This window comes from Strongylocentrotus purpuratus, unplaced genomic scaffold, assembly GCF_000002235.5.
Source record: "Strongylocentrotus purpuratus isolate Spur 01 unplaced genomic scaffold, Spur_5.0 spur5_scaffold_18, whole genome shotgun sequence".
Classification (NCBI taxonomy): Eukaryota; Metazoa; Echinodermata; class Echinoidea; order Camarodonta; family Strongylocentrotidae; genus Strongylocentrotus; species Strongylocentrotus purpuratus.
The window spans coordinates 30,646,045-30,718,133 of NW_022145603.1; the positions used below are offsets into that span (position 1 = coordinate 30,646,045).

General features: G+C 38.1%; 1 protein-coding gene and 1 long non-coding RNA gene across 2 annotated transcripts; both read right to left on the reverse strand.

Annotated features, from left to right (window-relative positions):
* Positions 1–16,239: 16,239 nt before the first annotated feature.
* Positions 16,240–32,434, reverse strand: LOC105437098. Its single transcript, XM_030988918.1, has 8 exons — positions 32,292–32,434; positions 31,087–31,627; positions 29,890–30,035; positions 28,786–29,060; positions 28,124–28,156; positions 24,381–25,981; positions 23,560–23,721; positions 16,240–16,680 (listed from the first exon to the last, which is right to left on the reverse strand). Exons 1-8 carry the CDS (start codon positions 32,432–32,434, stop codon positions 16,240–16,242), a joined length of 3,342 nt encoding a protein of 1,113 aa, XP_030844778.1.
* Positions 32,435–64,051: 31,617 nt separating this feature from the next.
* On the reverse strand, positions 64,052–66,444 carry LOC115925565. Its single transcript, XR_004064813.1, has 3 exons — positions 66,377–66,444; positions 64,752–64,846; positions 64,052–64,325 (listed from the first exon to the last, which is right to left on the reverse strand). It is a non-coding gene; the product is annotated as an uncharacterized LOC115925565 (long non-coding RNA).
* Positions 66,445–72,089: the final 5,645 nt, after the last annotated feature.

Consider the following 72,089-nt stretch of genomic DNA (forward strand, 5'->3'; position numbering starts at 1 on the left):
ATACTAATACCAACTCTACGTGTAATTATTTGCAATATTTAGAAAGAAATAATCAATCTGCTTTTTTTATGCCGATTACTCCAAAAGAAATAATTGATATTGTTTGTAATCTTAAGAATCGATCGAGTACTGGTTTCGTCGAGATAGATATTTCCATAGTAAAAAAAGTGATCCACATTATTTGTTTTCCGTTGTGCAATATTTTCAATTCTTCGATGATGTCAGGAATCTTTCCAGATAATTAAAAAATTGCCAAGGTGATACCTGTATTTAAAAGTGGTTCTACTGCAAATACTAATAACTATAGACCTATTTCTGTGTTACCTGTATTCTCTAAAATCTATGAAAAGTGTCTCTATAATCGATTGTTTACATTTCTTGATCATTGTAACATAATATCCAATAGTCAGTACGGTTACCGCCCTGGGTACTCCACATCTTCTGCTTTAGTTGATTTTGTTTGTAAAGTGTGTAATGCACTTGATAAAAAGAAAAACTTGATTGGATTATTTCTTGACCTGAGTAAAGCTTTCGATACCTTAAATCATTCAATTATGTTATATAAATTAAATGATTATGGTATTCCTGGTGTTCTGTTAGATCTTTTTAAAAGTTATCTGTCTAATCGTAAGCAGTATGTGTTTGTAAATAATCATGAATCTAATTCGGAGTTCATCAGATGTGGAGTACTCCAGGGATCTATACTTGGTCCTCTTTTGTTTCTTATTTATATGAATGATATTTGTAACTCATCTCACATACTTCAATATATATTATTTGCAGATGACACCAGTCTGTTCTTGAGCGACTATAATATTGAAAGTTTGATGATTCATTTCAATCGTGAAATAATCCAAATAAATTCATGGCTAATTTCTAATAAGTTAATTCTAAACATAAATAAAACCCATTTGGGTGCATGGCTCTGGCAGGAGTGGGCAGACTAGCAGGTGTTCCATTGTCTGTTCCTGGCCGCATTCACATGCCGTTTGTTCGTCTCCTAGACCCCACCTCTGCATTAGGACTCTGCATCGACCGTAGCCAGTTCTTAGGCGGTTGAGGCTAAGCCAGGTAGGCCAAGTCTCACTGGAGCCGGTTGCGAGGGATTCCTTCGGGCTGAGGGAGAGTTTATGTGGAGTGGTCTGAAGGTGGTTAGACCACAAAGTCATCCTTTGGTTGTGAGGGCTAGTATAAAGAGGCTCTACCGAGTGCAGAAAGCTGCGTCTGGATTTGAGCCGCTTGCCCACTGGCTGTTGTTCGAAGAGTGGGTGGAGTGGATTGTTTTCTTGTTTGTCCTTTTCTTTCTGGGACAAGACCAACCTTCTGACGTGTGGAGGGGCAATACCGCAGAGCAGGTAGATGTCTTCTACTTTAGTTGGCCTAAGGCATCCAGTGATCGCTCTGCAAGATGAATTTAGAGCTGGGTCAATCTTTGGTGCATGGGCCGACCTACTCCATACTGGTGATGCATACTCCGCAGCAGAGAAGCAAAGCGCGAGGGCTGTCGTCCGGATTGTTCTGGCATCAGTCCCCCAGTTGGTGTTGGCTATATAGCTTCTTGAGGATGCTGTTGCGGGCTCCAACTTTTGCCTTTGTGTTGGCAATGTGGTTCTTATAGGTAAGGGAGCGATCGAGTGTGACGCCTAAGTAGACTGGATTGGGAGTGTGCTTCAGCCTTTTCCCATACCAGCTGATCCTTAGTTGATGAGTCCAGTCAGTCTCACGTCCTTTGTCAGCTCAAAGATCTTCCTGGTAAAGATTCTGTGGTTCACGGTGTCGCGGTAGGCAGCAGAGAGATCAACAAAAGCAGCTCCGGTGATTAGCTTATTCTCATACCCGTCCTCAATGAACTGAGTGAGGTTTAGGAGTTGGCCAGTGCATGAATTTCCTGGCCTAAACCCTGCTTGTTCTGGAATGAGATGTTCATCCACGAATGGGGCGATGCGGTTGAGGATAAGCCGCTCGAACAGCTTATATGTTAATTCTAAACATAAATAAAACCCATTTCATGATTTTTTCCAACAAGTCGATTGATTATAATGATATAGTTGTTTCATTGAATGGTAACATTATTGATCGTTGTTCTTCTTTAAATTTTGTGGGTGTCACTATTGATAGTAAGTTATCCTTTAATGAGCATGTTGAAGTCATTTGCACTAAAATTTCTAAAAGTATAGGTATTTTAAATAAGTTAAAGCATTTCCCACAAAATATACTCAAAATGATCTATAATTCCATTATTTGGCCTTATTTTCAATACGGTAACCTAGCCTGGAATTCCTCGGCTACATATGCAATCTTCTTATTCTTATCGAGTCACTACACAAGTCCCGTCCAGTGGTCCAAACAGGCTTTGGCACGGCAATTAACGGCTTCCAGGTCATCTTGGGTGCATGGCTCTGGCAGGAGTGGGCAGACTAGCAGGTGTTCCATTGTCTGTTCCTGGCCGCATTCACATGCCGTTTGTTCGTCTCCTAGACCCCACCTCTGCATTATGACTCTGCATCGACCGTAGCCAGTTCTTAGGCGGTTGAGGCTAAGCCAGGTAGGCCAAGTCTCACTGGAGCCGGTTGCGAGGGATTCCTTCGGGCTGAGGGAGAGTTTATGTGGAGTGGTCTGAAGGTGGTTAGACCACAAAGTCATCCTTTGGTTGTGAGGGCTAGTATTAAGAGGCTCTACCGAGTGCAGAAAGCTGCGTCTGGATTTGAGCCGCTTGCCCACTGGCTGTTGTTCGAAGAGTGGGTGGAGTGAAATTGTTTTCTTGTTTGTCCTTTTCTTTCTGGGACAATACCAACCTTCTGACGTGTGGAGGGGCAATACCGCAGAGCAGGTAGATGTCTTCTACTTTAGTTGGCCTAAGGCATCCAGTGATCGCTCTGCAAGAAGAATTTAGAGCTGGGTCAATCTTTGGTGCATGGGCCGACCTACTCCATACTGGTGATGCATACTCCGCAGCAGAGAAGCAAAGCGCGAGGGCTGTCGTCCGGATTGTTCTGGCATCAGTCCCCCAGTTGGTGTTGGCTATATAGCTTCTTGAGGATGCTGTTGCGGGCTCCAACTTTTGCCTTTGTGTTGGCAATGTGGTTCTCATAGGTAAGGGAGCGATCGAGTGTGACGCCTAAGTAGACTGGGTTGGGAGTGTGCTTCAGCCTTTTCCCATACCAGCTGATCCTTAGTTGATGGTTGGCATCCCTGTTCTTGAGGTGGAATGCGCTTATCTGAGTTTTATCAGGGTTAGCTCTCAGGTGGTTGGTCGCATAGTATGGGATGAGACCGGCCAGGGCATTACTGAGGGACTCCTCCAACTTCACAAAAGACTGGTTCTGGGTGGCGATGCAGAGATCATCGGCGTAAAGGAAGCTCCTGGTATTTGGGTGGATCGGTTGGTCATTCGTGTACACGTTAAAGAGTAACGGTGCGAGCACACTTCCTTGTGGTAGGCCATTTTTCTGTCTGCGCCATCTGCTGCGATTCCCATTGAGAACCACAAAATATCGCCGATTGGACAGCAACGTCTGGATGAGTCCAGTCAGTCTCACGTCCTTTGTCAGCTCAAAGATCTTCCTGGTAAGGATTCTGTGGTTCACGGTGTTGTAGGCAGCAGAGAGATCAACAAAAGCAGCTCCGGTGATTAGCTTATTCTCATACCCGTCCTCAATGAACTGAGTGAGGTTTAGGAGTTGGCCAGTGCATGAATTTCCTGGCCTAAACCCTGCTTGTTCTGGAATGAGATGTTCATCCACGAATGGGGCGATGCGGTTGAGGATAAGCCGCTCGAACAGCTTATATGTATGGCACAGTAGGGAGATAGGCCTGTAGCTCTTTGGACTGGCTGCGTCTTTACCAGGCTTCAATAGGGCAATAACTTTGGATTTCCTCCAGAGCTTTGGGATGTTGTTGGTGCCCAAACATTCGTTGAACATTTTGAGAAGCCAGTTGAGGGCGCCTTGTAATAGCTCCTCAATCCTTGCATTAATTGCCGATGTCTGCTGTTGCATCATTAATGCCAATTGGATTACAACCTGGGCTTGAGCTTGTGCCTTCTCCTTCATTATTTCGGCGATTTCCGTCAAAGCCGTCGCCTTCTGCTTTTTCCTACTTGTTGAACGATGTACTCCAGAGTTAATAGGAACTGCTTCATCTCTCGAAGTAGAATCACTGCCATCTGTTCCAGTTTTCCTCTCGTCCTCCATCCCACTTCTGACACCAAACGTGTTACGGCCCTCCATCCTAGAACGGGTCCTGGATGCTGGAGGGCTGGCCTGTCCCTTGCCTCTATCACCGTCATCTGACGAAGAATTTGCCATCCTGAATAATGCGAGCGGTTTCTATTTGGCTTGTAGTTTAGAGGCCCGGACGTGGCTCCATTTTCCCAAAGTATATGAGTGTGGAGATGAGAGGTGTTTTGGATAGCTGGACGTGTATTCTCTATGAGAGGGTTATATTACATCAGTCTATGGAGACTCAACTAATTACACGTTATGAAACGATGGATTGTTTAACTGTATACTTTGTTAATACAAACATAAGTCAACTTCTCCAACACGTTATCATAGTTAACACCGACACCAATTACCTGGATTAATCTCAACAAGTAGTAAAGGCAGATATTGCCTTTAGTAGGAACTCTATTTCTCGCTTCCAATCCTTTTCCTGTATTTAGCTCAGTTGGAGCAAAGCGGAGTTCGCTATCTGACTCAGACGAGAGCCAGCGTCGAAGTGACGAAACCTCCGCTCAATACTGCTATTTATAGCATCTGAGACGCTCTGAGAGCTGCTTTACGCATGGTGCGTCCGTAATCGCGCTCTGAGCCCTTACGCCCCAAAAGCTTACTGCCCTCTACGTTTTCTGCAAGATAACTACCTGTAACGGGCTGGTCCGTTAAGGCCCGGTCACACAGAGGGGACGCATGGAGAACGCACGGCCAGCGCATTGGAAATTTGCAATTTTGGCCAGTGCGTTGTCGTGCGCCCAACTTTTGTCGTAGCTACAGCGAGCTGACACCAAATGCATAGCGTGTTGCTAGCGCGCTGAGCGCATACAGGGCGCATACAGACCGTACCCAGAGCGCACATGATAACAACTCCGACGAATGCACAGCGTGTTGCTAGCGCGCTGGACGAATGGTCCACGCATGCACCGCGTTCTACGACGCACGGCCAGCGCATTGGAAATCGGAAAAGGCCGTGTGCCTAACTTTTGTCATGATTTGGAAAAGCTAGCGAGCTGACACAAAATGCACAGCGTGTAGCTAGCGCGCTGTGCGTATACAGGGCGTGTGCTCCGCGTATGTCTGGCGCTGGTCTAGCGCGCTCAACGCACGTCTGGCGTGCCTTTGGCGTGTACATTCATGCGTCGATCTCCGCGCACACTTTTGAGCATGCTCAAAAAATCCCGACGCACACAGCGAATGACGACGAATGCATAGCGTGGGTCCAGCGCGCTCGACGAACGAGTAACGAGTGATGACGCACGCCTAGCGAACGACAACGCACTGGCCAAAATTGCAAATTTTCCATGCGCCGGCCGTGCGTCCCCCATGCGTCCCCTCTGTGTGACCGGGCCTTTACAGTACGCACCTCTCTAGCTAAAAACTGTATTTTTTTCAAAGGGCCCAAAATCTGGAACAGTTTACCAGTATATATTAAAACCAGTCCATCCATAAATGTCTTTAAAAATAGATATAAAATGTTATTACTCAGTAGATATATTAGCAATGTTTGATCAGGTTTCTTTTTTTTCTTTTTTTGGATTGTTTTGTCGGTTTTTTAATTTTTTTTTTAGTGTGTTAGTTTAGTTGTTTTGTTTGCTGTCAATGTAAGAAACAAAAACAAATCTTTTTTGTTGTTAGTTTTTGTTTGTTGTTATTCTTTTGGGTAAATATGCTTGTACAATGTAGTTATTCTGTAAATCTTCAATCTGGTCTTGTACTCATACTCTCTTTTTATCCTAATCTCAAATTTTCAGTTTGTTTGTAGGTGGCAGCACCAATAAGGCATTTCCTTCCTTTCTAGCTGCCTCCTCATTCACATAAATACTCACTTTTGCTATGTTTTCGTCCAGATCACCTTATTTTGTACTATTATCTTATGTAATGTTTGTCTATTTTGACTATATATCTTGTGATTTTGTATGTTATTGTATCTAAATGTTTTTTTATGATGAATGGAATAAACTTGATTATCTATCTATCTATTGGGGTAATGAGTTTAAATTTCTTGGTACGTGTGACTAGTCTAGCGGCAGTATTCTGGATGCGTTGAAGGGGTGCAATGTGGGATAGAGGTAGACCGGCTAGAAGGCTATTACAATAATCGAGGTGAGATGACATGAATACTCTCATAGTTTGTGATTCATGGTTATTTATTACCATTTGTCTAATTGTTTTCTTTCAACTGAGTGCTACAAAGGTGTTGTGTTCAAGAGCATGCATCCAGTGGATTATGGCCCTAGTATCCTATCATATCATATGGAAAACAATGTCATTGATGATGGTGATCGCTGTACTTGTTGATTTAGAACCATTCGATGTATGTATGTTTGTGTATAGACATGCATCCCCCCCCTACATACACACAAAAATGCCCGTTTGATTACCATATAATTTTCTGGATAAAATTGATGTCGTGATAATTACAAAGTTTATAAAGAGTTGATATCAATCGCAACTATGTACATAAGAGATAGGAGACTGCAAACTTGCAATTGATAGGAGGAATTGCGATTGATCTGGATAAGATTGGGCCCTGGTCTTTACACTTGTAGTCAGAGTCTGTCATTTTTCTTTCCCTTTTTACAATAACAAAAAAAGAGGCCAGCATGAAAGAAGACTAAAGAATCGTCGGAGAACAATGAACAAAAAGGTATAATGTCTAGGATTACCCAAATAAATCTGTTTTGACTTGAAGGCTCTCCTCTCTATCACCTACAGAATTAAGATTTCTGTTAAAGGACATCTGATTATAAAGAGAGCATGCATGCAGAGAAGGAGTGATAAATTGAGAGAACTGTCAGAAGGAAATTGGAGAAGAAAGTAAACAAAAAAGGGAACTTTCATGGATAAGGAAGAGATGAAGACTGAGAAGGAGAAAGAGAGAGAAGGGGGGGGGGGGGGTGGGGTGAAAATGTAAGAAAGATGATTTGCTGCTTCACTAACCTTTGAATCCACCTCTCTGCCATGAAAGTCTGGAAAAAATTCTTCCGCTGCAATCTCTACACCTTTCCTATACACTCTTAAGTGATGGACACACGTTCGATGGCTAAATGCATCTATTATATCTATTGTTAATGGTCCAGTAGTATCGTCAAAAGTTAACGTCTTTTGTGCCTGTTGAAAAGAAGAGATGGTTTATTATTTTCATAAAACCCTGAATGACATACCACGACACTGCCCGCATAGTGAGCACAAAGAACGAGGTAGTTTGGAAATATGCCCAAATACAACCGAGCATGTTGTATATGGTAACTGAAGTAGGGCAAAAATTAATAGGATTTCCATAAGACGCTGATCATACAGTTTATATTTAAATTTCCAATTAATTCGGCTTATGACAATGAAAGATTTCTGACGATTTTATATACCGGTATGCTTTTAATTTTGTATTTAGAATCAGACATGAATGATACTTGATACGTGTAAACTTGATGTCCTTCCATTTGCGATATACAAGAAATATTCAATTTCAATTTTCTTTTCATACAGGCATTGTGTAGAAACACATGTGCAATTGTTATATGTAGGGGACATGTGTGATATATTGTTAATACAGAGCGAATGAGAGAGGACCTCAAAAACCTCCATAGCGTTGTCAATTTGTGTTTGATTGATTATACATCTCAAAATAACCAATAATTCAATTTTTTCTTCAGATTTTGCAAAACAAATTGTTTCTCTCAATTTCCTGCTTTTATAAAAACAACTGAATATTAGGGTGAACTTTCTGTTAAGTATCATATTTTTCACTTTTAAAACTTCTTTAGGACCAACATAGTCGATATGACAAAGACATTTACCATGTCATGTTGAAGTGTAATTTTCATTCTGTTCTCAGTAGTTATTTGTTCAGCCAGGGGGTCCAATTCCTCATCCGTAAAACAGCTGATGACACTATATACAAAATATGTTTCCATGGAAAGTACATATTTAAACATTTTGAATCACTTAATTTGTATATAAATTAAAGGAGAATATAATCCCCTGTGATATATATTATATTATGCTTCCTTCCATTTGGGCTATATACCCTTTAAACATTATTCTTGGAATTATTCTGATTGCTGTCAGAAAACGAAACATCTTTTTTTTTGTATATACATATATATATATTACCTATTTTTTTGTTTTAATAAGTAATTTAATTATTGATTCATTTATTTATTCATCTATTTCTTGATTTGTACAATTATCACTGATCTCATTATCATTATCATTATTATTATCAGTATCATTATCATTTGTATCACTATAATAATTATTATTATTATCAGTTTTATTATCATTATTTTTATTATTATTATCATTACTATCATTGAAAATAATGACAATTTCTGCAATCATGGCCTTGATAAACGTACCTAATTGATTTCAAATGCAGATGTTTCTTTAGATTATGTAGTATTGCTTCACTGCGTATGTTGCCCATTACTAGCCCTCGGAAGGTCAGACAGGTGAGTTGTGGGAATGAACTGGAGAAAAGTTGCCCCAGTGAAGTAGGTTCTCCAATGACAGGAACTAATTTCACCCCTTCCTCATCATGCTCAATAGACAACACTGCTAGGTTGGAATGTGCCAACCGTTCAACATCTCCCGGTGAGACAGTTTGAAGAGTGGTGAAAGTCAATTGTGTCAAGCTCGGGAAAAGATCTCCAATGGTGATATTTATGTCACCGTTATTAAACTTCTGTAAACCATTTAGGAATTGATGATCTACAACCAGCTCTTTGATTGAGGATTTATCTCCCTGTGTGCGAAATGACAAATAAGTAGAGTACTATCAATAAATCTGTTCATATATTAGACTCTAGTAATGATGTGTTTATTCTCCGCATTAAACAAATTGTTAGTCATGTTTAACAATGCCATACAGACAGAAATTCTCATTATAATGAAAAGAGAATTTGTTTTCTAAATACAACTTATTCTTGATGAAGCAGATATGTTTGTTCCCTATAAAGATGTGAGTTGTGTTTTCCAATCATTGCTCGAAGAAAACATACTCACAACATGGTTTTCCTGTGTTTCCCTTATGAGTAACCCTGTTTTATGGTCAAATACTTGTCATTAACTTCTTTATTTAAACAAGGGAAGCGCTCTCGGCGGTCTCGCCTACATTTAAAACGCAATTCGATATGATAACAAATTGAAGTTGGGACATTGTTTATAGGCAGGGTGGCCAATTATCAGGCGGAAGTGTGAATGAAAGATAGTGGAAACCCTTCAGTCTGTAACTGAGTGGTACATTGTACACTTAACCAAACAGACACAAAACAATTATTTTGCATCTTTTTCTTCTCCTTTAAAAAAGAAAAACATTTTACCTGAGATGAAGAAGCTCGATCAGCAATCTCTTTGTAGAAATCATCATGAAGGAAACATGAGTGAATCTCCAGGTGTGTCAGATGAGGCAGGAGACTGAGAAACTTCCCCAGACAGTAGGATGCTGAATGGTCGTCATGTAGGCGCAAGTATCTAATGATAAACTTCTGAATCTGTGGAAATTCAAATGAATGGCATACATAATATTCATGAAGCATGAAATAGGGGAAAAAGTGGAAACCCTTATTAATGTCTGTACTCTCACATTAAGCATTCACATACATTGAATAGCTTAGACAGATACCGATATGTGATTGGTCCAGAGCTCGTCACTCCCCCAGACAACAAGATGCTGATTGGTTATCATGTGATACCAAGCCGATAATACTTAAAGTAGGCACATTTATACTGTCAAATACCTCATTTCCTAAAGTCGCGATGTTTCGCGCACCCGTTTACACTTGTGCTGAAACATCACCAACTGAAAAGCTCAGTGATGTTTTGGCGTGTTTCAGTTGGTAATGCGCATGCGCGGCACTCCGATGCAAGAACCTCCTTCGATCAGCTGTTTTATGCTGTGGCTGTTGCAGTCCAGTGAACTTTTTGTTTCTTCCGTTATATCATCTTTTTCTACCATTCCTTATGTTATTCCTTGTTTTTCCATCTTTCATCTTCTCTTCTATCTTTCCATTATCTATTCTTTATCACTTTTTCTTCTTGTTTTTCCATATGTTATTCTTTGTTTCTTCCTTCTTTTACCTTCTTTATGCTATTCTTTGTTTTTATTATTCTTTGTTTTTTCTTTCTATCACCTTCCCTTATGATATTCTTTGTTTTTATCATTATATCACTTTCTCTTTCTGTCTTTCCTTATGTTATTCTGTTTCTTCCTTCTATCACTTTCTATCACTTTCTCTTTCTGTCTTTCCTTATGTTATTCCTTATGTTATTCTTTGTTTCTTCCTTCTATCACCTTATCTTATGTCATTCTTTGTTTTTATCATTCTATCACTTTCTCTTTCTGCCTTTCCTTATGGTATTCTTTGTTTCTTCCTTCTATCACCTTATCTTATGGTATTCTTTGTTTTTATCATTCTATCACTTTCTCTTTCTGTCTTTCCTTGTTATTCTTTGTTTCTTCCTTCTATCACCTTCTCTAATGTTATTCTTTGTATTTATCATTCTATCACTTTCTCTTTCTGCCTTTGCTTATGTTATTCTTTGTTTCTTCCTTCTATTACTTTCTATCACTTTCTCTTTCTGTCTTTCTGTTATTCCTTATGTTATGCTTTGTCTCTTCCTTCTATCACCTTCTCTTATGTTATTCTTTGTTTTTGTTATCATTCTATCACTTTCTCTTTCTGTCTTTCCTTGTTATTCTTTGTTTCTTCTTTCTATCCCCTTCTCTTATGTTATTCTTTGTATTTATCATTCTATCACTTTCTCTTTCTGCCTTTCCTTATGTTATGCTTTGTTTCTTCCTTCTATCACCTTATCTTATGGTATTCTTTGTTTTTATCATTCTATCACTTTCTCTTTCTGTCTTTCCTTGTTATTCTTTGTTTCTTCCTTCTATCACCTTCTCTAATGTTATTCTTTGTATTTATCATTCTATCACTTTCTCTTTCTGCCTTTGCTTATGTTATTCTTTGTTTCTTCCTTCTATTACTTTCTATCACTTTCTCTTTCTGTCTTTCCTTAAGTTATTCCTTATGTTATTCTTTTTTTTATTTTGTATCATTCTATCACTTTCTCTTTCTGTCTTTCCTTATGTTATTCTTTGTTTCTTCCTTCTATCACTTTCTATCACTTTCTCTTTCTGTCTTTCCTTATGTTATTCCTTATGTTATTCTTTGTTTCTTCCTTCTATCACCTTCTATTATGTTATTCTTTGTATTTATCGTTCTATCATTTTCTTCAAGGACGACATCTAGCTCCGCTCGTAAAGTCACTTGACCTAACATCGCGATGTTACAACTGCGAGCGTTTATACTTGCCAAACAAGCCAAAACACGCCAAAACACGCCAAAAGATGACACTTCGATTTTGAATGTTTCGGGCTTGGCATTTCTGCCGGTAAAGCGTAGTTGCCCTTGGTAACATCGCGGTCAGGCTCCGGTTTGGCATTTTTGGGCGTGTTTGAATGACAGTGTAAATGCCCCTAGTGTGAATCTGTGGAAAATACAAATATTAAAATTCAATTCAGTTCAATTCAAATTTATTTCTAAGTCATTACAAATCATTAACAAATACAAAATATAAATCATGTTCAACAAGAGAGATAACAAATCAACGTAAAGCGTAGCATCCCCTCGCAGGGTACAAATGGCCTACATGTATATACGTCAGAACAAGGTACCTCCATTTGACTATACTATTATATTACTAGGCAAGGAAGTTAACCACATTACCCGCATTACTTTAAACAAACAGAACTTTGTCATTCCTTGCTCATTTTTCCTGATTGAGGTGTCATAGAAAAGGCGGAAACTCAACTTTCTAGAAATGTGATTTTCTCTTTGAAATTCAGATACCGTCCGCCAAATGACTTTATGGTTTCTTCTCTTCAAATTCATTATAATCACTCATGCGTAAAATATGCATCATATGAGTTGCATCAAATGAAAGAGGACGATCTGAGCTTTCCAAATATGTGTCATTTATTTATCATCAATGTGACTAAGTTATGATAAAACATCGATAATTCTCGGTTTCGTTTTTTCTGGGACGCACTCTATAATTAGGTGTTTTTGCATATTTAATGAACAACGACCTTTCACCTTTGACCTATATACTCAGAAATCGAACTTAGGCTGTACATGTATTTTGTTACCATGTACCTTCATATTAAATTTCATTAAAATTCGTCAAACATTACTCAAGTTATCGAATGGAAACCAGATTCGCATATTAAATGAACTATAACCTTTGACCTACCTACTCGGAAATTGAACTTAGGCTGTGTTTTGATACCATGTACCTTCATTTCAAATTTCATTAAAATCCGTTAAACATTACTGAAGTTATCGATCGGAAACCAAATTTGTTACGGACAGACGCACGGACGGACGGAAGGAAGGAGGAAGGACGGACGGCAGCGTTACTATATCCCCTCCGACTTCGTCGGCGAGGGGATAATGACAAAGAAAAGGAAGCCAACAAGCAACAAAGGTTATAATAGATGCAACTCCCTTAGATTGCATGTCAGTTTACATGAGAAGATATAATTAATGAAAAAAGAAATTATATCAAAATACCACTGAAAATGCACACGCACCAAACACACAGTAAGAAATCACAGACACACATCACTCGGGATAGGGGGAGGAGCAAAGTTCGTTGACAATTTATGAAGCAGTAAATGGTGAAAATAGTGTAAACCCTTATAACGATCTTTAATAAAGCAATCACAGGAGATGATCCAGGATTCTGAAGGGGGGGGGGTGGAAAAAATCTGATGAGCAAAACGCTCACTAATCGGTCGGTTGGTTGGTTTTATTTTCAATAAAAGGTATATACCCACATGATGAAAAGATATAAAAATCAGTGCTCTATTCCAAAAACAAAGTAAATCCTCCAGACAGCAGGATACTGATTGGTCATCGTGTATTATAAAGAGAGAAAGTCCTTTGTTTTTCCCCCTTTTTTTGAGTTGTAATAATAATTTCAATTATCCATCTTTCAACTTTTGAATCTGTGAAAATAAAATCGAGATTACGGCGTATGCCAGCAAGTCATGAAGCAGGGAATTTGAATAAAAGATAGAAACCCTTCAGGTTGAACTCATTGATACTTTGTAAAGCGACCCCCCCCCAAAAAAAAAAAAAACAACAACAACAACAACAACAACAACAACAACAACAACAAACAAACAAACAAACACAAAAAAAAAAAAAAAAAAGCAAAACAAAGAAAAAAGGATTTACACATCGGCATGCCTGAGAAATCTAATGGTAATATGGATTAGTTTTATGGATTACAAGCCCACCATATGAATACTCTCGTAGTTTGTGCTTCATGGTTATGTATTACCATTTGTTTGATTGTTTTATTTCAACTGAGTGCTACACAGGTGTTGTGTTCAAGAACATGCATCCAGTGAATGATGGCCCTTGTATCCTATCAGATTGTCAAAAAATTGTCATTGATGATGGTGGTCGCTGTCCCTTTCTCTCTCTAAGTGCCATATCGTTTGACTTTGGCGATCATGCTGTTCCACAACCCTCGGCTCCTAGCCTTCTGTATTAGAACCACTCCCAGTTCTTTCACTCCTCTCTCTTTCAACAATTTCTGCAGACTGTCCATCCAAAGTATCCTCCTTCTTCCCCTACTCCTTCTTCCCACAATTTTCCCTGTCAAAGCAAGATTCTCTAGGATTTCTTTACGTGTAATGTGACCCATGAACTTCAACTGCCTAATCTACATCTCACGTATAATTTTCCTTTGCACTCCAGCTCGTGTAAGAACTTCCTCATTACTAACTTTGTCAGTCCAGGGGATTTTCATCATTCTTCTTAGAAACCACATTTTGCAACTTTCCAAACGCTTTTTAGTATCAGAGGCTAAAGTCCATGTTTCACTACCATACATAAGTACTGGGTAGATGTAACAATTCAATACCCTTATTCTGGTCCTCATACACATTGTTCGATTTGTCAGAATGGTCGCTGTACTTGTTAATTTAAAACCATTCAATGTATGTACGTTTGTGTATTGACATGCTCCCCCCCCCCCTTCATACACAAAAACATGCCCGTTTGAATACCATATAATTTTCTGGATAAAATTGATGTCGTGATAATTACAAAGTTTATAAAGAGTTGATATCAATCGCAACTATGTACATACGAGATAGGAGACTGCAAACTTGCGATTGATAGGAGGAATTGCGATTGATTTTGATAAGACGGGGCCCTAGTCTTCACGCTAGCTAAGTGGTCAGAGTCTGTCATTTTTATTTCCCTTTTTACAATTAAAAACAAAAATACAGAGGCCAGCATGAAAGAAGACTAAAGAATCGTCTGAGAACAATGAACAAAAAGGTATAATGTCTAGGATTACCCAAATTAATCTGGTTTGACTTGAAGGCTCTCCTCTCTATCACCTACAGAATTAAGATTTCTGTTAAAGGACATCTAATTATAAAGAGAGCATGCATGCAGAGAAGGAGTGATAAATTGAGAGAACTGTCAGAAGGAAATTGGAGAAGAAAGTGAACAAAAAAGGGAATTTTCAGGGATAAGGAAGAGATGAAGACTGAGAAAGAGAAAGAGAGAGAAGGGGGGGGGGTGGGGTGAAAAATTAAGAAAGCTGATTTGCTGCTTCACTAACCTTTGAATTCACCTCTCTGCCATGAAAGTCTGGAAAAAATTCTTCCGCTGCAATCTCTACACCTTTCCTATACACTCTTAAGTGATGGACACACGTTCGATGGCTAAGTGCATCTATTATATCTATTGTTAATGGTCCAGTAGTATCGTCAAAAGTTAACGTCTTTTGTGCCTGTTGAAAAGAAGAGATGGTTTATTATTTTCATAAAACCCTGAATGGCATACCACGACACTGCCCGCATAGTGAGCACAAAGAACGAGGTAGTTTGGAAATATGCCCAAATACAACCGAGCATGTTGTATATGGTAACTGAAGTAGGTCAATAATTAATAGGATTTCCATAAGACGCTAATCATACAGTTTATATTTAAATTTCCAATTAATTCGGCTTATGACAATGAAAGATTTCTGACGATTTTATATACCGGTATGCTTTTAATTTTGTATTTAGAATCAGACATGAATGATACTTGATACGTGTAAACTTGATGTCCTTCCATTTGCGATATACAAGAAATATTCAATTTCAATTTTCTTTTCATACAGGCATTGTGTAGAAACACATGTGCAATTGTTATATTTAGGGGACATGTGTGATATATTGTTAATACAGAGCGAATGAGAGAGGACCTCAAAAACCTTCATAGCGTTGTCAATTTGTGTTTGGTTGATTATACATCTCAAAATAACCAATAATTCAATTTTTTTCTTCAGATTTTGCAAAAAAACTTACTTATTTGTTTCTCTCAAGTTCCTGCTTTTATAAAACAAAAAATGAATATCAGGGTGAACTTTCTGTTAAGTATCATATTTTCCACTTGTAAAACTTCTTTAGGCCCACATAGTCGATATGAAAAAGACATTTACCATGTCATGTTGAAGTGTAATTTTCATTCTGTTCTCAGTAGTTATTTGTTCAGCCAGGGGGTCCAATTCCTCATCCGTAAAACAGCTGATGACACTATATACAAAATATGTTTCCATGGAAAGTACATATTTAAACATTTTGAATCACTGAATTTGTATAGAAATTAAAGGAGAATATAATCCCCTGTGATATATATTATATTATGCTTCCTTCCATATAGGCTATTTACCCTTTAAACATTATTCTTGGAATTATTCTGATTGCTGTCAGAAAACGAAACAACTTTTTTTTCCATACATATATATTACCTATTTTTTTGTTTTAATAACTAATTTAAATATTGATTCATTTATTTATTCATATATTTCTTGATTTGTACAATTATCACTGATCTCATTATCATTATCATTATTATTATCAGTATTATTATCATTTGTATCACTATAATTATTATTATTATTATCAGTTTTATTATCATTATTTGTATTATTATTATCATTACTATCATTGGAAATAATGACAATTTCTGCAAACATGGCCTTGATAAACGTACCTTACTGATTTCAAATGCAGATGGTTCTTTAGATAATGTAGTATTGCTTCACTGCGTATGTTGCCCATTAACAGCCCTCGGAAGGTCAGACAGGTGAGTTGTGGGAATGAATTGGAGAAAAGTTGTCCCAGTGAAGCAGGTTCTCCAATGAGAGGAACTAATGTTCTCCCTTCTACTTCTTCACCATGCTCAATAGACAACACTGCTAGGCTGGAATGTGCCAACCGTTCAATATCTCCCGGTGAGACAGTATGACAAGTGGCAAAAGTCAATTGTGTCAAGCTCGGGAAAAGATCTCCAATGGTGACATTTATGTCACCGTTATTAAACTTCTGTAAACCATTTAGGAATTGATGATCTACAACCAGCTCTTTGATTGAGGATTTATCTCCCTGCGAAATGACAAAGAAGTAGAGTACTATCAATGAATCTGTTGATATATTAGACTCTAGTAATGATGTGTTTATTTTCCGCATTAAACAAATTGTTAGTCATGTTTAACAATGCCATACAGACAGAAACTCTCATTCTAATGAAAGAGAATTTGTTTTCTAAATACAAGTTATTCTTGATGAAGCAGATATGTTTGTTCCCTAAAGATGTGAGTTGTGTTTTCCAATCATTGCTCGAAGAAAACATACTCACAACATTGTTTTCCTGTGTTTCCCTTATGAGTAACCCTGTTTCATGGTCAAATACTTTTCATTAACTTCTTTATTTTAACAAGGGAAGCGCTCTCGGCGGTCTCGCCTGCATTTAAAACGCAATTCGATATGATAACAAATTTAAGTTGGGACATTGTTTATAGGCAGGGTGGCCAATTAGCAGACCCAAAAAAATTAAATCCTCTGAATATAATCAGCATTTTGAAGTGAATATCGACTGAGAATCATCAAAAGAATTATTTACTATTATTTGTACCAAGATTGATAACTTTCATGAAATATGAACAAAAAACACAATGATTTATTAATTCTCATATTAAGTTGTGAAAAACATTATCAAAGTATATTGACCTAAAATGACATTTGACCTTGACTTTGAGACCTGGCATTTGTGTCATATGATATGTGATACTTGATAATCCTTGGGTACAAGTCTCATGGAATTTCAACAAACACTTTTGAAATTATGCTCAAAATTCAAATTCTTGATGTTGATGCCTCAACAAAGTCTTTGTTTGCAGACCTGAAATGACATTTGACCTTGACTTTATCACCTAAAAGACAAATCACATGATTGGGTATAATTGATAACCCTTTAGTCTAAGTTTCATTGAATATTAACTGACACTTTCAAAATTATATTACAAATTCAAACACTTAGCCTCTGGTTAAGTTTTGATGGTGATGCCGCAACATAGTCTAAGTTTTTTGACCTGAAATGACCTTTGACCTTGACTTTGTGACCCGAAATTGTGCTCGCGTGATTGGGATACTTGATAACCATTTAGTCTAAGTTTCATTGAATAAGAACTTATACTTTCAAAATTATATTAAAAATTCGAAAACTTAACCTTGGTTAAGTTTTTGACGTTGACGCCCCCGCCGCCGCCAACGTACCTGAAAGGCGGTACCTATTTCTTGCTTTTTACTAAGCAGGCGTGATAAACACACCTTTTTAAAATGGAAATCCACCCTGTAATACTAAGGCAGTTTTATAATAAAAGCAGAGAAATGAAAGAAACAGGTCAGTGAATGTTGGGCAAATTCCGATTAAAAATAAGAAAGAAAAAAAATTGTTATTTTCCATCAGGCATTTTTTCGATCATACATGTACCCTAAATATAATTATTACAAATATGTTTCTATTAAAATATTCCGTCATCAGTAACAAAGAAACTAAACCTTCATGAAATTTGTTGTATTGAGCAAACTGGAGAGCTCAAAAAATACGTCACAGTGATATCAATTTGTGTGATATTGATTGCACCTTCAAAATGCTTACTGTGAATCAGAATTTGCTCAAACTTTCACTGACCTGTTTATCTCATTTTCCTGCTTCCAAAACAACTTAAATCAGGGTGGACTTCCCCTTTAAAGGTAAAGACCAGTTTTTGAAACGCTCCCCTCTCAAAAAATGAAATGGAAGCTCTTATTACCAATCATGTGAAAGAATATGTTTTGACTAATAAGTGATGGTACAAATTTTGCCGGGAACCGCCTACTAATTGATATTTGGTAAATTATCATATTGATCCGGCCTGGATAGATATCGCGAAGCAATTTTGAACATTGAATATTCGTGCATATATTTCTGCTTTTTTGCGAACTTAGGTTGAAGTATTGCCATCTAAACCTCTGAAGGCAATATTTAAAGACCGTCAAAACTACTGGGCCAGAAGGGATTAGACCACACATCGAGGTCACTGACAGGTGGCTATCTCATTAACTCAGCTCTCAACTAACATAAGAAACAGAGGGTCATGGGGGACCAACAGACACCGATTGGGGAAGTTTTCTATATAGAGGGAGCAAGTAGCTACAGGTAGGACAGTGGGGCTTTAAACAATATTGAATGGATATTTTGCACCCAAAACCCTTGAACTGCTATGTTACCACTACCGGTCTAAATCTTTAACAAAGTAAATATATTATTAGTTTTTCTTTTATTATCGTACGTTCTATCTTCCAGTTGTTATGTTTATAATGCAGTTGCTTTTATGCAATTTCCTTCTTTCTTTCTTTTTAAGTGCGCCTTAAAAAATAGATTTCAAGTGGATTCAGCTCCCTATAAATCTCAAATATTATTATTGCTATTATTATTATTATTATTATTATTATTATTATTACATTGCCTTCATTTGACCTAGTCAGCAGAAAGATCCACTTCAATCTGCTACAGAAGATGGGATGTCCACCTACACTGCTACGGTCGATTGTATCCTTCCATGACGATAACCAGGGCACCATCCAGTATGACGGCTCTACATCGGCCCATTTCCCAATCAAGAACGAATTGAAGCAGGGATGTGTGCTTGCTCCCACGCTCTTCGGGATCTTCTTCTCTGTACTGCTATCACACGCTTTCAGATCATCTCAAGACGGCGTGTACATACACACAAGAGCCGATGGAAAGCTGTTTAATCTTGCACGACTTTGGGCGAAGACGAAAGTGAGGAGCATCCTGATTAGAGAGATGCTATTTGCAGATGATGCTGCTTTAGCATCCCAGTCTGAGGAAGCTCTCCAGAGGCTGATTAACTGTTTTTCAAAAGCATTTGAAGACTTTGGCCTGACCATCAGTCTAAAGAAAACAAACATCATAAGCCATGATGTACGCAGCGTTCCCGATATCTCCATTGGAAACTACACCCTCCAAGTGGTTGAAAACTTCACCTACCTCGGCTCCGTGATATCCAGCAGCCTTTCCCTCGATCTCGAACTCAACGTACGTATTGGCAAGGCAGCAACCATAATAGCTAGACTTTCAAAGCGTGTCTGGCAAAACACTTTACTAACCACCAACACAAAAATGAAGATCTACCAGGCCTGTGTGCTCAGCACTCTCCTGTATGGCAGTGAGTCGTGGACCCTGTATGCACGTCAGGAGCGCCGTTTGAATGTTTTCCATCTCCGCTGCTTGAGGCGAATTCTAGGCATTAAATGGCAGGACCACATTCCAAACAAGGATGTCCTCAAGAAAGGAGGAATGATGACCATCTATGCTCTTCTATCACAACGACGACATGTCAGTCGAGTGGAAGACGGCCGCATTCAAATTCAAATTCAAATTTATTCATGTTTCCGACAAAACATTACAAATCAATTATAAGCATTGAAAACAAATGTAAGAAATACATTGTAAATTGACTTACATGATGTATATGTTTCCAAACAGAATATTGATTGTTACATTACATTGTAAAGTGATTATAATTATGATTATAAACAGAATATTGATGTACATCAATGAAGTTCAATAATTACAATAAAATACAAAAATACATGTTGAAAACAGAGGGGTGAACACTTCAAATGATACTTAGGAATAATGAGTAATTAAATTAACTAATCTGTAACTACAAAAGGAACTACAAAATATGGAAAAGAAAAAAGGGGATGCCAACAGAGACGAGAAAGGGACAAGACAATGCTTTACACGACAAAGGTTGCGTTTAGCTACCAAATTTTTGGCTAGAATCAGGTTTCTCAAACGTCTTTCAGGCAAATTTAGAAGTTGATAAACGCAAAGCCTTTTTTAAAGGGCTTTAGATATGGGCATATATAAAGACGCAAAAAGGTGTGTTTTGAATGTGACATACAGCCAGAATCACGTTTCTGAGAGATCGATAAACGCAAAGCTGTTTTGAACCTCACATACAAATAGGACCACCCAGGTGTTGTGTACAAGCATATGTGTGAAGTTGACCTCCGAGAAACTGTCTGCTTCCCGGGTCAAAACAGCTGGGCAGACACAAGGTCTTTATTTTGAATCGTGAGAGGACGATAAACGCGATATTCCGCAAATCACGATCGTATAGTGGGGTATGATAGTGGGGTTCAATAGTGGGGTACGACATGTACATATCTAGTGGCAAGCCTTGATAAACGCGCCCAAAGATAGAATATTCCAAAAGACATAATGTACGGAGAGTTAGCGACAGGAACCAGGGCTGTTGGAAGACCTGTCCCTCGCTTCAAGGATGTGTGCAAGAGAGATATGAAGGCCAGTGAAATCAACCCTACACACTGGGAAGCATATGATTCAGACCACCCTGAATGGAGACGCATTGTGAAGACGGGTATACAGAGGAGTGATCAGAGGAGAGTAGAACAGTGAGAGGAGAAACGACAACGAAGACAGCAGCTAGCTAAATGGCTTCAACAGCACAGCCACAACTGACTTTTTTCTGCACCAACTGCAACAGGACCTGCCTATCTATGATTGGACTGTTTAGTCACATCAGGAGCTTCACACCAAGAAACAAACTAGTACAACTAGCGCAATAAAGTCTTTCGAGACAGACAGATGCCGAGAGAGAGAGAATTTTTAGTTCTTGCCATACAATATCATACTTAAAAAGGTATTGACTGTCATTTGGGAGAATTTGTAAAACTAACAAATTTGTTGTACTTAAAATGTGCATATTTTGTAATTCTTTGTCCGATTTTCCCTTTTTCTCTGAATAATTAATTTGCACAAAGGTATTTTACCGACAATCTATCTTGTAATACTTTGTTTGCTTTCGTCGCCGCTCTGAATGGATGGTTGGCCACACATGCAATTGCGCCATCTTTCGGTGCAAGTGTACATAGAGCGATTTTCAATAATTTTCAATAAAGCATCATCACCCGCAACTCATAAGTTGGTGATGCATTGTGTGGCACGGCTGTACAGACACATACATGTAGGGAAGTTAAGAACAGCAGATGGCAGTATATGCAAAACTGAGGGAAACACCACTATATAGATTAATCATGAACTGGAAACAGTTGAATAATCTTGAAGCCTTTGTTTATATATCTATCTCATGATGCACAGGGAGATAATTTGTGTGGCACATAAAGTTATGTGACTTTTGAATCAGGGTCAATTACAAATAGCTCTTACAATAAATTCTAGCTAGTTGTATTGGTATGTATGGAATCCAACAAAAAAGTATTTGTTATAAAACATATTTTATATTATACATGTATAAACAGTTCGGTGATTTCAGGTTATGCAAGTGTAAAATAAAGAAAATACGATAAGACTTGGGTTGGCAACAGCTTCAAAAGGTATTTAGCCATTCTCAATGAAATTTTGTAGACATTCCTATATTAGTACCCTCTAAAAGTCCGGTGAATTTCTCAAGTATTGAAAAAGCGTGTTGCTGAATGCAAAAGCAAAATGTCTACGCTTTATTTTGTGGACTGATGCTATTCAAAGTGCTCTCTTTGTAACATTTGAAAACTGGTACATTTCACGAAAATGATGATAACTCTGTAGGTTTAACGTATATCCTTGTGAAATTCACAAGGGAGTTTAGGAGATACAGTCAACAAATTACCTACAAAATTTCACTGATAATGACTAAATGCTTTTAAAGATATTGCCAATCAAAATATTGTTTCATTTTCTTTAGAGAACCCTCATACAATGCACCCGAATGAGGAATAATGATCAAGCTGTGCATGATTTGATCATACATTCAAGCACTGGTGTACTGGTGGATCAAGAGCATAAACCTTTGATGGAGGGAATGGGTCAATGTATAAGTTCTGTTTGGTTGTTATTGTTATTTATGTTTTATTTATGTGTGTTTCGCTTTACACAAATTTAATAGCAGATAAATAGCCTTTTCAAGCCCTCGCAAGGGCTAATCTCTCTACAAAAGAGGAGGCAGTTGATTGTTTTTTTTTTCTGTCTCATGTGCATGATAAAATTAAGCAATCAACCATTTTGCTCGGTCACTACGCTCTGTCGTCTAGTAGCTGTACGTAAATAAAGATTCTGAATTTGCTCTAAATTTCTTTTGTTTTTAAAGCATTTTCAAGGAATTGAGTTCTGGGAAGAGAATAATTTGTGAGCGTTATCATTGTATTATGCAAGTGTGGAAGAACATCAGATAAAAAAATGTTCCCTGAAAAGCATGGCTCTTCAAACGCCTTAATATTCTAATATAGCATGTAACGTACATCATAAAAATCGGGACGGATTTTTATGCCACATGTTTATGTAGTCCCATATACATATTTCTGTGTACAGTGCTTGTGACTTTACCAAGACTAGGTCAAATTTCTTATCGTTTTGATGATTCCAGAACCTTGCAGTACACACCAATACTTATATGATAGATGATCAACCTTTTCTGATCGATTCCACAACGTTTCGTTCACAATGCAATCGCATGACCAGAACTCAACTGTATCTTTAAAAATGTCTAATTTCAATAGTACGAAACCCATAATGAAAGTTGTAGATATTCCTTTTTCTATCTTTTTCTATCCTATGTCACCCTTTATCCTCCTATCAGCTGAGACAATAATAATTCCATGTCAGGCCTTATAAGCGATGAAGACAACAATGGATGAAGTATACATATTTTGTTTACATATCTTGTAAGATGAGGACAAACATGCTTGTTTGGGGTACATATGTATATGCAGCGAAATTGTTTTTGTTGTTGAAAATCCTTGCTAGATGGCCCCCACTCTCCTTCCAATTTGTTTGTATAGACATGGTTCGGTAAATCATACTTCCATTATGTGTTCAAAAAACATTACCTATGCGCGCCTCATCCCAGGGTAAAATTCGTCTGATATGTTTAAATAATTATATATATTTACCGCCATTGTATAAACTTGTGTATGCATTAACTTGTAGAAGTCATCATCCAATGATGTACGATAAAACTCTAATCTTGATAATGAGTTTGATGCAAATAGGATGTCTGCTAGGTCACGTGATACAGTTGGGCCACATGATCTGCTTCTGAATACCAAAGTTTCCTGAGAATGACATAAACATGTTATAATTACTATACATTTCTTATTGCTAAAAAGATCCTGATGTGTTTAATATACAGGCCTAGGTATATTATATAGTGTGTGTGAAACCATTATTTAAAATCGAACTTACGCTTTGTTTTGATACCATGTACCTTCTTATCAAATTTCATTGAAATCTGTCAAACATTACTAAAGTCATCGAATGGAAACCAGATTCGCATATTTAATGAGCTATAACCTTTGACCTACATAATCCGAAATCGAACTTAGGCTGTGTTTTTTATACCATGTACCTTCATATCAAATTTGATTCAAATCCGGCAAACATCACTAAAGATATCGATCAATCGAGGGGATAATTATAAGTCTATATTCCCTACAGCTTCAAGCCGCCGAAGATGGCGTTTTTAGCGAACTCATATGCCCATCCCTATGGCCCAGCCTAACCTTTTGTTTGCTGGTTGTCCTAATTTAGTTTAAGGATCATGCCATCTTTGGCCGGCAGCGAGGATTAAAGTGTCAATCACTCAGAAAGGGATACACGTATTTTAACATAATAGGCATGTCAAAATGTATTTATTTGACAAATTTACACGCGTTTCTTATACTGCAGGTATTCATTGTTAACTTTTGTTGTACGCACTAAAACTATAACAAACCATTCCATGCTGTTCCATGATGAATAGATAACCAGAAATTGTGTGAGCAGGCATGTTTTTATCGATAGTCAGCATTCTCCTGTCTGCAAATATCCATTGTCCTACTGCTTTCGCCGTGTCTTTGTTATTCGCTTCAAAACTGACATCTACTATAAGATCATTGTTTCTTCTTCTTTGTTGTACATTTGGGAAGTCATTTTGTTGTATTTTATTGACAATATCAAGTCCCACCTCCTCTCCCAGGGCAGCGGTGAAATACAAAAGGTAACGGAATTCTTGTGGATTCTTCCTCAGTACTTTGCGCCTTGACCTCTTGTACTTTTTGCGATCGGTGTCATATAGAGATGCAAGATAAACAGAAGCAATATATTCTTGAAATAATTTGTGAGGAAAGAATACACAAGTGGTTATAGGCTGTGAAGCAGTGAAAGTTCTTTTCCATCTGGATACATTTCGATTCTCCCGACTTAGAACTCCGATTCTGCAACACGTCTCCATAGCTTCCTTACACGAGCTGAAATCAACCTCATTAAAAACTAATTTCTTATTCAGGAGTCCTGTGAATGCAATCGATCCTATGCTTTGCAAACAAAGCTTGATAATTTCCTTTTCCTTGTCCAGATGGGCTTCATGTAACACTTTGACAACCTTTGACACATAATGGTCTCCTAGAAACATGATCATTTGTTCAAATAATTGAGAAAATGTCTTCAGTCTGCGTATTGTTTCTCGTTTCTCACTGTCACAATTTTTCCATAAGATACATAGCATTGCTACGTAAATTGGGAAGGGTGCCATGTTCTCCTTGATTACACCATTCACTTCAATAAACTGACTCAGTTCTGATCCTGCCTTTTCATCATTCACGAAGTACTTGCTGATGTATGTCGAGACATTTTCAGCACTAAATCCTTCAACTGCAATGAAAGCATAAGACCTACTCAATCCTTCATTGGATTTGATCTGATCTGCCCTCCACGGTCTTGTTGTCACCAGAACTATGCATTGCTTGAATTTCTCTAATCGTAGAATCTGAGAAATATCTGAGCTTTCTTTGGCAGAGAGGTCCCCATCATACTCATCGAGTCCATCAAGTACAATCAGAACCTTTGTAGGTTGAGACAACATATAATTTTCGATCTGTTTAGGGTTTATTGCATTATTGTCAGAGAGATAGGTTTTCATAATATCACCAATCGTCTGACCCTTGACAACGTTGCGCAGGGGTATAACCAGACCCCAACTGAAGCGCTGAAACTCTGGAGATCCATTGACCCAATCCCATGCAATCTTAGAACAGAAGGTCGTTTTACCAACACCACCTTCACCTTCAACCAGCAGACGTTTAGGAAGCACCCCGTTAACTTTTGTAGTAAGCAGATCAGTGTAATCCAGTGGCGTTTTGGTTCCAATTGTTCCCATTTTGTTCCTGAGCAGCGTTAAGTTCGTGTAAATTTGCTCGAATTCAACGATGATATTGAAATCAAGCGGGTCAGGCTTGATTTTGCACATTTGTTCGCGATAGAAAGTCTTCAAGTCTTCCCCACACTGGAGAACCTGTGCCTCAGTCATGAATGGTTGGGAAGTATCCAGTATTGGATCTGTACGAAGATTAAAAACAATTCATGTAAATTCAATAAAATATATATTTCAACAGATGTTACAAATAAGGACACAGATTTGTAATGCCTAACGCATCTAGAAAGGCAACTGACATCTCTGGTTGATCAATTGTTTTGGTTACGCGTGCACACATACAGGGAAGATATCAATGTTTGGCCCGTTTACACATCCCAAACACCACTTTGAAAAATCGTTGAATTTTCGGACAACTATTAACACTACTAGGACAAAACATAAACGTTTGGTCATATTTTTCGGTGAGTATATAGTGCGTATGCACCACTTTGTCGGTGCCCTGAATGCGTTAGCAAGAAAGCAAGGAGATCCACGTGAGCAGAAAACAGTGTCTTACGGAAGTTTCATTTTTATTTTATTTCAACACGGATCACTTGCTTCAGCCAATGGCTGTTCTTCTGCAAGTCCGTATTTGCCCTGTTTGTATTTAGCCTGCAAACAAAAAGTGTAACTTTGGCTGGCGTTTTTTACAAAACCACACTCCAGAGGTGGACTTTTCCATTTGTATTTTTTGTCTTCTTTGAGCATGGCTGATCGTCAACTAAACGTTAAGTCTTTGGTAAACTCTGTTTGTTGCTACGGCAGGCAGCCAGTGAAATCTAATTTGTTGAATCAAATTATGGAAATTAATGCAAGCATTACTTTTAAACAAACAGAACTGTGTTATTCCTGGCTCATTTTTCCTTATTGAGGTGAAAGGGCACACAATGAACTCTCTAGAAATGTGATTTTCTCTTTGAAATTCAGATACCACCCGCTAAATAACCTTTTGGTTTCCTCTCTTCAAATTGTGTTCAATCACTCATGCATGAAATATGCATCATATGAGTTGCATCAGATGAAAAAAGAGGATCTAAGCTTTACAAATATGTGTCATTTATAAGTCATAATTGTCATTAAGATATGATAAAACATCGAACATTCTCGGTTTCATTTTTTCTGGGACCACTGTATAAGCGACAGAGAAACGGTCTATGATCACTTTTGCTTATCGTCTGATTTCAGCTTTCTGTTCTTGCTTGCAATTTACTCCAATGAGGGCAAGACGAAAAGCCTTAGTATGCGTCTGTTTTCGTTATTATTTTTTTGTATTATTATGTTATGGCAAATAGTAATTGAAAATTATTGAATTACTTGTAGTGATAATCAGTCTAGTTTTGACTTTAATTCAAATTAATTCGACCATTTCATTAAGCTCTTTTCATTAGGTCACAAATTTAAACGATAGGACAGTTGATATACGGATAATGGCCATCCCGATAGAATAATTAAGCCTGCAGATCTATGACATGTATGTGCACCCCCCTCCCCCCCCCCCCCCCCAACATCAAACTCTAGCTACGTCCCTGGCTGCGGCCCCGAATATTTTGACATTGCCGATATTGGAGCCATCGCTTATTGGGGAATTATCTTGTAGCCATATACACTGTACATGTATGTTCATAAGGAAGCTGAAGCTGCCACTATTAAAAATAAAGTGACAAATGTTTGCGCTCGCTCTTTTCATTCGGTCACAAATTAAAACCATAGGACACTTGATATACAGATAATGGTCATCCTCGATAGATGAATTAAGCCTGCAGAGCTATGACAGGCTGTGCCAGTAGTTCGTACAAATGAACAAAATATGCGGGATGGGTGGGATTTGAAGGAGTGAACTAAAAATCAAACCTAGATACCCTCCAATAGTTTTTCCCCCAACGCACCTACGAATGACGCATATGCACACGCACACATGCATAAACTCAACATATTATAACCAGAGACAAATTAACCTTTTCAACCATGTCTCTATCGTAACTGTAGTTATCAAGCTATTCACACCTTCCCCCAAGTATTTGATTTCATGAACAAATTTTGAAACGCTAGATATGTTAATTACCAATGTAGGGTTTTAGTTACACATACATTGTACATGTATGCTTTGATGTTTTGGGAAATGTTGGCCTCACTACTGGTCCTTTAATATTCGACTTAACTTCTCAATCAGTTTTATTCAAGTGTAATTGCTATCATTAGATTTCTTTAATAGTTCCATACTGCTTCCGAAATATAACAGCATTTCACACTGTAACTATTTGCGGAACTTGATCATGTATACTCACACTGAGTTGGGGTGTCTTGTGTCGAGTATCCACCTATAAGTTAAAATGAGACAACTGTCTCAAAATGAAATGCTATTTAAAACAAATATGAAATTCAACATTGTCATGTTGCTCATTATTTATAGGAAATAAGATCAAATTATAAATAAAAATGAATAGCTCTGAAGATTTAATTTGACGAAGAGGGAATACCTGTTTTCACAAAAATTATTTTGGGCAAATGTTTAAAAAATATACTACTAAACGTGACAGGCCTCCAACAAATTTATCAGACAAGTGAATTGTGCCCCCTCCCATGGTCCCACCATAAGACTGATTGATGCCTGTGTAACTGTTTATTCAGTCATTTCCAAAAAAAAATCTCTCTTTTATGGCCACCAAAATCTTAAGCTATTACGTAACTGCTTTTTTTGTCGGATTCTCACATTATAACTTATGCTTTTTCATTTATAATCAATACCCTTTCATGACGGACCATAAGCATATTTCAAGGGGCACATCCCCCCCCCCCCCCTTAACAAACACAACCTCAATTTATAATCTAGAAAAAGGTAACTTAAGGTAAAACAAAAACAAAAACGCAAAAAGGGATTGGAGGGAAGGAGAATGCCTGTCAATACCCCCACACCCCTCTATTGACTATTGACTTGAAGTGCATTCACCTTCTTCTAGTTTTGTTCCCAATGCATCTAAATGTACACTCCTGAGTTTTTCAGCGAGAAGTCTCTTGTAATTAGTGCCATCCCTCTGCTTGATTCCCCAGCTGCAGATGACTTCAAACAGTGATTTGGACACATCTAAGAGGTTTTTTGTTAAAATCACTTGACTTTGTGCGTGAGAGACATCTAGAGCATTGCACAAGTCGTAGTAGTGTACCGGAGAAACATCTTTTACCAATGACAGCAACTCTCTCTCTAACTCTAAGCTCCATCCAGCTCTAACAGAATAATAGAAGAGAAATAAAGGAAAGGTCAAACTTCCTACTGAGCCAAATTAGATTAATTGGTTCTATATATGCCTATGATTGTATCACGTACCATTTCTTTGTCTGAAGAAAATTAATGAACTAAATCATACATCAAATAAAGAAAAGATGTGCTAACGTCATATTGCTTGTCGTCCACGTTACTGGTTATAAACAGAGCCTGTGCATGAGGTTCACCGTAAAATCATTCAATCAACGGGCTGGAGCAGGGCAAATTCAGTGTCTGGGGCTAGTTTGATCACCACACCAATGTTTAGCACAAAATTTAGCATCCCTTAATATACTCCCTGAAATATTAGCGACAGATTACGCCTCACGTTCCAAAACATGCTAAATATAAGGTATGTAAAACTAAGTTCTGAGGAAAATAGCTTTTTAATACTCCAATTTGAAATATATATATTAAGTATGGGGACGACACAATCACTCCCTAAGTAAGACAGGTGTCATTTTTTGTTCCTGTTATTAATCAACTACTTTAAAAAAACATTGAGAATTGGTGAATTCCTGGAGCAGGCCATTGTTTGTAAAATGGATGTATCAAGTTCTGGAACTGAACTGAAGTGGATGTAGCAAGTTTTGGAACTTAACCTGCTAGAAACAGGCCAGAAGTGTTTACTTATATTTTCGTATAAAATTCAACTTTTTGACTGTATATTCTGGTCTACTAAAAATAATAGTACATTCATCATGAAAAAATAATCAATTTTGAGTGGATTTGGCATTTTTTAGAAATAAACTTTCATATGTACTTTGAGCTGAAGAAATACGAGAGACTTACGCTTCACGAGGGCCTGGGTTAAGCTCTACATCACCAGATTTCATGAGGAGCAGTTCGGAGAGAGGAGGAATTTGTCCAGAGATCAAATCTGTCTTGGACTTCAAGGACGGCCCATGACAGGATGATACGGATTCTCCCATCTGTTTCTTTAACAGAAAAGGGGGGAAAATACAGTGAATTTATTTATGATTGAGAATATTTCACTTCGCCAGCACGTTATCGAATGAAGTAATGTTTGTTATTGTTGTTTACGTAATCATGTGAATACATTTACTTGTTTTTGTACAATTTTCCCGTTTAATTCATCAATAATTGAATTCGCTCTAGGACAATGGTATTTAACTCTTTCGACAGTCATTCCACATGTTGTGGTTTGATTCAATTAGACCCAGAACCTAAATAATATACCTGATGCATGTACATGTACGAACAAAAATACAAAAACAAATTATGAACACACGTACTGTGTACATTTCATTGCAAGACCACATTGTGTTTGACAACATGAAATGATCATTACTTAAAATCCTTAAATTAGTATCATGTTAAGAGGCTCAAAATCCTTTTTTTTTAAATACAAAATTGCATGTTTCCAACTTTCAAACAAAGTGCCTTGAAATGTATTTTTTGTTTTGAGAGACAATGAATTATATGAGAACAATGTAGCAATGAAAGAATATTTTTCTTGCCAATTTGCAGAACATCACTTATCAGTATTGCTCCATTTTCTACAGTTTTTACTTTAAAAAGAAGCGTAGTATACATTCTCTTTTGTAATTTGATTAATGATTTTTAAAATAGATTATATTAATTTATTTTGATTTCTGTGGTTGATTTCATGTTAAACTTGTTTGTATATATCGCTTGTTCTTTTTGAAATGCAAATAAAATTGAAACTGGAACTAATTGAGCCCTTGAAAAATTCTTGTCCTGCGAGGGTCAAACCATAAGTACAAAATCATTGATCAAGATGCCCTTTCTGCGAAAATATGTTTTGTTGATGACATCAACTTGATGTTCCTCTCCTTCTTGCTTACATTTTTTCCTTCAAGTTATTTGTAATTTTATAATTACTTAACCCACTGCACTACACTGATATTATTTTAATTGCCATAGGCTTTAATATAGGAGCCATCTGGATCCAGTAAACAACGGGTTAATATAAAGGGCTGATCGAAAGAGTATGTGTATACCCACCTTTCCATGTCTTTCACTGATGCAGTTTTTTCTTGAGACGAATGAAACCACTGGACTGTGTTTGACTGCCATGATAACACAGGTTTCAGTCTGTGACTTCTTGCAGCTTCCCGGTGATGTCTGATGCTGCTTAAGGAGTTCATCATCAGTTGCTTCCTTGGTGAAAGTATCAGGTTGAGGATGCTGCTCTTTGCACACGAAATGAGGTAGTTTGCCACTCTCTTCAGAAATTGGCTCATTTCGTCTGTCAGATTCATGGCAACATACATGTAGGTCAATTGAAGGAAGATCTTTGCTTGCAGACACAGTTGGTTTTAGGAGCTCCACCAGGAAATCATCACATGGTGCGAATGGTTCGCATACTGTGGTTTCTGAACCAGATGATGATAGCTCTTCCACAGAGCAATCTGATTGGGTTTCATAGTCTTTAATATAAGAAGTCTGTATGATGGGATCAGCATTCAAATCATCAGTCGAAGTCCGAGGGTCTTTCTTGGACGGATAGGATGTGAGTAGCTCCCTCAGGGAAGCGTCTGACAGACTATGACGTGGTGAAATAGAAAAAATCCCATATATGCTGTTCTTCCGAATCACCAACTTGTGTATCTTGCTCCATGCTTTCATCATCTGATGTACGTACTATGTTGACATAATCATAAGCTTGTGCAAGCTGCTCCTCAATGTAGTCATCGTCCGGCTTTATAAGCTGTTTAATGTTGGTCTCATTTGGACGTAGTAGACTATCGATTTTTGAATCATTTGATGTGATTAGATCCTTGACATCAGAATATTCTGATGTGATTAGATCTATGATGCTAGAATCATTTGGGGTATCAGGTTTCTTGGATATGATTACATCTGGTATACTACAGTATTTTGGTGTAATTTGATCGCTGATACTAGAATAGTTTGTCGTGAGTAGCTCTTGGATTCTAGAATCATCATTTGCGATGAATAGACCTTGAATTCTAGAGTCGTCATTTGCCTTGACCAGATTTGTAATTCTAGAATCATTTGTTGTAATTAAATCTTTGATACCAGAATCGTTTGGTGTGATTATTTCTTTGATAGTCGAATCATTCAACGTGTTTGGACTTTTTATGCTACATTCATTTGGAGTAATGAGTTCTTTGATGCTAGAACCGGAAGAAGTGAGTATCTCCTTGATATGAGAATCACTTGCTGTTAATAAATCTTGTATGCACTGATCACATGAAGTTAGTAAATCCTTGATATCTGATGAGTTTCCTGACGACCGAATGTTCAAAGTTTTATGAGGACATATCTTGGGATCAGGGTCATCTTGTCTGCTTTTGTCATCTTCTGACTCCTTGCCAGAATCACCCATGTTCGCTTCAAGTCTCTCGCAAAGAACCTTCAGTTTCCGAATCCTTTGCAATCTCTCTCTCCTTGGTGTCAGCAATTGTTTAATACATGTATCAGAAGGGGTGAGTATCTCCTTGATATGAGAATCACTTGCTGTTAATAAATCTTGTATGCACTGATCACATGAAGTTAGTAAATCCCTAATATCTGATGAGTTTCCTGACGACCGAATGTTCGCATTTTTATGAGGACATCCCTTCGAATCAGGGCCATCTTGTTTGCTTTTGTCATCTTCGGACTCCTCTCCAGAATCACCCATTTTCGCTTCAAGTCTCTCGCAAAGAACCTTCAGTCTCCGAATCCTTTCTTTCAGCAATCTTTCTCTCCTCTCCTTGACGTCATACTCCTTAATCCAATGAACAAATGTTCCGATTCGGACCCTCCACTCACTTAGTGATACAGGCATCTTGGCAAATCAATTGACTCAGTCACAAGAACAAGCCACGATCTGGAAGAAATATTGGCAGGGGGGCCTACATTAAGTAAATGAAACATGGCATTGGTAATATCCACACCTATACAGTAACACATTTATGTAAAATGGTCAACTGACAGTCCAATTAAATAACAAGAAAAAGAGAAAAGTCAATCTGAATAGCCCACAATGTTTTATTGTTTAAACTACCTAGTATGTTTTGTTTCGCATTTAAGTAATGACTGGTCAAAAAGTATAGTAGTAATAGTAGTTATAGTAGAAGTAAGAGTAACTAGTTAGTGGTTGTAGTAGTAGTAGTAGTATTTTGGTGGTTATTGAAGGCTGCCCCCAAGCCCCTGGGAGGTATATACCCCATTTGAACAACTTTATATCTGCCTTTCCTGGAGAGGATTCCTACTAATTTTGGTTAGAATCTAGCCACGGGTTTTCAAGAAGAAGTAAACGTGGATTATTGCCACAGAGGAACTTTGGGAGGGGTTACGTAGTATACATACCCCATTTGAACAACCTCAGATCGCCCTTGCCTAAGGATGATTCCTACCAAGTTTGGTGAAAAACTGGTCATGCATTTTTTTTTTTACGAAGTAAAAAATGTTTTTTTTGGGGGGAGGCTCGCAATAAGGGACCCAACTCCCATCCACTTTGCACCAGGGACATAGTTTTATTGAAATGATATAGGGCAATTTAAGGGTGCTGCATGCTTCCAAGTACCATTCAGGGGCAGGTATGAACTTTGAAGTTGGGTCTTCTTCACATAAAAATGATTCCTACAAAAGTTTTGCACTCTCTTATTATATATCAAACAATGTCTCCTGTTCACCCAAGCGTGAACATATACCACACACAAATGATCCCAAATAATCTTAACATAAAACAATCTTAACATTAGATGTATAATAATTTACTGTTCATAAAACATTTTTAAAATAATTATCTATTATCCAGGTGTAAACTTTTTTTGAGTCACACTGTATTGTCACCAAGCTTGAAGATCAAACCTCAAGTGGTTCTTGATATCGTGATAACAAGTATATACATGTAATAACACGCAACGATTAACCCCGGTGACCTTTGACCTGCCACACAATCTATATTAAACCGATCTTGTTTTCCTATCATATTTAATACACACCGTCACCAACTTTGAAGTTCATAGTCTAACCCAAATAACATAGCCTTTCAAAACACGAATACACCTCTACTTATTAATATTCGAGCCTCTGATTTTCAGAAAATCTCTAAACTGACCCAAACATTATAATCCATCCATTTTTCACAGATCTCACGCTTGCTGGGCTACGCCCCTCGAAAAAATGTAATACGGTCACGTGGCCTTGATGACGCATTTGACGTCATTGCGGGCATGTCCGATTCGTCCTACAACTAAGGATTTTACAATACTCATTGTAATTCAAAAATGAAACGTACTGGGATTATCAAGTGCATATTATTTTTCGGATAAATGTCTTTTTTCCCCTATTAATATCGTAGTTTGCCTTTTTAAAGACATTTTAATGCCTAAATCAATATTCTCCGTAGAGGCTTCTGCAATCCAATTAAATTGTCTTCATATATTTAAGGCTATATTATGCATGGTGATCGATACACAAACAAATAAACGAAAAACATAATCCCTCCGGCACCTCTCCAGCAAACCCTACTTGCTGAGAGGCGGGTATAATTCAAACACACCACACACTATTGCATAGACTGCACACAATAGAACCGATGTTGCTGATCGGCAAATTTGACACTAGACTTACAATTTGAATTTTTAAATTATTCTTTTTAACATCAGTAAGTTGAAAAAATTGTATTTTACTGCTATATAGGTGTCATCAATTGTCACTATTAAGTACCGATTTTGAGTGAAATCAGTTAAGTTTTGTACAGTGGTGTTTGAAAGGTTGAGAATCAATGAAACACCTCTAATACACACCCAGGATAATAATGCAGCTATATGTGTGTCCGGCACCACCTTCTGTTAGTGGGAGCATAACAAAATGTTTAAAATAAGTCTGAAATGGATGTATGCATCCATGCATACTCAGATACCCCCCCCCCCCCCAGGTCCCGATCGATCCTAGCTACTTCCTGAACAAAATCTGTAAGACACGAACGCACATGAAACTAACAAATCAACTCACTAAAGCATGAACATTATTTCAATACAGCACCAGGAAAATACTAATTCCTTTGGCTTTACAGCAAATTTAATAAATAATTGAAAAAACATAAACCATTAGATCGACAAGTCGTACTTTTTAACCTATGCGCGCGGCCGCCCCCGCTCCAGTACGTACACATGTATACGGCACATTGTTTGGTACGCTTTTACACGTTATATCAAAATCAAATGTAAAGTAACTCTTTTGTTTATCATTCTCCTAACTCCAGGAAGCCCCGACACCAGGCGCTGGTGTCGGAGCTTCCTGGAGTTATCATTCTCCCAAAGAGTCCTAAACGTATTTGCTTGAATACACGCAAGACGAAACACTCACCGTCAACGCCAATGTCACAAATGTTGGCATGTATCATCACTTAGCAATGGTACATGTTTAAACTGATCATAATGCCGAACTTACAGTCAATTTGCTGTAAAATGCAAGATCAACTCGTGGTGCAGGTGTTCCTAGCTCCCTAGCATGCATATGCGTCAACAAAAAATGGATAGGTTTACCGCTTGCTCTTGGACTTTGAACGGAGCCGTTAATATGAAACGGAGAGGAGAAGGGGATGTACACAGGTTTCAGATATTGAGATTGTTTAAACGATAGTATAATACGTGTTTATTAAAAGTGGTGGATTCAGGGGGCACAAGGGGGCAAGTGCCCCTCGCCCCCCCCCCCCCCACCCGGTAAATAAAAAAAAGGAGGAAAGGGGGAAGGGGGAAGTAAGTGAAGGGGAAAAGAAAGAAAAGGGAAGAGAGAGAAGAAGAAAAAAAAGTAAGGGGAGAGGAGAAAAGGGAGGAGGAAAGGAAAAAAGGGTGAAAAGACGGTCGAGGAGAGAAAAGGGGGAAAAGGAGAATAATGAGAAGGCAAAGAAAGAAAGGGGGTGATATTATAAGAAGGTGTTTCTTTTACCGGGAATGGGGCGGGGGAAGCAATTTTGCAATGTGCATAATATGGGGTCCCTCTTGCCAGGCCTGCATGTACTAGCCCCCCTCCCCCCCCCAAAAAAAAAATATATATATATAATATAAAAAATAAATAAAGCACGAAATTAAGAACAAAGCACCAGAAAAGATATTAATTCCTTTACAGCAAATCTATAACATAATCATAACTTAGCAATGGTACATGTTTAAATTGATCATAATGCCGAAAACAGTCAATTTGCTGTAAAATATGCAGGTTCGCTGCTCTCGATCATCGCCGTCCTGGCCAGTGTTCCTCGCAAGGATAATATTATGCACCACACAAAAAACAAAAAATGGATAGGTTTGCCGCTTGCTCTTGGACTTTGAACGGAGCCGTTGATATGAAAAGGAGAGGAGAAGGGGATGTACACAGGTTTTAGATATTGAGATTGTTTGAACGGTATTATTAACGTGTTTATTATCAGTGGCGGATTTAGGGGGGCACAGGGCCAGTCAAGTGCCCCCCCAGTAAATATTAAAAGGGGGAAAGAGGGAAGGGGGGAAAAGAGAAAAAGGAGGGGGAAAGAAAAAGGAGGGGAAAGAGAAAGAAAAGGGAAGAGAGAGAGAGAAGAAGAAAAAAAGGAGGAGAGAAAATTAGGGGAGAGGAGAAAAGGGAGGAGGAAAGGAAGAAAGGGGGAAACTGAAAGACGGTCGAGGAGAGAAAAGGGGGAAAAGGAGAACAATGAGAAGGCAAAGAAAGAAAGGGGGTGATATTATAAGAAGGTTTTTTTTTTACCGGGAATGGGGGGGGGGGGGTACGCAATATTGTAATGTGCATAATATGGGGTCCCTCTTGCCAGGCGTGCATGTACTAGCCCCCCCCCCCCCCCCCCAAAAAAAAAAAAAAAAAAAAAAAAAAAAAAAAAACACGGAATTAAGAACAAAGCACCAGAAAAACAGAAAAGATATTAATTCCTTTACAGCAAATCTATAACATAATCATTACTTAGCAATGGTACATGTTTAAATTGATCATAATGCCGAAAACAGTCGATTTGCTGTAAAATATGCAAGTTCGCTGCACTCGATCATCGCCGTCCTGGCCAGTGTTCCTCGCAAGGATAATAATATGCGCCACACAAAAAACATAAAATGGATAGGTTTGCCGCCTGCTCTTGGACTTTGAACGAAGCCGTTTGAAAAGGAGAGGAGAAGGGGATGTACACAAGTTTTAGATATTGAGATTGTTTGAACGGTAATATTAACGTGTTTATTATCAGTGGCGGATTCAGGGGGCACAGGGGGCATATTAATAATAAAAAAATAAAAAAATAAAAAAAATCCAAAATATTCAGTTCATATACGATGAAGGAATGTAATGGTTCAATTTAATTGTAACAAGTGTGGAAAGACCCACAGAGTATTATAGATCAAATTGAATGACAATTTATCTTGGTTTAAGCAAATAAAAATAGGAATTAAAACAAACAAGTGAACTAGGGTTGCAGTATTGTATTTCACTGAGGCGAAGTTTATTACATCTAAAAGGATATCATTTCATGATAAATAAGTTATAATGGCGACATATGACTAAACAAATGTTTATATGTTTACATTAAATTGCGATTAAACCTGCATTGTTTGCACGGTATCTTCATGGTTTGTCAAGTTCTGTCGTCGATGGTGTCGAGGTGTTTTGGAAGTCACAATAGAAGAGAAGTGCGAGAGCCTTGGGAATTGCATTTTGTTTGCAAGAATAATGGGATAACAACCCCCCCCCCCCCACCCCCACCTATCAGGATATTGGCGGTAACATTGCGCTGCTGTCGGGGGAAAACTGAATTCAGACAAGGATTCAGAAACGAAAGTACAACGAATCGTCTATGTCTCTAATAATATAATGAAACGTCAAAGCTTACGAGCTTCGCGCGAGATTGACGAAAATGAATTCAGACAAGGATTAAAAAAGTAAACATTAAATGAAACGTCAAAGCTTCCGGCACCACCTTCTGTGAGTGGAAGCATACACACAAATTCAAAATGTGTCTGAAATGGATGCATCCATATTCAGATACTCACCCCGCCCCCTACCCCCCCCCCCCCCCCCCCCCCCGTGGCCCCCACTCCCTAGCTCTACGCCTCGGTCTCACAAAAAAATGCAATTAATTATAAAATAATTCATAAATACGGGTGATAATAATTGTGTGTTCATATTTAGCGTTCTCACGCAATTGGTTTGACAGCGCTTTACATGGTATGCAATCGGGGAAATCAGATGAATAAATACGTCTTCAAGTGCTTTTTATGGACTTATAAGGTGGGGTGAAAATCAATTTGACATCAAATGCTCAAGGTCCATATACGGTATCTATTGCAAATAAAACCTTGCACCCATTTGCAACAACGCGTACGTATGCCTACTTCATAGTTTGGGAAATTGAAGAGCACGGGGGGGGGGGTGCCGATTCAGATGGGTACATCGATGTGTATCCATGTGAATTAAGAGGGAGAGAAGGTAGAGCGAAATGTAAATTGAGTAGAGGAGAGGCAAGAGAGAGATAGACAGCGAGAGAGAGAGAGAGAGAAAGAAAGAGAGAGAGCAGAGATAACTTGACAGAGACAGAGAGAGGTTGTGCAGTAGCGCCGATAATTTCGCAATGACTCAGTCAGCCGCTGAATTAGTGAAGGGGGGGGGGAGTAAGAGCACCTCTTTTTTTTTAGGGGGGGGTAGGAACAATTTTGTTTTTGCCTTCAACACAACGTTTTTGTTGTTGTAACAATTAAACAAATTGAGGGAGGTTATCCCCCAAACCCCTGCTTACGCGCCTGTGTTTGTGTGTGTGCTGGCGTGTGTGTGTGTGTGTGCGTGTGCGTGTGCGTGTGTGTGTGTGTGTATGCGTGTACGTGCATGCGCAAATATGAAAAGGAGAGGAGATTGGGATGTACACAGGTTTAGATATTGAGATTGTTTGAACGATATTATTTACGTGTTTATTATCAGTGGCGTATTCAGGGGCACAGGGGGCATGAGAACAATTTTTAAAAAGCAGGGGGAAAGAAAAAGGAGGGGAAAAAGAAAGAAAAGGGAGAAGAGATAGAATTAGAAGAAAAAAGGGACGAGAGAAAATGACGGGAGAGGAAAAAAGGGAGGATGAAAGGAAGAAAGAGGGAAAGACGGTCGAGGAGAGAAGGGGAAAAGGAGAATAATGAGAAGGCAAACAAAGAAAGGGGGTGATATTATATATATATATTTTAACCGGGATTAATGGGGCGGGGGACGCAATTTTGCAATGTGCATAATATGGGGTCCTTTCTTGCCAGGCGTACATGTACTAGCCCCCCCCCCCCAAAAAAAAAAAGCACGAAATTAAGAAGAACAAACAAAATGAGATGGAAAAAGGGGGGAAAGAGAGAATTTTTGTTGAGTTACTTAAAAGGGAGAAAGGAAAACAAATAAAAGAGAATTAAACAACGATAGAAGAGAGGAGAGAGAGCATGAGGAATTGCATTTCTTTTGCAAGAATAATGGGATACCATCCAGGGTCGTCGCTAAAGGGGGTCGTGGGGGATGCGAGACCCCCCCCCCCCCCCACCTGTCTAGGATATTGGCGGTAAAACTGCGGGGAAAATGAGGAGAGGGGGAGGGGGAAATGAGAGGGAAAGAGAAAGAAAAGGAAAAGAAAGGAAAAAGAAGAGAAGAAAAAAGAGGGAAAAAAGAAAAAGAGGAAGGAGAGGAAAGAAAGGAAAAAAGAAACAAAAGAAACGAAGGGTGGGAGTAAGAGAGAGAGGGGGTTGTTGGATGGAGTCACCACGTCGAGGGGGGCAATAAAGATACGCATATATCTAGATAATTATGTTGCTTTGTCGGGTCAGCTGTGTCGTCATTCTTGCTCGATCCTCGTGTACAATATCAATGCAGAAGTTTGAAGCCGGTGGGATGTACTATGTCGGTCGGCCGGAAATCTGTTTTGCCCTACGAACTGTGACTTTTTATCGGAAAAAGAGACATTTTTTCAAGAACTTCAGACAATGTTTAAGGGTCGGTACAACGAATCGTCTTCTTTCTCTCTAATGATTTAATGAAACGTCAGAGCTTCCGCGCTTCGCGCGAGATTGACGAAAACTAATTCAGACACGGATTAAAAGTAATAATTAAATGAAACGTCAAAGCTTTCGGCACCATATTCTGTAAGTGGAAGCATACACACAAATTCAAAATGTGTCTGAAATGGATGCATCCATATTCAGATACTCACTCACCCCCTCCCCCCCCCCCCCCCCCCCCATCCCGCGCCCCAACTCCCTAGCTCTAGGCCTATTGCTTCCTGAACACAAATCTGCGAGAAATATGCACGAATGTAAACAAATCAACTCACTGAAATACGAAAATTACGAACAAAGCACCAACAAAAGATATTAATTCCTTTACAGCAAATCTATAACATAATTAAACAATTTAAAAATTAGTCAAACATAAGATCGAGAAGTCTTACTTTTTACCTCCCCGCGGCCGACCCATCGCTCCAGTACGTACGGCACTTAATCATTGGTATACTATAGGCAGACTGTTTGATAGATAGTATAGAAACACGTTATACCAAAATCAAATGTGTATTTAGTCACTCTTCGTTTATCATTCTCCCAAAAAGTCCTAAACCGACTTAACGCATTTGCTTGATTACACGCAAGACGAAACACTCACCGTCAACGCCAATGTCACAAATGTTGGCATGTATCAATACTTAGCAATGGTACGTGTTTAAACTGATCATAATGCCGAAAAACAGTCAATTTGCTGTAAAATGCCAGATCAACTCGTGGTGCAGGTGTTCCTAGCTCCCTAGCATACATATGCGCCAACAAAATATGGATAGGTTTACCGCTTGGTCTTGGACTTTGAACGGAGCCGTTGATATGAAAAGGAGAAGAGAAGGGAATGTACACAGGGTTTAGATATTGAGATTGTTTGAACGATAATATTTACGTGTTTATTATCAGTGCCGGATTCAGGGGGCACAGGGGGCATGTGCCCCCTCCCCCACCCGGTAAATAAAAAAGGGGGAACGGGGGAAGGGGAGAAAAGGAGAAAAAGGGAGGGGTAAAGAAAAAGGAGGGGAAAAGAGAGAAAAGGGAAGAGAGAGAAGAAGAATAAAAAAGGGAGGGGAAAGGAGAAAAGGGAGGAGGAAAGGAAGAAAGAGGGAAAATACGGCCGAGGAGAGAAAAGGGGGAAGAGGAGAATAATGAGAAGGCAAAGAAAGAAAGGGGCGATATTATAAGGCGTTTTTTTTTTTTTTTACCGGGAATGGGGGGGGGGGGGAGCAATTTTCCAATGCGCATAATATGGGGTCCCTCTTGCCAGGCATGTCGTGGCGTACTCATTTACTCATTCTTTCATGTGTATGTTTATCACTGTCCTGTAATATTTAATGTATATATTTGTATTGTATTACTCTGTAATTGTTTGTTTTACGCAGATTGGTTTGGTTGTGCAATACTTTATCTAAAGGACCTCTTTGAAAAAAGACATTTTTTGTCTATTAAAGGCCTGTCAGTACGCCGTGAGACAAAAAAGAAAGCAAAATCTGTTATTCGATTATACTAAATTAAAAAAAGCTATTCCAAAGATATGGTTCAGTGATCTTACAAAGGAAAAAAACTGAACCAGTATATTATACTCACTTTCTATAAATTCCTTATTTTAAATTTGGAAGAGTGTCTTTACTTATCAGTGACGTAAGCAGCAAACGTTTCTACAATCTGATATCTTTTAAACAAACATTCAACAACAGATGCTGTCTTGTTGGGGAAAATATACCACCAAGCATGGGTGTCGATCCCGGGGGGGATGGGGGGATGTATCCCCCCCCCCCAATATTTCAGGTGGGGGGGATGGCCTGTACAATCATCCCCCCCCCCCAATAATTCACCCTCAAAAAAAAAAAAAAAAAAGAGAAATTAATGATGAGAGCCCGATGAGAGTAGGTAATGGTTATTACTCGCAAGATGACCGTCAATATACACATTTTGTTATCTCATTTTCATAATACATACATATATGCGAAGTAAATGAGACAACCGTATATGAGACAAGAATAAATTGAATTCTCGTTCATACGGCTTCATCAGGAATTGATGAATTTATTCACTTTGTTCAATCAACGGCATCATAGAAATGCAGTGCGCCAGATGCAAAGACGCAGCGTTAAAAAGCAACGAGCTAAATGTTAAGCGCGAAGCGCAAAAGTAGCAATCTGCAACATCAGACAATCCTGGACAATGTAAACATAAATGAACTCTGTGACAAATGCGTGATAAGATCGGAGACAAGGAGAAAGATTTTCGGACCTTAGTATGACTTATAAGATAGTTCACTAGTTGTTATGTTGTTTCCGTTCACCCTTTTTAAAATTCACGTCATTGTCTCTTTATTTTTATTTTTTTCACTCATTTTATTTCCTGATATTTCCTTTAAAAACTTCATTTTTGGAGAAATATTATTATGTCACAACTTATTTTTGTTTTATTGAAAAGCTGATGTAGGCCTATGTCACTGGCGTATTTCATACAAGTGATTTATAAATGTTCGTGATATCACAAGATTTTCAACAAATTCGCGTTTCTCCATTTCTGTTGCAAACTGACAGATTACCAAATAGCCAGGAAGAGCATATATTTTGTATAGTCACTAATGGGCCTAAATAGTGGCCGTTAACACTAACAGTAGTATACAATTCCTTTCCAGAAGCTATTGCGACAAGCACTGCCGGGAGATAACATGCTACCCACTACTCGGGCTGTGCATGCAAAGATTTGCGAACGAACGTTCCATACGTACATCATGTGGGGAAACTGAAATCAGACAAGGATTAATATAGAGAACAGCACAATGAATCGTCTTCTTTCTCTAATAATTTAGTGAAACGGCAAAGCTTCCGCGCTTCGCGCCGGAGGGGGGCAACTGAATTCAGACTATGATTAAGAGTTATAATTAAATGAAACGTCAAAGAACACGATACAACGAATCATCTTCTTTTTCTAATAATTTAATGAAACATGAAAGCTTCCGCGCGTAGCGCGGGATGGGCGAAAGTGATTTCAGACGTAGAGTAAGAGTAATAAACAAATGAAACGTCAAAGCTTCCGCGCTTCGCGCGGGAGGGAAAAAACTGAATTCAGACAAGGACACGATACAACTAATCGTCTTTCTCTAATAATTTATTGAAACGTCAAAGCTTCCGCGCTTTGCGCGGGAGCGAATTGCACTCAGACAAGGACACGGTACAACGAATCGTCTTCCTTCTCTAATAATTTAATGAAAGAATAAAGCTTCCGCGCAATAGCGCTGGATGGGCGAAAATGAATACAGACAAGGATTAAGAGTAATAATTTATTGAAACGTCAAAGCTTCCGCGCGGGAGGGCGGGAGCGAATTGCACTCAGACATTGAAACGATACAACGAATCGTCTTCTTTCTCTAATCATTTAATGAAACGTCAAAGCTTCCGCGCTTCGCGCGGGAGGGGGGGAAACTGAATTCAAACAAGGATTAAGAGTCGAGAACGGTCCAACGAATCGTCTTCTTTCTCTAATAAGTTAATGAAACGTCAAAGCTTCCGCGCTTCGCGGGGGAGGGCCCTCCCTGCACCCAACCCCCTAGGGAGAGCGCTTCGCGCGCTCTGTTACTCTCCTGGCTACGCCCTTGGGGAGGGGTGCAACCTGCCACAAGCTTTTACCTCTTGATTGCTTTGATCCATTGCCGAAAATATTTTGGCAACTATCATCCCCCCCAACCACGGATACAAATCGACACCCTTGCCACCAAGAAATATTGACTGGTCTTCCGTGTTCAAAAGTAATTTAACATAAAAAAAACAAGGGAACATCGCTTAATGGAGTTCAATTTTAAATTGCTGTACAATATACTACCTGTTAAAAAACAATCTTTACAAATGAGGATTAGCAGACGACAGACACTGTTTCCAGTGCCATGTCATAGAGGACATAGTGCATGTGTTTATCGAATGTGAACAGAATAAGAATTTCTTTGATTATATCAAACATGTTGTGAAGTACACTTTTAATATTGATGTTGTCATGGATATCTCTTGTTTACTTAATATTAATATTGACAGAGAGATAGACGTTGTAACAACGATCGCATTATGGTGTCTATATAAAAATGTTAGTCATCCGGAATAAGAATGGATTTAATATAAAACCGTTTCAAACTAAGATACGTATTTGAAAGAGAAATCAAAAACAGAATTGTTGTAAATCAGGAGCTTAAAAAGCATGACCAGAGGTTGCCAAGGAAACTGTTACAAGCACTTTAGATTAAAAGTAGCAAAATATTGTCTAGTTAACCCGTTGACTACTGAATTATCTTATTCCCATAGGCTTTACACATGGACCACCAGGTTCTAGTAAGCAATGGGTGAAGAAGAATATATGATTTCTATTGATAACATTGTGCGTCAATTGTATTTGTTCTCACAACTTTATGTTGACGTTTGAATGTAAATAAACACCTCATTAGAGGCACAATTTTTGTTGTAATTACTCTGTAACCAGTGGAAACCGACTTTCCTGAAAAGGACAATATATTATTATACTTAAAACCGCCGACTGAAATGGTTTGGACATGTGGTACGTATGCCACAGGAACGCCTACCAATACGAGTCCACACCAATGACTTTACTGTGCCACGGCCACCAGGACGCCCCCCCCCCCTTTCCTGAGGTGGAAAGACCTAATCCGCCAAGACTCTGGATTAAGCCTGGAGGCTGCCCAACACCAAGCCCAGGACAGAAGTGAATGGAGGCAGACCACCCGTAGGGGCGCAAGGGGACACTCCGTCCTGTGCACTTAAAGGTAAAGACCAGTTATGGTCATGCGATTGCATTGTGAAAGAAACGTTGTGGAATCGATCATAAAAGGTTGATCATCTATCATCTAGCATCTAGCATCTGCAAGGTTCTGGAATCATCAAAATGATAAAAAATTTGGCCCATTCTTCGTAAAGTTACAAGCACTATACACAGAAAGATGTATATGGGACTACCCTATATCCCTCACAGTCCATGAGAGAAACAAATTTACCAAATATATGAATTAGTAGGCGGTTTCCCGGCAAATTTGTTATCATCATGTATTAGTCAAAACATATTCTTTCACATGATTGGTAATGAGAGCTTCCATTTCATTTTTTTAAATTGGGGCGTTTCCAATACTGGTCTTTACCTTTAAGTCAAGTAAGGGTGCGTTTAATTGACACTTTTTTCACCCTAGAATCACGGTTTTCAAAGACGCTTAGTTTAAAACGCAATTCGTTCAAGCGATTTTTTTCGTCTGTCGTAAAAATAAACGTGTTTAAACACACAAACATGAAACGCTGAAAAAGATGCGTTTTGTATCATGATTCTGCAGAATCACGGTCGCTAAAATTCGATTGAACGAACGTATTCTCAATCATGATTCTATCGTGGCCCGTTGCGGTTTGGGCAAAGACCGCGCGCCTGCTTTTCGTGCAATTGCGTTCACTATACCATGCTCGTTATCGTTATCGTGGTCTGTTCCGCTATGGTATTCCTTGTTTTCCTTCTATCATTTTCTCTTTCTGTCTTTCCTTATGTTATTCTTTGTTTCTTCCTTCTATTCTTTTGTTATTCTTTGTTTTTTCCTTCTATCACCTTTTCTTATGTAATTCTTTGTTTTAAGCATTCTATCGACTTTCTCTTTCTGTCTTTCCTTATGTTATTCTTTGTTTCTCCTTTCTATCACCTTCTCTTATGTTATTCTTTGTTTTTATAATTCTATCACTTTCTCTTTTGTTTTTCTTTGTTTCTTCCTTCTATTCTCATGTTATTCTTTGTTTTTTCCTTCTATCACCTTTTCTTATGTAATTCTTTGTTTTAAGCATTCTATCACTTTCTCTTTCTGTCTTTCCTTATGTTATTCTTTGTTTCTCCTTTCTATCACCTTCTCTTATGTTATTCTTTGTTTTTATAATTCTATCACTTTCTCTTTTGTTTTTCTTTGTTTCTCCCTTCTATTCTCATGTTATTCTTTGTTTTTTCCTTCTATCACCTTTTCTTATGTAATTCTTTGTTTTAAGCATTCTGTCGCTTTCTCTTGTGTTATTCTTTGTTTCTTCCTTCTATTCTTATGTTATTCTTTGTTTTTTCCTTCTATCACCTTTTCTTATGTAATTCTTTGTTTAAGCATTCTATCGAATTTCTCTTTCTGTCTTTCCTTATGTTATTCTTTGTTTCCTCTTTCTATCACCTTCTCTTATGTTATTCTTTGTTTTTATAATTCTATCACTTTCTCTTTTGTTTTTCTTTGTTTCTTCCTTCTATTCTTATGTTTTTCTTTGTTTTTTTTCCTTCTATCACCTTTTTCTTATGTTATTCTTTGTTTTAAGCATTCTATCACTTTCTCTTCTTTCTGTCTTTCCTTATGTTATTCTTTGTTTCTTCCTTCTTTCACCTTCTCTTATGTTTTTCTTGGTTTAAATCATTCTATCACTTCTCCTATGTTATTCTTTGTTTTAATCATTCTATCACTTCCTCTTATGTTATTCTTTGTTATAATCATTCTATCACTTTCTCTTTCTGTCTTTCCTGATGTTATTCTTTGTTTGTTCCTTCTATCACCTTCTCATTCTTTGTGTTATTATTGCGATCTATGCTTAAAACAGCAGTCGACAGTCGGCCGTAAACAATTCCAAAAAAGCGCGCGCCAAGGTTGACCTATACTTCCTGGGTCAACTGCGCAGTGTGATGCGGAATGGCTGGGCTAGAAATGAGCTAGAATCAGCGTTGATGAAAAATCGCTTAAACGCAAACCGCATTGACCTTGTTTTTTGTAACAGCGTTTTGATTTGTGATTCATGTTTGTGATTCTAGGTTCGAAAAATCGATTAAACGCACCCTAAGTTTTGGTCTCATCTCTCTCTCTCTCTCTCTCTCTCTCTCACTCTCCCTCTTTACCCCTCCCCCCATCATTTCATTTCCATTTATTTCCTGATTTCAAGCATGCAAAGTGCATTACATTGAAGTATACATCTATTATACACTATTGCTCATAACGTTGGAATATTTTGTTTACCCCAATTTATGGAATTATTTTGACAATGATTTATTCCTAATAGATCTAGATAATAGTATACATTCTCAGATTTTATAGAATAATAATTTGCCAGTGTTTGTTTTGTGTGATTGCTAAAGCATGTGTATGCTACTATGCTTATCAACTAGGGTACCTACGCCTTTAAGTCATAAATGACCGTCCCCTCATTATGGTAATGAGGATTAATGCCCCACAAAAGGCCTCTAAAAATTATAGCACATCGACACGGTTTTGATCCTGGGGCCTCACAGTTACGAGGCCATTGCTTTGCCACTGAACCATGACTGTACGCAGCGGGGGCTAGGGTAAAGGGCAGTTCCCACACAAAACAAAACCAAAAAATGCAATAAATTATAAATAATTCATTGCATTTTACCCCGGTCCCCAACATAAACAAAAATTCTCTGTACGGCCATGCATTATGGCTCAAGGCATGGGCACACAGAAGATTGTTTTCTGTTGGGGACCGGAGGGAAATTCATCTTACTGATAGCTTGGTGATGGCCTCCGGCGATTATCGGCCTCGTATGTGCTGCCCAACTTAAACAAATATAAGTAATAATTACGGGTGATAATAATTGTGTGTTCATATTTAGCGTTCTCACGCAATTTATTTGACAGCGCTTTACATGGCATGCAATCGGGGAAATCAGATGAATAAATACGTCTTCAAGTGCTTTTTATGGACTTATAAGGTGGGGTGAAAATCAAATGCTCAAGGTCCATATACGGTATCTATTACAAATAAAACCTTGCACCCATTTGCAACAACACGTACCTAGGCCTACTTCATAGTTTGGGAAATTGAAGAGCCCGGGAGGGTCAATTCAGATGGGTACATCGAAGTGTATCCATGTGAATTAAGAGGGAGAGAAGGTAGAGCGAAATGTAGAAGGAAATGTTAATTGAGTAGAGGAGAGGCAAGAGAGACAGAGAGAGAGAGAGAGAGAGAGAAAGAGAGAGAAAGAAAGAGAGAGAGAGCAGAGATAACTTGACAGAGAGAGAGAGAGTTTGTGCAGTAGCGCCGATAATTTCGCAATGACTCAGTCAGCCGCTGAATTAGTGGAGGGGGGGGGGGGGGGGGGGGGGGGGAGGTAAGAGCACTTTTTTTTTGGGGGGGGGGGCCGGTAATTGGAAAATTACGTAGCCAAATATTTCAATAAGTTGCTTGTGGGGGGGGGGGGGAGGAACAATTTTGTTTTTGCCTTCAACACAATGTTTTTGTTGTTGTAACAATTAAACAAATTGAGGGGGGTTATCCCCAAATCCCCTGCTTACGCGCCTGTGCGCGCGTGTGTGTGTGTGTGTGTGTGTGTGTGCGTGAGTGCGGGTGGATGTGTGTATGTGTGTGCGTGCATGCGCAAATATGAAAAGGAGAGGAGATTGGGATGTACACAGGTTTAGATATTGAGATTGTTTGAACGATATTATTTACGTGTTTATTATCAGTGGCGTATTGAGGGGGCACAGGGGCATGAGAACAATTTTTAAAAAAGGAGGGGGAAAGAAAAAGGAGGGGAAAAAGAAAGAAAAGGGAGAAAAGATAGAATTAGAAGAAAAAAGGGACGAGATAAACGGGAGAGGAAAAAAGGGAGGATGAAAGGAAGAAAGAGGGAAAGACGGTCGAGGAGAGAAGGGGAAAAGGAAAATAATGAGAAGGCAAACAAAGAAAGGGGGTGATATTATATATATTTTTTTTTAACCGGGATTAATTGGGCGGGGGACGCAATTTTTCAATGTGCATAATATGGGGTCTTTTCTTGCCAGGCGTACATGTACTAGCCCCCCCCCCCCCCAAAAAAAAAAAAAGCACGAAATTAAGAAGAACAAACAAAATGAGATGGAAAAAGGGGGGAAAGAGAGAATTTGTTTGAGTTACTTAAAAGGGAGAAAGGAAAACAAATGAAAGAGAATTAAACAACGATAGAAGAGAGGAGAGAGAGCATGAGGAATTGCATTTCTTTTGCAAGAATAATGGGATAACATCCAGAGTCGTCGCTAAAGGGGGTCGTGGGGGATGCGAGACCCCCCCCCCCCCCCACCTGTCTAGGATATTGGCGGTAAAACTGCGGGGAAAATGAGGAGAGGGGGAGGGGGAAATGAGAGGAAAAGACAAAGAAATAAAGAAAGAAAAGGAAAAGAAAGGAAAAAGAAGAGAAGAAAAAAGAGGGAAAAAAAGAAAAAGAGGACGGAGAGGAAAAAAAGGAAAAAAGAAACAAAAGAAACGGAAGGGGGGAGAGAAGAGAGAGAGAGGGGGTTGTTGGGTGGAGTCACCACGTCGAGGGGGGCAAGAAAGATACGCATATATCTAGATAATTATGTTTTAGGTATGCTTGCTCGATCCTCGTGTACAATATCAATGCAGAGGTTTGAAGCCGGTGAGATGTATTATGTCGGTCGGCCGGAAATCTGTTTTGCCCTACGAACTGTGACTTTTTATCGGAAAAAGATACATTTTTTCAAAAAACTTCAATCAATGTTTAAGGGTCGGTACAACGAATCGTCTTCTTTCTCTAATAATTTAATGAAACATCAGAGCTTTCACGCTTTGCGCGGGAGGGGAAAAACTGCAATCAGACAAGGATTAAGAGTAGAGAACGGTACAACCAATCGTCTTCTTTCTCTCTAATGATTTATTGAAACGTCAGAGCTTCCGCGCTTCGCGCGAGATTGACGAAAATGAATTCAGACACGGATTAAAATTAATAATTAAATGAAACGTCAAAGCTTCCGGCACCATATTCTGTAAGTGGAAGCATACACACAAATTCAAAATGTGTCTGAAATGGATGCATCCATATTCAGATACTCACCCCCCCCCCCCATCCCGCGCCCCAACTCCCTAGCTCTAGGCCTATTGCTTCCTGAACACAAATCTGCGAGAAATATGCACGAAAGTAAACAAATCAACTCACTGAAATACGAAAATTACGAACAAAGCACCAACAAAAGATATTAATTCCTTTACAGCAAATCTATAACATAATCACAAATTTAAAAATCAGTCAAACATAAGATCGAGAAGTCTTACTTTTTACCTCCCCGCGGCCGACCAATCGCTCCAGTATGTACGGCATTTAATCATTGGTATACTATAGGCAGACTGTTTGATAGATAGTATAGATACACGTTATACCAAAATCAAATGTGAATTTAGTCACTCTTTGTTTATCATTCTCCCAAAAAGTCCTAAACCGAGTTGAAGTATTTGCTTGATTACACGCAAGACGAAACACTCACCGTCAACGCCAATGTCACAAATGTTGGCATGTATCAATACTTAGCAATGGTACGTGTTTAAACTGATCATAATGCCGAAAAACAGTCAATTTGCTGTAAAATGCCAGATCAACTCGTGGTGCAGGTGTTCCTAGCTCCCTAGCATGCATATGCGCCAACAAAAAATGGATAGGTTTACCGCTTGCTCTAAAACTTTGAACGGAGCCGTTGATATGAAAAGGAGAAGAGAAGGGGATGTACACAGGTTTTAGATATTGAGATTGTTTGAACGATATTATTTACGTGTTTATTATCAGTGCCGGATTCAGGGGGCACAGGGGGCATGTGCCCCCCTCCCCCATCCGGTAAATAAACAAGGGGGGAAGGGGGAGGGGGGAAAAAAGAGAGAAAAGGAGAAAAAGGGAGGGGTAAAAAAAAAGTAGGGAAAAGAGAGAAAAGGGAATAGAGAGAAGAGAGAGAAGAAGAATAAAAAAGGGAGGAGAAAGGAGAAAAGGGAGGAGGAAAGGAAGGAAGAGGGAAAAGACGGCCGAGGAGAGAAAAGGGGGGAAGAGGAGAATAATGAGAAGGCAAAGAAAGAAAGGGGCGATATTATAAGGCGTTTTTTTTTTTTACCGGGAATGGGGGGGGGGGGGGGAGCAATTTTACAATGCGCATAATATGGGGTCCCTCTTGCCAGGCATGTCGTGGCGTACTCATTTACTCATTCTTTCATGTGTATGTTTATCACTGTCCTGTAATATTTCATGTATATATTTGTATTGTATTACTCTGTAATTGTTTGTTTTACGCAGATTGGTTTGGTTGTGCAATACTTTATCTAAAGGACCTCTTTGAAAAAAGACATTTTTTGTCTATTAAAGGCCTGTCAGTACGCCGTGAGACAAAAAAGAAAGCAAAATCTGTTATTCGATTATACTAAATTAAAGAAAGCTATTCCAAAGATATGGTTCAGTGATCTTACAAAGGAAAAAACTGAACCAGTATTTTATACTCACTCTCTAGAAATTCCTTATTTTAAATTTGGAAGACGTTTCTACAATCTGATATCTTTTAAACAAACATTCAACAACAGATGCTGTCTTGTTGGGGAAAATATACCACCAAGAAATATTGACTGGTCTTCCATGTTCAAAAGGAATTTAACATAAAAAAAACAAGGGAACATCGCTTAATGGAGTTCAATTTTAAATTGCTGTACAATATACTACCTGTTAAAAAACAATCTTTACAAATGGGGATTAGAAGACGACAGACACTGTTTCCAGTGCCATGTCATAGAGGACATAGTGCATGTGTTTATCGAATGTGAACAGAATAAGAATTTCTTTGATTATATCAAACATGTTGTGAAGTACACTTTTAATATTGATTTTGTCATGGATATCTCTTGTTTACTTAATATTAATATTGACAGAGAGATAGACGTTGTAACAACGATCGCATTATGGTGTCTATATAAAAATGTTAGTCATCCGGAATAAGAATGGATTTAATATAAAACCGTTTCAAACTAAGATACGTATTTGAAAGAGAAATCAAAAACAGAATTGTTGTAAATCAGGAGCTTAAAAAGCATGACCAGAGGTTGCCAAGGAAACTGTTACAAGCACTTTAGATTAAAAGTAGCAAAATATTGTCTAGTTAACCCGTTGACTACTGAATTATCTTATTCCCATAGGCTTTACACATGGACCACCAGGTTCTAGTAAGCAATGGGTGAAGAAGAATATATGATTTCTATTGATAACAATGTGCGTCAATTGTATTTGTTCTCACAACTTTATGTTGACGTTTGAATGTAAATAAACACCTCATTAGAGGCACAATTTTTGTTGTAATTACTCTGTAACCAGTGGAAACCGACTTTCCTGAAAAGGACAATATATTATTATACTTAAAACCGCCGACTGAAATGGTTTGGACATGTGGTACGTATGCCACAGGAACGCCTACCAATACTAGTCCACACCAATGACTTCACTGTGCCACGGCCACCAGGACGCCCCCCCCCCCTTTCCTGAGGTGGAAAGACCTAATCCGCCAAGACTCTGGATTAAGCCTGGAGGCTGCCCAACACCAAGCCCAGGACAGAAGTGAATGGAGGCAGACCACCCGTAGGAGCGCAAGGGGACACTCCGTCCTGTGCACTTAAAGGTAAAGACCAGTTATGGTCATGCGATTGCATTGTGAAAGAAACGTTGTGGAATCGATCATAAAAGGTTGATCATCTATCATCTAGCATCTAGCATCTACAAGGTTCTGGAATCATCAAAATGATAAGAAATTTGGCCCATTCTTCGTAAAGTTACAAGCACTATACACAGAAAGATGTATATGGGACTACCCTATATCTCTCACAGTCCATGAGAGAAACAAATTTACCAAATATATGAATTAGTAGGCGGTTTCCGGCAAATTTGTTATCATCATGTATTAGTCAAAACATATTCTTTCACATGATTGGTAATGAGAGCTTCCATTTCATTTTTTTGAAATTGGGGCGTTTCCAATACTGGTCTTTACCTTTAAGTCAAGTAAGGGTGCGTTTAATCGACACTTTTTTCACCCTAGAATCACGGTTTTCAAAGACGCTTAGTTTAAAACGCAATTCGTTCAAGCGATTTTTTCGTCGGTCGTAAAAATAAACGTGTACTTTAAACACACAAACATGAAACGCTGAAAAAGATGCGTTTTGTATCATGATTCTACAGAATCACGGTCGCTAAAATTCGATTGAACGAACGTATTCTCAATCATGATTCTATCGTGGCCCGTTGCGGTTTGGGCAAAGACCGCGCGCCTGCTTTTCGTGCAATTGCGTTCACTATACCATGCTCTTTATCGTTATCGTGGTCTGTTCCGCTATGGTATTCCTTGTTTTCCTTCTATCATTTTCTCTTTCTGTCTTTCCTTATGTTATTCTTTGTTTCTTCCTTCTATTCTTTTGTTATTCTTTGTTTTTTTCTTCTATCCCCTTTTCTTATGTAATTCTTTGTTTTAAGCATTCTATCGACTTTCTCTTTCTGTCTTTCCTTATATGTTATTCTTGTTTCTCCTTTCTATCACCTTCTCTTATGTTATTCTTTGTTTTATAATTCTATCACTTTCTCTTTTGTTTTTCTTTGTTTCTTCCTTCTATTCTCATGTTATTCTTTGTTTTTTCCTTCTATCCCCTTTTCTTATGTAATTCTTTGTTTTAAGCATTCTGTCGCTTTCTCTTGTGCTATTCTTTGTTTCTTCCTTCTATTCTTATGTTATTCTTTGTTTTTTCCTTCTATCACCTTTTCTTATGTATTTCTTTGTTTAAGCATTCTATCGAATTTCTCTTTCTGTATTTCCTTATGTTATTCTTTGTTTTTATAATTCTATCACTTTCTCTTTTGTTTTTCTTTGTTTCTTCCTTCAATTCTTATGTTATTCTTTGTTTTTTTTCCTTCTATCACCTTTTTCTTATGTTATTCTTTGTTTTAAGCATTCTATCACTTTCTCTTCTTTCTGTCTTTCCTTATGTTGTTCTTTGTTTCTTCCTTCTTTCACCTTCTCTTATGTTTTTCTTGGTTTAAATCATTCTATCACTTCTCCTATGTTATTCTTTGTTTTAATCATTCTATCACTTCCTCTTATGTTATTCTTTGTTATAATCATTCTATCACTTTCTCTTTCTGTCTTTCCTGATGTTATTCTTTGTTTGTTCCTTCTATCACCTTCTCTTTCTTTGTGTTATTATTGCGATCTATGCTTAAAACAGCAGTCGACAGTCGGCCGTAAACAAGTCCAAAAAAGCGCGCGCCAAGGTTGACCTATACTTCCTGGGTCAACTGCGCAGTGTGATGCGGAATGGCTGGGCTCGAAATGAGCTAGAATCAGCGTTGATGAAAAATCGCTTAAACGCAAACCGCAGTGACCTTTTATTTGTAACAGCGTTTTGATTTGTGATTCATGTTTGTGATTCTAGGTTCGAAAAATCGATTAAACGCACCCTAAGTCTTGGTCTCATTCTCTCTCTCTCTCTCTCTCTCTCTCACTCTCCCTCTTTACCCTTCCCCCATCATTTCATTTCCATTTATTTCCTGATTTCAAGCATGCAAAGTGCATTACATTGAAGTATACATCTATTATACACTGTTGCTCATAACGTTGGAATATTTTGTTTACCCCAATTTATGGAATTATTTTGACAATGATTTATTCCTAATAGATCTAGATAATAGTATACATTCTCAGATTTTATAGAATAATAATTTGCCAGTGTTTGTTTTGTGTGATTGCTAAAGCATGTGTATGCTACTATGCTTATCAACTAGGGTACCTACGCCTTTAAGTCATAAATGACCGTCCCCTCATTATGGTAATGAGGATTAATGCCCCACAAAAGGCCTCTAATAATAATAGCACATCGACACGGTTTTGATCCTGGGGCCTCACAGTTACGAGGCCATTGCTTTGCCACTGAACCATGACTGTACGTAGCGGGGGCTAGGGTAAAGGGCAGTTCCCACACAAAACAAAACCAAAAAATGCAATGAATTATAAATAATTCATTGCATTTTACCCCGGTCCCCAACACAAACAAAAATTCTCTGTACGGCCATGCATTATGGCTCAAGGCATGGGCACACAGAAGATTGTTTTCTGTTGGGGACCGGCGGGATATTCATCTTACTGATAGCTAGGTGATGGCCTCCGGCGATTATCGGCCTCGTATGTGCTGCCCAACTTAAACAAATATAAGTAATAAATACGGGTGATAATAATTGTGTGTTCATATTTAGCGTTCTCACGCAATTTATTTGATAGCGCTTTACATGGTATGCAATCGGGGAAATCAGATGAATAAATACGTCTTCAAGTGCTTTTTATGGACTTATAAGGTGGGGTGAAAATCAAATGCTCAATGTCCATATGGTATCTATTGCAAATAAAACCTTGCACCCATTTGCAACAACACGTACCTAGGCCTACTTCATAGTTTGGGAAATTGAAGAGCCTGGGAGGGGCAATTCAGATGAGTACATCGAAGTGTATCCATGTTAATTAAGAGGGAGAGAAGGTAGAGCGAAATGTAGAAGGAAATGTTAATTGAGTAGAGGAGAGGAAAGAGAGACAGAGAGAGAGAGTTTGTGCAGTAGCGCCGATAATTTCGCAATGACTCAGTCAGCCGCTGAATTAGTGGAGGGGGGGGGGGGGGAGAGGTAAGAACATATATATATATATATTTTTTTTTTTGGGGTGGGGGGGCCGGTAATTGGAAAATTACGTAGCCAAATATTTCAATAAGTTGCTTGTGGGGGGGGGGGGAGGAACAATTTTGTTTTTGCCTTCAACACAATGTTTTTGTTGTTGTAACAATTAAACAAATTGAGGGAGGTTATCCCCCAATTCCCTGCTTACGCGCCTGTGTGCGTATGTGTGTGAATTTGTGTGTGTGTGTGCGTGCATGCGCAAATATGAAAAGGAGAGGAGATTGGGATGTACACAGGTTAAGATATTGAGATTGTTTGGACGATATTATTTACGTGTTTATTATCAGTGGCGTATTGAGGGGGCACAGGGGGCATGAGAACAATTTTTAAAACAGGAGGGGGAAAGAAAAAGGAGGGGAAAAAGAAAGAAAAGGGAGAAAAGATAGAATTAGAAGAAAAAAGGGACGAGATAAAATAACGGGAGAGGAAAAAGGGAGGATGAAAGGAAGAAAGAGGGAAAAACGGTCGAGGAGAGAAGGGGGAAAAGGAGAATAATGAGAAGGCAAACAAAGAAAGGGGGTGATATTATATATATATTTTTTTTAACCGGGATTAATTGGGCGGGGGACGCAATTTTTCAATGTGCATAATATGGGGTCTTTTCTTGCCAGGCGTACATGTACTAGCCCCCCCCCCCCAAAAAAAAAGAAAGAAAAAAGAAAAAGAAAAAGAAAAAAAAAAAGCACGAAATTAAGAAGAACAAACAAAATGAGATGTAAAAAGGGGGGAAAGAGAGAATTTGTTTGAGTTACTTAAAAGGGAGAAAGGAAAACAAATGAAAGAGAATTAAACAACGATAGAAGAGAGGAGAGAGAGCATGAGGAATTGCATATCGTTTGCGAGAATAATGGGATAACATCCAGAGTCGTCGCTAAAGGGGGTCGTGGGGGATGCGAGACCCCCCCCCCCCCCACCTGTCTAGGATATTGGCGGTAAAACTGCGGGGAAAATGAGGAGAGGGGGTGGGGAAATGAGAGGAAAAGACAAAGAAAGAAAGAAAGAAAAGGAAAAGAAAGGAAAAAGAAGAGAAGAAAAAAGAGGGAAAAAAAGAAAAAGAGGAAGGAGAGGAAAGAAAGGAAAAAAGAAACAAGAAAAACGGAAGGGGGGGGGAGAGAAGAGAGAGAGAGGAGGTTGTTGGGTGGAGTCACCACGTCGAGGGGGGCAAGAAAGATACGCATACATCTAGATAATTATGTTTTAGGTATTCTTGCTCGATCCTCGTGTACAATATCAATGCAGAAGTTTGAAGCCGGTGAGATGTATTATGTCGGTCGGCCGGAAATCTGTTTTGCCCTACGAACTGTGACTTTTTATCGGAAAAAGAGACATTTTTTCAAAAACTTCAAACAATGTTTAAAGGTCGGTACAACGAATCGTCTTCTTTCTCTAATAACTTAATGAAACATCAGAGCTTCCACGCTTTGCGCGGGAGGGGAAAAACTGCATTCAGACAAGGATTAAGAGTAGAGAACGGTACAACCAATCGACTTCTTTCTCTCTTATGATTTATTGAAACGTCAGAGCTTTCGCGCTACGCGCGAGATTGACGAAAATGAATTCAGACACGGATTAAAATTAATAATTAAATGAAACGTCAAAGCTTCCTGCACCATATTCTGTAATTGGAAGCATACACACAAATTCAAAATATGTCTGAAAGGGATGCATCCATATTCAGATACTCACCCCCCCCCCCCCCCCCCATCCCGCGCCCCAACTCCCTAGCTCTAGGCCTATTGCTTCCTGAACACAAATCTGCGAGAAATATGCACGAAAGTAAACAAATCAACTCACTGAAATACGAAAATTACGAACAAAGCACCAAGAAAAGATATTAATTCCTTTACAGCAAATCTATAACATAATCACAAATTTAAAAATCAGTCAAACATAAGATCGAGAAGTCTTACTTTTTACCTCCCCGCGGCCGACCAATCGCTCCAGTGCGTACGGCATTTAATCATTGATATACTATAGGCAGACTGTTTGATAGATAGTATAGATACACGTTATACCAAAATCAAATGTGAATTTAGTGAATCTTTGTTTATCATTCTCCCAAAAAGTCCTAAACCGAGTTAAAGTATTTGCTTGATTACACGCAAGACGAAACACTCACCGTCAACGCCAATGTCACAAATGTTGGCATGTATCAATACTTAGCAATGGTACGTGTTTAAACTGATCATAATGCCGAAAAACAGTCAATTTGCTGTAAAATGCCAGATCAACTCGTGGTGCAGGTTTTCCTAGCTCCCTAGCATGCATCAGGGGCGGATCTAGCTTTTTGCTAAGGGGGGGGGGGGGGTTTGACCAAAATAATGACGATGCGGAGCATCGTCCACGAGCCGCGAAGCGGCGAGCCGATTTTTTTGTGGGTGTTTATTTGAACCCCGTAAGTGATGTTTTCCTGGCATCTATTAACACAATGGAGACCATAAAAAGCAGTGCATGATAACGTCTTTTTAAATCAAGTAACAGTTAAATAAAATAATGACGATGCGGAGCATCGTCCACGAGCCGCAAAGCGGCGAGCCGATTTTTTTTGGGGTGTTTATTTGAGTCCCGTAAGTGATGTTTTCCTGGCATCTATTAACACAATGGAGACCATAAAAAGCAGTGCATGATAACGTCTTTTTAAATCAAGTAACAGTTAAATACACAGTTATATCCAGAGTTATCATGTGTTTGGTTAAGTTACCAGATGAGTTGAATATCTTCTCACAATATTTGCACTTGAAAGGGTTTCTTTTTTTTTTTTGGGGGGGGGGGGGCCGCCCAAGGGGGGGGGGGGTTTAAACCCCCTAACCCCCCCCCCCCCCCCCCCCCCCCCCCCCCCCCCCCGTAGATCCGCGCCTGTGCATATGCGCCAACAAAAAATGGATAGGTTTACCGCTTGCTGTTGAACTTTGAACGGAGCCGTTGATATGAAAAGGAGAAGAGAAGGGGATGTACACAGGTTTTAGATATTGAGATTGTTTGAACGATATTATTTACGTGTTTATTATCAGTGCCGGATTCAGGGGGCACAGGGGGCATGTGCCCCCCTCCCCCACCCGGTAAATAAACAAGGGGGGAATGGGGAGGGGGGAAAAGAGAGAAAAGCAGAAAAAGGGAGGGGTAAAGAAAAAGGAGGGGAAAAACAAAGAAAAGAGAAGAGAGAGAAGAAGAATAAAAAAGGGAGGAGAAAGGAGAAAAGGGAGGAGGAAAGGAAGGAAGAGGGAAAGACGGTCGAGGAGAGAAAGGGGGAAGAGGAGAATAATGAGAAGGCAAAGAAAGAAAGGGGCGATATTATAAGGCGTTTTTTTTTTTTTACCGGGAATGGGGGGGGGGCAATTTTCCAATGCGCATAATATGGGGTCCCTCTTGCCAGGCATGTCGTGGCGTACTCATTTATTCATTCTTTCTTGTGTATGTTTATCACTGTCCTGTAATATTTCATGTATATATTTGTATTGTATTACTCTGTAATTGTTTGTTTTACGCAGATTGGTTTGGTTGTGCAATACTTTATCTAAAGGACCTCTTTGAAAAAAGACATTTTTGTCTATTAAAGGCCTGTCAGTACGCCGTGAGACAAAAAAGAAAGCAAAATCTGTTATTCGATTATACTAAATTAAAGAAAGCTATTCCAAAGATATGGTTCAGTGATCTTACAAAGGAAGAAACTGAACCAGTATATTATACTCACTCTCTAGAAATTCCTTATTTTAAATTTGGAAGAGTGTCTTTACTTATCAGTGACGTAAGCAGCAAACGTTTCTACAATCTGATATCTTTTAAACAAACATTCAACAACAGATGCTGTCTTGTTGGGGAAAATATACCACCAAGAAATATTGACTGGTATTCCGTGTTCAAAAGGAATTTAACATAAAAAACAAGGGAACATCGCTTAATGGAGTTCAATTTTAAATTGCTGTACAATATACTACCTGTTAAAAACAATCTTTACAAATGGGGATTAGCAGACGACATACACTGTTTCCAGTGCCATGTCATAGAGGACATAGTGCATGTGCTAATCGAATGTGAACAGAATAAGAATTTCTTTGATTATATCAAACATGTGAAGTACACTTTTAATATTGGTTTTGTCATGGATATCTCTTGTTTACTTAATATTAATATTGACAGAGAGATAGACGTTGTAACAACGATCGCATTATGGTGTCTATATAAAAATGCATGTTAGTCATCCGGAATAAGAATGGATTTAATGAAAAACGTTTCAAACTAAGATACGTATTTGAAAGAGAAATCAAAAACAGAATAGTTGTTAATCAGGAGCTTAAAAAGCCTGACCAGAGGTTGCCAAAGAAAATTTTACAAGTAATTTAGATGAAAAGTAGCAAAATATTGTATAGTTGAGAAGGATATATGATTTATATTGATAACATTGTGCGTCAATCGTATTTGTTCTCACATCTTTATTTTGATGTTTGAATGTAAATAAACACTTCATTAGAGGCACACAAAATATTTTAAAATTACTATGTAACCAGTGGAAACCAAATTTCCTGAAAAGGACAATAAATTATTTTACTTATCATTAAATGTTTCCTTTAAAAAGATGTATTACTCTTGATCCTTGCCTAAGTCTTATTCTTAGTCTCTCTCTCTCTCTCTCTGCGTGACTGCTATAAGTGTATGCTAATATGCTTACCAACTAGGGGACCTACGCCCTTAATTCATAAATGACAGTAATGAGGACTAATGCCCCACACAAGGGCACTAATACATCAACACGGTTTTGATCATGGGGCCCCACAGTTACGAGGCCATTGCTTTTCCACTGAACCATGACTGTACACAGCGGGGGCTTGGGTAGGGGGCAGTTCCCACAAATAAAAAAACACACAAAGAAAATGCAATAAATTATCAATAATTCATTGCATTTTACCCCGCTCCCCAACATAAAAATATCCTCTGTACGGCCATGCATTATGGCGCAGGGCATGGGCACACAGAAGATTGTTTTCTGTTGGGGACCGGGGGAAAATTCATCTTAGTAAAATGATAGCTAGGCGATGGCCTCCGGTGATTATCGGCCTCGTATGTGTTGCCCAACTTAAACAAATATAAGTAATAAATACGGGTAATAATAATTGTGTGCTCATATTTAGCGTTCTCACGCAATTGGTTTTACAGCGCTTTATATAATATGCAATCGGGGAAATCAGTTGAATAAACACGTCTTCAAGTGCTTCTTTTTATGGACGTCAAAGGTGGGGTGAAAATCAATTTGATATCAAATGCTCAAGGTCCATATAAAAAAGACCTTACGATATATAATGCAAATAAAACCTTGCACCCATTTGCAAGAATACGTACCTAGGCCTACTTCATAATTTGGGAAATTGGGGAGCCCGGGGGGGGGGGGGGCGATTCGGATGGGTACATCGATGTGTATCCATGTGACTTAAGAGGGATAGAAGGGGGGGGGCGGGATAAGAGCACTTGTTTGTGTGGCCCCGGAAATTGGAAAATTACGTCGTCAGATATTTCGATCAGTTGCTGGGGGAGGGGGAACAAATTAGTTTTTGCACAATTTTGTTTGTTTTTGTAACAATTAAACAAATTGAGGGGGGTTATCCAGGCCCCCCAAGCTCCGCCATTTTGTCCGGATCCATTAGAAGCCAAAATAAGCTACCTTGCATAATTCATGAGCCTTATGAATTATGCATTCTGTAGGATGCTCCCCGCGAAAAGTGTACTGTAATGATGTTCACTACATGGTAAAAGACAATACGCGTATCAGCATAATCAGAGAGGTCAAATAATCTACTGTACGGAATTATGGGTAATTTATTCATCACGCTGCGCGCTAGCAACGCAAGTGATTCAGCGAATCAGCATGGATTATTCTGATGCGATCACCGTTAGGTGAAATACGCGCTCGAACTTGTATTATCGATCACCAGTATAACAGCTGGTGTACCCAGGATGCATCGGGAAGTGGACCTTAAAGTTCCACTCGTTGTTGTGTTTTTTTAATTACTTTTTTAAAGGTTTTAATGGCGTGTATAATTCATTTCTGAATATTTACGCCAACTAAGTAGCCTTTGAAAACATTATTACACCTCTACTTATTATTATTCCAGCATAAATTTTTCTGAAAATCTCTTTATTGTCCAAAAAATAATAATAACCATCCAGTTTCACAGATCTCAGGCTTGTTAAGCTCCACCCCTCATACCCAGGATGCATCGCGATATGGGGGAGTGGCCTTAACTTCATTGAATAAGAAATACTTGTCTCGATCTTATTCCCTTTTTAGTCTATCAATAACTGGGTCTGTTTTTGTTTTATTAAATAAAACATGCTATAAGCCATATAACAACACATTCTCTGGCTATGATTATACATTTTAAATATATTAATGTATAAAGTTTCCTTATTTTAGACAAACAAATTATGTGGCACAGTGGATGGTTTTTCTCCACCCACTCTCATCGTACCTTAAGGATTCCCTTTCTCTCTCTTTCTCTGGCTTTCGTAAATTATCTTCTGCAACTAACGGTTTGTTGTCTTGACTGCAGGCACGTAGCCAGACTTTGATGTTTGGGGGGGGGGGGGGGCACATACATGTAATCGATCGAGGTAAAAAAAAGGGGTCTAAAAAAGTTCAACCGATCGTGGAATTTTCTTTTTTGGGCCCCCCCCCCCCCCCCCCCGTGGCTACGTGCCTGCTTGACTGAACAACCTGTTGCAGTTCCATTCTGTCTCACTTTCAGTCGTAGTTGTTATTACCACTCATTTACGTTTACTCGTTATCAACTACGATCAACCATTCCATATTCACTCCATTACTGTCCACATTTCACTTGGATTAACTTCACTTTTCCTTTTTGCAGCCTTTGCAGGAGCTTTGAACATGTTTAATGTAGAGACCAGAAAGATCGGAAAATATGTTAATCATTTTATTCAAATTTTCTAACTTGAAAACGGAAAGTGAAACATTGTTTTTCAACATCTTGACATAATTTTTGTTTAAAGACAATGGAATTTAACGCTGGAAATTTTGAATTGGGTTGCCCCCCCCCCCCCCAAAAAAAACAAACAACAACAACAACAACAACAACAACCCAGAAGTGGTTTGTTAGTTAGGAGGCCCATGTCCTTTATAATTTTATTTTTAAGAATAGTTTTCTCTTTTTGTATTAATTTTACATTGGTATACCATTAATTTCACTGGGAAAACCACCCCATTCCCTTACACATCAATACTGCCATTACTTCTAGCAACAGTAATTCTATAATTCAAAACGTTTTCATTTTCTAAATCCTTCTAATATAAACATATAACAAATATAATATTGTTTACACTTTTGCAACCTGTTACATGGTCCATGTAGAAACAGCACCAGGAAGAGGATAACAAGCCCCCCCCCCCGTTTTCTTAAGCTAGGAAGTATCAAAACATGATTCTATTAAAATTAGCAGTTTGGATACAAAAGGCAATGATGATTAGCAGTTTCCATATTTAGTGCATTTAGAGGGTTGTCTTTCAAACCTTCTTACATACAATACTTGAAGCAGCAATAATGTAATAATCTACAAAACTTCAAATACAGAAGTCCATAGACTGAGGTAAATGAATTTCAACATGTATAATTATAATTAAAATATCATTGATCAATTCAATCTCTGATATAGACTGATAGATCTTTATCACTCAAATTTCAAGGAAATTTCTTTCTGCCCAGCCCTCAGTTTCATCATATAAGATGGTAGTTGACATTGTTAAAATGTTAATGTTTATTCATTGATGATTAGTTATCTTTAAATATTTGAAAGTTGACAAGATGATAAATTCATTAGCTTTTTCTAAATGTGGTATTCTACAAATATATAATACAAATAATAAATAAATAGTATGTAAATATTCAAGTTTCAACCCATCTCTAATGTCCTCTTTCATTATATGAGGGTTGCATCTTTAAGACGTAGTCCCATGAAGATGTCTTCTGCATTCATTGATGAAGTTGTAGGCTAGTTTTCAGAAGAAAGGGGTGTGATGATAACCCAAGTCTGTTGAATGGAAAAATGAAATAAGATACAGTGTATAAGAAAATAAACAACAACTAATAACATACACCCTGATACCTGCTCTGACAAAAAGAGGAAGGACTAATATTCACTTGGGATTCTAGTGGGCAAACCTAAACTATTTTACCTACAAGACTAGTTACTGACCACATGTTAGATTATTTCTGATGATCCCATTAAGACGATAGGCCTGCTGGAGCTTGGATCAGACAAGGTATGAAATAAGTAATACGTGTACAATGTACTTGTATTGTGAACTTGTGCTCAAAATTGAATAATACTCGGTTAAGTATGGGACATAAAATGACCACACAACTTGGACCAGAGAATGTACTGGAAATAATGATATTAAAACATACGTAATGTAGACTTATATTTCATCGATATCAACATTTTATTTTAAATCTAAATCACAATTGTGATATTCAGTCAAGTATTCTTTTACAAGTAACGGACAATGAAAAATATGTTTTTCAGATCTATAACTTTCTGCATGATATGTGTTCTACAATAGGTTATTGGGGGTACCTACATTGTATATTAGCACACTTGCTCGTATGAAGTGTAGTAGGCCCGCATCTCTAGATATGCTTCTGTCAATATCTGTTCTTTGTTCCTCTCCTGGGTTTGTAATCAGCATGCCTTCATCATCCACTGTAGAGAAGCATCATCCTGCATAAGAGAAAACAATGTAGGTACTTCAATTAAAAGTGATAATAATAGATACATATCAACCATAATACATCCTATAAACAGATTTTCATTAATCTTATGTTGTGTTCTTCTTCATCTTCATTGCTCAAGAAGTGAAAGGACCACTTACAAAACAAAGTAATGAGGGGTCCTGTGTATACCCTACATGTATGATCATTATTATTATTATGTAGTGCTTTGAATGTGCATTAGACATCGTTCTGTACACACAGGACCTCCTGTAAATAAGGACAAATCTCTTTGTAAACAAAGAATGGGAAGAACTAGAATGAAATATCCCTTCCACTATATACACTTGCAACATAAACTTAGTTCCATTTCCTTTTTAGTGAATTGATAGGTGGTCGTTTAATATTTGTGTGCTAAATATCCTGAAAATTTTACCTGCAATGGGACTTTCAGCTTCATCTTGCAAATATAAGAAATGTTGTAATGTCTACTCATCAGTTAACTCCTTCCAGCTCTTCATTAGTTTCAATCTGTTGAAACAAAAAGAAAACAAAATCAATATAGATCTAGCATAAAAGCTATTTTTCATGTCATGGTTGGCCTTAATTTTAATATGGTGTGAAAATCAACATTCCAATTTAATGGACCAAAGTACAAAGTAAAATTAAATGGAAGATTTAACTTGTGCCTCAAAAGTGCTTTATATGGCCTATAAATATAAAGTAGTCTTAAGTAGAATTGGTTTATTAAGACAAGAAGAAGTGGACTACATAAGTAAACATAATTGTGGACTAGGGGTCTTCTCTTACACAAACAAATAGATTTATCAACATGAACAGCACGATTTGGAGAAGAAAGAAATCTCTAATATATTAAAAGTAATAATAATAGGGGTCAGGCACGTACGCAGGGGGGAGGGGGTGTTAGACCTCCCCCTTGAGTTTTTTTTTTAGGTAGACCTAGACCTCTATATGTTTTTCTGGAAACCCCCCTTTTTTAGTGTTGATTTTAAAAAAATCAAAAAAAATCCTAATGGATGACCTCAAAAAGATCCCCCCCCCCCGCTTATTCAGCGGCTGGCTGAGTCGTTGCGAAGTTTTTGAGACCAATTTTTTTTTTTTAAATGTCCTCTTCCCCCCCCCCCCCTCCCCGCTTAATCAGCGGCTGGCTGAGTCGTTGCGAAATTTTTTGCCCGATTTCAAAATGTTAAACCCCCCACCCCCCCCCCCCTTGATAGGGATCTAGATCTAGATCTAGTACTAGTAGATCTACTAGACTCTAGGGACTAGGCTCTAGTAGTAACTGTTAGATCTAGACCTATACTAGAGACGAGTAATGACAACTTGCACTGAACCCACACAAAATCTAAATAGACAAATCCTAGTGTTGATGTTTTTTGAATATTTTTTATTAATAAGTTCCAGGTTTACATCTAAATTAAATAGGATTTGGAGTTGTTTGATTATCAATGGTCACATATAATTTTGGTATAGAAATAAAGTTGACACGCACCGCGTATGAACTATGATGCAACTGAGCGAACGGATGGCACTGATATTTAGTAAAGCCATCCGAGTCCACATCTAAGTTAGGTCTAGATCTACTAAAGATTTTAACAAGAATTAATCCACTTGGATTATCAAAAAAATCATGCTTCGTAGATTATTTTAAGGTGAAACGTTAAATCTAGATTTAAATTAAATCGATGATTGGTGAATTAGATTCATGATGACGATCAAATCTGAAATAAAACTTGATTAGAAAGTTTGATCTTGATGCAAAATGAGCACCGAAATTCCCGGGGTAGGCCTGCCGGAACGCCGGGGTCCTAACTGGAGTACTAGGGTGAAATGACGGCAAACCGCAGTCAAACTACTTCATGACGATGAAAATCAAAGTGCAATTTCAAGAGCAATATTTAACTAGTCTTTTCCCCAAAAATCTGTTGAGAACTGTCTCCAAATGTAACGAAATTACCGTACATCACGAAGACTATTGCAGCTTTTTCAAAATGATGACTAAACTCACTTAATCTACTCATATTTCAATCAATTACTCACCCATTCTCAATGAACTTACTCTTCTCAGTTTGTGCGAGTGTAGTAGCGTCGTGCATAAATCTGCATAATTAAAGTGACGCAATAAGGTCAAATATACTATCCGGTTTCTTAAACGATACTATCGATAAAATACATATTCATGAGGCTCATATCCAATCAAAAAGCCGCCTCGGTAGCTTATTTTGTCTTCAAATGATCCAAAAGAGGCGGAGCCTAATCCCATTCGTCTGCATGGTTTCCGCGCGTGCTGCTTTCCGTCTAGTAATTATATTTAAACGTCTTTGGGGTTATCCCCCAACCACCTGCTTACGCGCCTCTGTGTGCGTGCGTATGTGTGCGTGTGTGTGTGCGTGCGCGAGCGCGTGAGAGATAGAGAGAGAGAGAGAGAGAGCAAGAAAGGGGATAGAGAAGACGGTTAAAATGACGACAGCCATATTTACAACTACACCCTGCACTGGAGAAACGTGAAAAGTCAGGGAAAACAGACAGGTATGGAAAGATATAGGCAATAGCAGGAGCCTAGCTTAGAAGGGAGAGAGAGGCAGGGGTTAGAGAAATTAAAACGGGAAGAGCGAGGCAGTGGTTAGAGAAATTAAAACGGGAAGAGCGAGACAGTGGTTAGAGAAAGTAAAACGGGACGAGCGAGGCATGCAGAGACAGAGAAAGGGGGAGATATAGAGGGGGAAAGAGACAATCAAAACAACAACAAACTAACAAACAGAAACAACCAGAAAATCGAACAAACACAAGCAAGACCGTGTTCTACCCCCCTTTTAATTTTATATCCTTTCATTTAACTTTCCAAGGAATTAAACGCTGCATAATGGTTTCCCTTTTTGAAGAAAAAATATAATTTGACTATCATCATGATCATGCTAAACCACATTGTGTGAATACACCTGTCATTAAAGGGGAAGTCCACCCTGATATTAAGTTGGTTTAGATAGAAGCAGAAAAATGAGAGGAACAGGTCATTGAAAGTATAGGAAATTTTGGGTAAAATTAAGAAGGTTATGTATTTTTGAACTTGTGATCATTCAAACACAGATTTGCAAATATGTGACCTATCTTGCGAGCTCTCGATCCTCCCATTTGCTCTGTATGAACTAAAACAAATCAGAAAAATGTAATTTTTGTCCACCACATTATTTCAAATATGTTATTATTCAAGCCCTGTATGAACAAATACATTTCGTCATCAATAACGAAGAAAATGAAAGTTTATGAAATTCATGTCCAGAAAAAAATGGGAGCTCGCAAGATACGTCAAAGAGTTGCCAATTTGTGTTTGATTGATCGCAACTCCAGGCTTAATACCTATGGTCTGGCACTTAAAACTTCAGTAAGAACAGTGACACGTATGCATTTATTGGCATCAATGGCATGACACAGTGAATTTATTTCATAAATATTCTCAAGTACAAACAAACATAATTATTCAATGAAAAGTGTTAGACAGCACATTCAAGTGAAACTTGTCTTGAAACATAATAATACCTTCATCATATTCTTCAAGCTTTTTATATGGGACGGACTCATTAAAATCAATTAATCCCAATCCCTATATTTTAACAGATTAATGCAGAAAGATATCAACCAATGCTTTTATATTTCGATACCTTTTTTAACATTTTCATGACATAACTCAGACCCCTCAAAATCAATTACTTTAACATTTTTAGGTTTAACATTGTCATGTAGAATATTGAATCACATGCCGTATTAGGTTATACAAAATAAATTGAGATATGATACAATATGCTAATCGTATATAGCACTTTGTATAGCACTTTGTCATTGTTTTTCCGATTTCTTTAAAACTTTCACCAATCTGCTTGTCATATTTTTCTCTTTTCTTTTAAATGAACTTGCTATTAGTTTGGATTTCCCTTTACCAAATTATATGCACTCCTCTGATATGTCCAAAGAACATTTAGAGTTCATTTGTGCAATCGTTTGAACAAATCATACATATGAGCTCACTTTACTTGGCATTTCTTCCTTGATAATTATGAAAATAACTAAGCAATTCGTGACCCTGCCCCTTTTCAGTTAAGGAGGAAGTAGGCCTATTTCTCTTCTTCTGACAGAGGACCAGGATATATTATCCATTTAACTTTTTGATTTTCTTCCACTGAAATAAAGATAAATTTAAATAAACATACAATTACGTCTCCAACCAACACTAACAGTTTTTTCACATTTAAAAGCGGCAAAACCGCCGTTTCTTTTAAAATAATGATGCAAAATGTGCAATACGCTTCCTAAGTCTGTTTCCTCTAACACAACGCTCAGTGAATGCGCACAAGTAATTTGTTGCCCACATTTACCATTTATTTAAATTGACAGAAAAAACAGGGATAAAAACAAACGTCTTGATGTTACATGTTTTAGAAATGTTATGTTACTTTTGTGTTTTAATAGATAAGAGATACATGACATCATAATGAGCAGCCGTGAACCAATTTGAAAGTCCTATTCGGGACCGTAAAACAGAGACTTCTGGTGTGACCAGCTGTCAACAATAATCTGTTGATACCTGAACTGCATGGTTATCGTTTGCGATTGCACAATACATACATATACATATATAGAAGAAAGTCTAGATTTCTGCTCAAAGTTCGAGAAAATACACAAAAATACATTATACATTTTACATTAATTGCTCAAGGCGCACATTTAAAAACAAAATCAAATGCTAATAAAATCTTGCAACCATCATGGTATATGCAAAATAATGGAAAATTCAATGTTTGGAATAGGTGAATAAAATGTTTCAGTTTCGAAGCTGTAAAAATGGAATTGACAAAATCGATAAAACATGACTGTGTAATAAAATTTAGAGAGCGCTTGATACAAATATTATTTAATGGTACTATGTCCCTTTTCCAGCCAACCTCAAATTCTGTAGAACTTTGCAGGAATTATGAATATGTCATGTATGTCCTATCTGTAAAATTTAAACGTTAGCAGTGTCCTTATATTCAAATTATGCAAGGAAACCCGTTAACTTGCTAGACTTCACTGTCAGACACTATTGTCAGTATTGAGTGACTGACTGGCTTTTTCTTCTTCTTTGGTAATAACATACATAAGATGAGCTGTTAAGGATTTGTCTACATCAATAACCCACTTCTTGTAATGGCCAAAATTAAACTGATTGAATCTTTGCGCAGCATAAAACGTACGACCATGCGGTACAATGGTCTGAAAATCAAGACTATTACTTATTGGCTCTATAGCTCCTAAGTCGATTTGAGAACTAATAGTCGTTATTTTCCCATTTAAAGATATTTTCAAGCCCCTTTTTTAAGGGGAGCTCTAAATTAGTATTATCTTTCAAATGCCATTGGAATTGAACCTTTTCATTTGTTGGCCTGCAAAAGGGACATAGTACATTTAAAGCGCCTTGATGTATGAGCTGTAAATGGTATCATATTATAATATGTATACAGCATTCATGGTTCTAAGTGCTGTACAATATTATCATAACCCCACCTTTAGCCAGGCTAGCAAACGTTATAAGAAAAGATTTCTTCGTACCGGGTAAACATTTCCTACACCTGGGTGTAGAGAGGCACATGAACATTATAGTCTTGCCAGAAGATTTTCGTGCAATGACTCAAAAAGCAAACAACACAAATAGGCCCATGGCCTAAAACAAACATTACATGCATTACATTTCATAATCAGTTAATATGATATAAACATCTGTCCATCCATTTACAAATAAAGAGTGACATATAATATAACCAGTATAATTATACAGAACATGTGAACAAAATTGCATAGATCCGAGAGGTAATACTGTTTTTAAGATGAATGCAGCATTATTGTAGAACAAAAGTAAGCAAGATATCATATTAAAAAACTATACAATATCAGACTATCAGCAAAATCATCGAAATATATGCCAATAGAAAATAACAAAAAACCTGATGACTTGTATTGCATAATTGATTGATAGTTAAGTACTTGTAAGTGTTTGCATAGTAAATTAGTATTGCACTTATATGTAACAGTTATTTTGAGGTAGAATGGCAAGAAATCAAAATAGGAAATGGTAGTATTGAAATAAGTATTCCATCAGTGTGTGTGTAAGATAAATTCTCGCTACCGTCGGTAACCCGACACATGCTCCGTCGACGATTGCTCCGCCGACATTTACTCCGCAAAACGCGACAATTGCTCCGCGACATTTGCTCCGCGACATTTGCTCCGACGTCAAATGCTCCGCCGACAGTTGCTCCGCCGAGAGTTGCTCCGCCGACAGTTGCTCCGCCGACAATTGCTCCGCCGACAGATGCTCCGCCGACAATTGCTCCGCCGACAATTGCTCCGCCGACAATTGCTCCGCCGTCAATTGCTCCGCAAAACGCGACAATTGCTCCGCCGACATTTGCTCCGCCGACATTTGCTCCGCCTGAAGCGACACTTGCTCCGCCGACATTTGCTCCGCCTGAAGCGACAATTGCTCCGCCGACATTTGCTCCGCCGACAATTGCTCCGCCTGAAGCGACAATTGCTCCGCCGACATTTGCTCCGACGACATTTGCTCCGCCCAAAAAGTGTCCCATAAACTACAAATGCTACTAGTACTACGACAAATGCTTCGCCGACAATATTTTCTTTACACCTATTTTTTTCGTTTCTTTTTTTCTTCTTCATTTTCTGAATGCATTTCTTGAAATAATGAATGTTGATGAAGTGGGAGGAAAAAGGAGTTACCTAAAAGTCATTTCGAATATACTGAAATAACTTTCCATCTATCACTGTACGTCCCATATAATGTATACTAAACACTCATTACATGTCGTGGGAAGTTTTTAAAAAAAAGTAGAGCAGCAAGCCACATTCCCCAATACGCGCATACCTCCTAGTTAATTTCAAGTAGCTCATCAATATGTAATACCTGAAATTACCTCGATCAATGCATCTTACTAAGTAAAGCATTATACAATGTAATAGGTCATCATGGAAGTTTAGAAAATAAGTAAGGGGGATTTACCAAGTGTTGATCTTTTTAAGAGTTTTATAAAGAAACAAAAAGATATTGAATATTTCTCAGCGAAAAAAAGGAACAAGCTTGTTTCGCATTTTAAGAAATGGCGATTTGACTTATGATACTCATGTTGATTTAACTTTTATTCCTGTGCCCCCTCACTCCCCTTTATGCACTGGAGTTCAAACTATGATTTATATGTGTACAGTGTATTTTTTTTTACTATAATGCTTTTTTTTTTATAACTTTCTTGTCCTTTCATTATTGTTAGTTGTTCTTATACATATTGGTTTTTTTGTTTGGCTAATTATTACCAATGACTTGTAAATATGTAATTTTTATATGATTGAAAATTTAATAAACACACAAATATAAAAAAAAGTTTAGAAAATAAGGGCACTTATATACGTAAGGAAGAGAACCCATTCAGACGGGAAAATGAGATGGCAGCCTTTCTGCTTATTCACATCTATACAAATCATTTTGTTGCAGTTTGATGTTAGTTCTTCATGATAAGCCAATTGCTCTTCTTCCGGTGGCTTCGTGAGTCCCTTAAATTATTTAGTGAAAACAAAGTACTCGAATGAAACGGAGTGTTTTGCACACTAACATATATATATTAAAGCTACATACACTTAACTAAAGGAAAGAAACCTTTAGAAAATGGACTGGATATTATTGAAAATATTATTCTAAACAAGAATGTACTAC

Bases quoted from the DNA above. Each gene is read 5' to 3' on its own strand.
- LOC105437098 (XM_030988918.1), bottom strand. From the start codon at position 32,434: ATGGGTGATTCTGGCAAGGAGTCAGAAGATGACAAAAGCAGACAAGAT. The intron at 23,722-24,380 runs GTTTGTTATAGT...TGTCATTCTCAG, and splicing joins TCATGGAACAGCATGGAATG to GAAACTTTGGTATTCAGAAG. The intron at 16,681-23,559 runs GTAAATATATAT...GTCATTTCGCAG, and splicing joins CACAAGTTTATACAATGGCG to GGAGATAAATCCTCAATCAA.